The following is a 71277-nucleotide window of genomic DNA, read 5'->3' as shown; positions in this document are numbered from 1 at the left end:
GTTCTTTTCCCTTCTCTGTTGAAACTTCCAAGTTGTACAGATCTGTAAACAGGAGGGATGCCTTGGGGCGCATAAGTTGCCATAAAAATAGTTAGATTGGCCATACAAGATTAACCATGACTCTTAAACTATATTTTGCTCATGCTGCTGCAGGCCTGTGCCTTCAGAGACTCGTATGAAAAATTCAAGAAAGCAGGAGCTGAGGTTATAGGAATTAGTGGAGATGACCCGTCATCACACAAGGTATCAAAGACGTTTCCAGTTGGTTGTGAACCTTATTTTTTGTTCGAAAAAATAGGGTAATGTCTAATATACTCAGAAAGAAACTATTCTAACCAGATAAAGATCATTTAAATTATATCATTTAAATTATTATGCATCACATTTAGGAGATCTTCAAAAGTCATGAAAATTCCAAATTTTTTCATGTCTTTGTTTGCTACTAGCGTGTTTCACTATTCTCTTTCCAATTTCATCTTGTTATGTCCGAAACTTTCTAAAATTGCCTGCATAGACGTTACACAAGATTGCTGTTATGAGTTTTTGTTCTCAACATTGAATTTGTTGACCTATTGTCATACAAGCTTGGGGATATATCCATTTTCTTGTCTTTATGAGAACTGTATCTGCTCAATTAGGCCTTTGCCAAGAAATACAGGCTTCCATTTACCCTTCTAAGCGATGAGGGTAATAAGGTCAGGAAAGATTGGGGAGTTCCAGCTGACCTGTTTGGTACATTGCCTGGTAGACAAACTTATGTTCTTGACAAGAATGGAGTGGTTCAACTCATTTACAATAACCAATTCCAGCCTGAAAAGCACATCGATGAGACCTTGAAGTTTCTTCAAAGTGCCTGAGCATTTCAGAATTTTGAAATTTATGCCTCTTTTGTTCTTTCCCTGCAAAGGAACGTGGTTATGTATGAATGCCATTCTTCTGGGAATTTGATTTTGTAAAGGAAATTCTGTATTACATCTGTATTACATCTGTAGACAAACTTGAATTTAACTTCATATGCAAGTGATTGAGAACTTTGCTGATGCGCATTGCTTGGTTGCTCTATGTTATAGCCATTGAATTATAGCGATTTTCAATTTATTGCAACTATCTGCTATTTTAGAATGTTTGGTACCTGTCAAACTGTCATCTTTCCTTAATTTGCATACAGAAAAGTAATTGATCTCATTGCCTTTGAAGCAGAGAATGATGCAACGTTGATTGTCCTTACAAGATCGCAGATAGAAATAAGTTATTCTCATTTTTAATAAGCTTCATTTGTATACTGATACATTTAAAATCAACCTTCTTGACTCTTATGGTCAGGTTTATAGTACTCCTAGACTCCTCGCAATCTTTATTATGTGGTAAAAGGAACTAATAAAACAATAAATAGAGTTGCCATATGTCTAGGACCGTCCAGATCTTATTTATTAGTCGATGTGCTTTTGCTCTTGATAATCTTGGCTGCAATAAGGGCTGAATGCCTCAGCGAGCCAATTGTTTTTCCTCCATGATTTCCATCCCATCTCTTCACAGATCTCATCTGTGTGGTTGATGCTGAAAGTGGAAATGCAACTTCTCTTGTAAAATCTGGTGGTCTTCCTCATGATCCCCATCTCTTTCTGTGTTTGTTCAAGCATCTGTCCCACGCTTGGAAGCTTGAAATAATTGTCTGCGAGTCTAGACAGCCATTTGCAACGAATCTCAGCTGTGTGCAGGTTTGAAACGCTCTCAATATAACCCACAAATGCCATATTGGGAATCAGTGGATGGATTGTACCCCTGCAATTAATGTAAAATAAATTTCCATCAGTAGTGGCCAACTTCCCAAAGCATTAAGGTCTCTATGGTGGATTGTGAAGTCGCAGTGGCGGCATTTGTTCAATACCTGTATAAGGGCATCATGCCTTCAGTTTCAAGCAGACTGCGAAAAGGCTCAGGGAGGATGTTTCGTAGCTTTCGTTTGCCATCAAAACCGGTAGCAAGAAGCACAACATCAGCCTCCAATTTGGTATTGTCATCAAATTCAACTCCTCCCTCCCAAAAGCACCACTTTGATGCTTTTTTGAAATCAATCATCCCCTTCTCTGCCTCCTCAAACAATTCCTCTGGCAAGATAGCCATTTGGCAGGATCCGTAGTCCTCCACAAACGGATGATCAGGTTTCAATCCGTATTTCTCCAGTGGAAGCCTCCAAACCAAATAAGACTCGATTATCTTTGACATTGCATTTCTCTGTTGAAATCATTATGGATCAGACTGACTAATTAATATCCTGGCAATAAGCTTTGAAAGAAGACAAAGAATTTAAGACTTACCACTGGAGACAATAGCTTGCAAAAGATGTTCCTGAGAATCCCTTGGTTTGGTCTTTCATGGAGGAATTGAGAAGCCCTTGTTGAATAGAACAAGTAAAATGGCAGACCCCAGATAGAATAATGTGGAATTGTCCAATGTAACGTCCTGACCACAATGGTGCATGGTTGTCCGTCAGGCCCTAGAAGAAGTCAAAAGATAGAAAGCGCCAAATTTAGCATTTTCAATATCCAGCAATGACTTGTAAAAGTTTTCTTGCAATGAGTGACTTATTATGTTGTTTGGGATCAAAGTTGACCTGATTTTGTCAATAGTATGTCCCAAACTCAAAAAGAGTGTGCAAGACGTAATATAGAACCAATTATTCCCACAGTAAATATAAACATTACGTGTACTCGTTCTTTCATTTTTCTTTTTTTTTTTTTTTTTTTTGGAATAAGTACGTTGTAATCCTATGGATAAAGGTTTTATCTTTGGAACCAGTTCCATCAATATTATTATTTATTGTTGATTCCCATCATATCCACTAAACTAAATGTCCCTCTTCTTTTTACTCACCAGCTTGAAGAAAATGGATTCAACCCCAAAATTTTCAGCTACGTGGAAAAACATTAGCAGTATAGGAGATTGATAAATCTTGCTCAAACGTGTTAACTACTTGAATATGCCCAAAAACCCAAGCATGATTAGGATCGCAACAGAAGTTCCATGACCATGAGAAGAATATAGTCGAGTTAGGGTCCTCTATTCATGTATAAAACTAGTTCATCTTTATTTTGCATCATGATCCGTGAGCGTAGTTATGTTATCTTCCTTTTAGGAATGGGGAATGTAAATATACCTTGGTTTGCTTTTGCGCACTCGACAGCTAAATCAATAGCTGATTTCTTGTACCCGACTACTACAACCTTTTTGTCCTTGAGTAATTGCACGGAGTTTTCTTCATCCAGTTTGCAGTAATCAAGGGAATGCAAGACTTGTCCTTTGAACACTTCAGGGCCCTTGTTGTGTGGGAACTGGGGTATTATTGGGACGTCACCGTATTTCCCAGTGCAAATCACCAACAATTCAAAGGCATACCACTGAAAGTAATTACATTGATAAAGTTAATAAAAAGAGCTGATCAAGAGAGAATGATTAGAACTAACCAGACAATAGTAGGATTAGTTTCGAAAATGTTTTTTTTTTTTTTCATTCTTTATAAAGAGAAATAGAAGCCCTTAGCATCCTTTGGAAACCGTAGCCATGCAAGCTCTTTATGTAATGCTTCCCCAGGAATTTTTTTTTGATTTATCAGGTGATCCAATATATTATACAGAGTGTACGTAATATATAACCTTCTTGTTTATCACAATTTGAGGAAAAAAAATGGTCCAGCAAGACATATTCCAGTTCGTGCTGCATCTCTTTCAAACGTACAATTATTGGTACTAAACAGTTCTGTGGCAATAATATCACTTACGCCATCTAGATGAAAGAATGAGGCACACACAAAAAAAAAGAAGAAGAAAAAGATCTCTAGTTGGTTATTTTCCTGTTAGAAGTCCAAATAACCAGATCTATATAGTTATAAAATTTCAAAAATAACCTTAGAAATCACGATGAATCAACAGATGAAGCTTATATTCTGAATGATGAAATAAAACGTTAGTGTGAGATTTAAATTTAAAAAAATCAGGTTTTTTCTTTTTTTTCCTGTGGTTTGATGAAGATGATTTGTGAGCAGTGTAAGGAAAACAACCTCAACTGTGTCAGATTCGCTAGTCTGGACAGCAACCTCCCAGACGGGCTGGCCATTGAGCAAATTTCCATAGCCGTTAGAGTTAACCTGATCATCAGGATCATTGGCATGATTACCAACAAACCTGATTTCCACCACCTTGGAGCTGAATTTGATGAGTTCCACCACCCCAAAATGGGTAGCATAAGAGTGCAAGTATTCCAATACTTGGATCGTATTTTCGGAGCTGTTTGGCAGCAGCTATGCCGCTTATTCCAGCCCCTACGATTCCAATTTTGGAGAAGATGGCCATTGCTACCAGGGAACGAAATGGTGGGAAGGCGCTAGCTCGAGACTAGAAAGTGAAGGGAGTTTTGGGGTGTGTATGTATTCAAAGGCTTAGTATATAATGTCTAGGATAGGATGATTAGCTAGGAACGATGGTTTTGTGAACGTAGAGAAGATTTGGAGGGGTATTTATAGGGGGCTTTTGCATGAAAAATGAGAACGAGAAGGTCATGTTGGGGGCACGTGAGCGGACTTCAGACTTTCCGGACTTGGAGAAAATTAAGAAATATTTGTTTCTTTCTTTCTTTTCTCGCCCTTCACACAGACACAGACAAGATTACAAGTGAAGACCGTGTCTTTTGTACAAAATAAATACATATGTACATTAATTCTTGCATTATAGTAATATATTAGTAAGTTAGTAAGGAAATTTCGTCCAAACCAGCGGTTTGGTTGGGTTTCTAACCGGTGGTTGGTTGTTGAGCTTAAACAATTTCTGTGTGCCAACTTCGATTTTTGTTCACTGTACGATCCTTAGATTCATCATATCAACTCCTCAATGCCTCATATTTTCCGAACATTAGAATAATTCCTCGTATATCTCTATTGAAACACATTTGAGCTCCCTAATAATAACGTTAATTAGAACAGGTCAACAGCTGACCATGAACTTGTTACTATAAACGAACGATTCATAAAAAAATAATTCGTGAAATCGGGTCCACTCGATCGGCTTCGTTGATCTCATTATGCGGTCCACAAGAATCCGATTCTTCAAGAGCGCTGGTGGTGGTATATAATTTTGTTATGAGATGGAAAATGCAGAGCAAATGAGACGACGGATCGAGCTTCATGTTGTTGATGAAATCGTAGGCCAATTCGATCTGGACTGGTTATTTTTTGACCGTGAGGAGTTGGTTTTAGTTTGATTACATTACATGTGTTTTGACCGAGAAGTTTCTTCCATTATAAATTACGTTCAACATATATACATATACATATTATCCCTTGGACACCTCCCTTGTCTCTTAAATTTGTAGAAAAATGTTTACGGGAATAAGCAACTGCACTTCTGACTATATATATATTTTTTTTTTTTTTAGGTGGGTTGGGGGGGCAAACAACAAAATCTCAGCACACATCACAGACGCACGGAGACAAATGTGTGTCTGCGGGAGATCAGTACGTACCGTGAATATGTGATCTATCGTTCTCAAATCTAAGAAGTGAAGAATTGCCTTCTCACTTTCTGCAGCCCATTTGATTAAATGGAAACGTCCCAGAAAAGAAGAAGAAGGAACATGGGGAATGGACGACGCCATGGAAATCAAACACAGACATTCAGATCAATAGAAATTTGAAGAGTGCACGCCTCTTGTAATGTAACGGGAATTCCATCTTCCACAAAACCATGACCATCTTTAGCTCAGATTCCATTATTTTCTCCAGTTTGAAGATTCATTCTTTCTTGACTCCATTATTAATCAGCACCACCGATTTTACGGTATACATATTTTCTATAAAAGCTATGCCTTATCTAGGAAATTGATTCGACCGAGTAGCCTACCTACCCGAAACAAAAAGAAAGAAAAGGGAATGCAACGCTATTTTCCACTCTTGCATGGCATGCGGGCGGCTCCGGGAGATATACTTGCTTGGAAATTGGAATGTCCCCGCACATAACTTTCAAAAATAGACACCTATGCAGCTGAATATGTTGGATTTAGACTTGGCTATATACGATAGATAGTAGTACAAATTCTGTAATTCTTCAAGTTTACAAACTCACATATATGAATCTTTCATGCTACGCTGATATCAAATAATTGGATGAACAAAACAGTTTCTGTGATCCATAAAAGATATCCCAAATGGCCTATGAATGCATAAATGTTCAGTACTTCAAAATTTTTCTAATTTTTATATTATCTTCATGCTTTATTGATCAAGGAACCTTCAATCTATCTTCAGTCCAAGCTGTAAGAATACGTTAATACGTAGTTCAAACCGACCTTTTCCTCCTGCATTCGTTTTTCTTTTCTACAAAAAAAAAAAAGAAAAAAAGAAGGTCATCCAAGCCTCCAAGGTGCTAGTGGTAATTCACAAAACTCTAGAAATCACTTTTTTGTGAATCACGTGACGTCAAAGATTAGGAAGTCGTTTTCAATATTCAATATTCAAAACAGCTGTCTCTCTTTTAATTTTTTCCTAGCTATTCCCGAATGGTAAACGTATAGTTTATTTTACTTGCCATCTGACCCCCCCCTTTTTTTTTTCCTTGAAGGAGTGGTAATAAAAGTGTAAGTTTGACTGTAATGTCAGGTTATCCGCTCCAGAAATCGTGATTCTCACGATCTGTAGACCACAGTAGTAAATTGATTTGTATATGACTGCTGTTTATGTATTTTGTCAAATTCTACAGAATGTTCACCACTTAATTAATAGTTAATACCAAGGTTGTGGCGGTTTTCTTGATTTAACTCACTTGTAATATGAGAGGTCAGGCACTAGGATTCTTAGCCCCCCCCCCCCCCCAAAAAAAACAATAATAAGAGGCCAGACATGGAGATTTTTAGTTAGTTTGGGAAGAAAATATTTAGAGGGAGACCAAAAAACAAACTTAACTGGAAGAAGTTTGAATCACTTGAAGAAATTAGCACCATACCGTATTCATTATTATTTGTTTATGTACCCGAATTGTACGCCTTTTTTGGATTTGAAGTGAAATTGAAGCCATGTTTGTATTCAGCAAGTTAATGGATGAGTGAAATTTCTGAACTAGTTGAGCATTGGGAAGATCATTACGCATAACCATACATTCTACTCCCTCCGTCCCACTTTGATAGTTCTGTTTTCCTTTTTCATCTGTCCCAAATTGTAGTCCACTTTCCAATTGAAGAATGTAGTTGTATTTTAATTTTTCTAAAATACCGTTATTCAATGTAAGTTGTTGTTACTATAAACCTACTCCATTTAATGAGAGTTGATTCTTTTTTTACTATCAATTCAAGTTCCCATAAAGTTATACTCTAATTAATGTGATGGTATTTTAGGAAAATAACTACCTAAATTGATTGTTCCAACAAAATTAACTACTTTTTTTTAAACTGTGTGGAAAAAAAAAAACTAAGACTATCAAAGTGGGACGGAGGGAGTATTTCATATTTTACGCATTGTGTTTCCTCGAGCCTCTCTCTTTTTTTTCCTTCTTTCATCAATTTTTCTGTTTCCAATAGGTTGCTCAGTTCCATAAATATTTCTTGGCTTCTACATTATATATTTCTTAGTTCAAAGAAGGACAATCTAACTAACATCTTGAACTCGAGCGTTGTAATTGGATAAATCAAGCCCTTTTGTCAAACAAATCGAATTGAATCGTGGATTTGACCTTGACTCTGACTCAAATCTAAACACTTGGACTCTGGGGCATAAATCAATTCAAATCAAACGTTACCTGTTCAAGATTTGAAAGTGTCAAAAATCGGCTCTAGGTTTAGCTTATAATGACCGATCTCATTCTTTATTCTCGCATGACATTCGAAGCATTTGAGTCGAAGTTCATCTTCTCTTTTCTGTTTAGCTAATAAATTCAAGAACAAGTATAAAATGGACAATCATCAGTTGCATCATGTTCCCTCGTTGCAAGAAGTTGTGAGTTGTCTGTGGTCAAAGTTCTCTAGTAACTCTATGTATTAGAAATCTACACATTCAATTTTGTGGAGCATACTGAGCAAATTAAGCCGCCTCCTCACTTCTGACTTAACTCACATAAAGAATCAACAATAAAGAAGTAAAAACTCACTTTCTTATGCTTTACTTGTTGGCCGGGCCCAATTCTCTCACTATACACCTCAAGTCATACTTTCTTGTGCTTTCCATTCACATTGAATAAGAATAAATAACCTTTTCTACCTGCCGGGTGCTAGAATAATCGAATTAATATTTTGTATGAAGTCAAAACCTGATTTGGCTGGACAGAAAATTGTGTTGGATGTAGGTTAAACTGGTGTAGTACTGTAGGCTATATGTGCACCTATGCTAATGCATTGAACCGATGTTAGAAGCCAAACGTTGTTCAATTAAGCAAGCAAGGCGCTAGTATTTATTATCATGTTCAATTTGCACCCTTACAGTTTTTGGATTAATTTTTTATACACCGACACTGCATACAATATCACCGTTAAATGGATGATAACTTATTTAAGTTTAAAATTTGAAATCCAAATTTTGCTCGTATGTCATATACCTAATCGCGATAGTGTATACACTGCTAGCTAGCGTATCTAAGATGTATTCAAAATTTTTTAGCTAATTTCCATGTTTCACACCATAAACTCTTATGTTGGATAATTAGCATCTAAAAGATTTTTTTTTTTTAGTTAAATTGCAAATTTTTATTGATAGAGGACTAAAACACATACGAAGTAGCATATACACACGCTATCTATACATCAATGAGTCTCTACAATTATTCACAACCCAAAATTCAATACAGCTCATCAAACTGTATCAAAACGCTTATGAAAAATACCCCACGACGCACTCAACAATCAGCGACCAATTCTCCTGAATCTTTGGCGCACATCATTTCATGAGGCTCCAATATACCGGATGGTATCAACCAACGTTGCTTCACTTGCATGTATCACGAAAACATCTGCTCTGCTTGCATGTATCACGAAAGCCGGAAAAACAGTTTTGAAAATTCCTGCCTGTAATAGATGAATGGTTCTTTTGGAAAAGAAGAATTAAAAAAAATATATATATATATATGAACATAAAAGGGAAGGCATCGAACGGCATCCATTATTCAAAGTTTGCTATGGATGTCTAGCTTGCAATTTGCACGAGAGCAGGACTGCCGTCCTTTTCAAGGGTATTTTAAGAGATACACACATTGCTTGGACCTTCACAATTTTCACATTGAGTAAATAAATCGTCTGGAAATTTCGAGGTAAAGCGAAGAATCACAACCAGCTTCAATTTTTTAATACTTTCTTAAGTAGACTATGGTGATCAAAACTGGAATCTTGCACTCTATGTTGGTTATGGACTTGAATACAGAGACAGGCCATCACACAATGTTCCAAGTTAACAGCGCCTCGACATCAAGTGCATGAGGCGATGCACGCCCGTTTAGGGTAAAAAAAAACCATTTGCTGGGAATGGAACGAAACATTGCCAAAAGAATGTCTTAGACTCCTCCTGGATCGTGAAATGGAGAAGTTTGAATTTCAACTCTGATTTCCAGGCTAGCAGCTCCGTACCTACCCCCCCAAATAGTCAGCCGTGGTCCGATTGACCAGCTAACTAGGATTTTTTTGGGCAAACAAAAGATGAAAAGAATCAACAGAATCATCGCCATCACCCCCCTATTGGAAACATCAACATACACACGGAAAGTATTAGTTTTTTTTTTTTTACATGCTTATTATGATACATTTATAGCCTTACTTGTATTTTACACTTTATTTATCAAGCCAGAACCATTCCATAGCCTTCCTTTCAGCCACAATAACTTACTTCTTTGAATTTCATGCATGATAGGAATATACATAACTCTATAATTCCATTTTTGTTTATTCGGTAAGAATAAATTGCAACTACTTGTGCCATATAAAGAGAAGAAGTTCAATTACTTCACCCATATTGAAGAGCTCATAGTTTCGACTCTTCAAAAGGATACGTAAAAAAAAAAGACTCGAAAATGTCCTAGCTACCAACTTATATCTTGAGGGGACAAACCTGCCAAGCATTGGGCTTAGTGTCTCCGCAAGTAGCATAAGATGATGCAATCAGTTGTTCCTGCCTGTATCAGTAGCCGTAATGCCATTTTTCTTTTTCTTTTTTTTTTTCCGTTTGTTTCTTCTTCGGTTGAATTTGTCAGATCATTTTTTACAACTTCTTGGTTAAGTATTTTATCCTATTAATTTATGTATCTCATTGTCATCAAAGTTCCAAACAGAGGCTTATTTAAAGCATAAATCATATTATCATTTCAGCATTCGTCAACCAAACGGAATTCCAGTTTTTCCCCCCCTTTGACTAAACAAATGATTCTCAGGGGCTTCAAGGGACAGGACGTGATTTCGTTAAGTTAGACCACCTTTGGGGTGGGGGGGGGGGGGGGGGTTGAATTTCTCTATTAAATTGTGCGCTAATTTGAATTTCTATTCCGTCTTCCTATTCAGTGACTTCGCCAGTCCATACATCTCTCTAATCAAATTATATCCCAAAATGGAGTTTCAGAGCCATCAGTATGACCGTGCAGACGGAACCTTGATACTACTTCTGTGAGTCAGTAGACTGAAAAATTCAAACCCCGCTAGCTTTCTTCCTGCCTGCAACACAATTGTTATAAGAGTGAAGAAAATCTCTCCAGTAAGAGAAAATATAGTGCGCAATTGAATAATGATAGATCACAATGACATCGCCTGCCATTTCATTTTAATATTCTTGAAGGGAGTACCGATTTGATGGTCCAAGAAATGGAATGAAATGAAACTTGTTCTAGAAATCCAAGCTTTTCTTCTGATTCAAAGCACCCCAGACAAGAAAAACCATTGCTATGAATTCTGTTGTAATTAAGAAAACGTACACGTCATGCAATCAATAAACATGCCCGAAATCTGCATATTGATCTAGAAGAGTGGAAGGCCATATAGAATTAGTTTAAGCCTTCTCATTAGCCTACAGTAGAGGTTCGGTATACCCGGAAAACGGGTTTAAACGCATAACAAAATTCGGAACCATCCAAGTCCATGTTCTCCTTCAACGCTCACATGACGCGAGCCATAAAATTGTTCGATTCCTCTCTCAAAAGCATACATTCAAGTCTTCAATTTGCCACAACTTTTGGTTATCATACTTCAAGAAAATGTGTTTATAGGTAATACAAATTACGAATTCTAAAATATGCCAAATTGTTTGTACATAATATATGAATCTGAAAGTTGTAGCGGGAGTCGAGTAATACACAAACAAAAACAACCTCAAAAACATCAAAAACAACTTCAAAAATATCAAAAACAATCTTAAAAAATACCAAAAATACACAAAAAAAAAAAAAAAAAAACTTATCTACAGTAAAAGTTTTTCAATTACATTGCTACAGTAAAATATTTTAATAACACCTCTAAAAACAGCTAATCCAAATGGATCCTACATCTTCAAGGCAAAAGTAGAGGAATCGATTTCTTGTATATAATATATGCTCCTTAACTGGTAGTAAAGGTATAGAGTCTCAAGAATCAATCGTATGCATGTACAGATACAAGAAAAAGGTTAACGCTTTAATTTTGATGTAGGTGCTGGAAACAAATACTCATAATTTACGCCCTGTAACAAGGCATCTCAAGAAGGATCAACAGACCATAATTTATGGATTCTTGGAGCTGGAGTATTAAGCCTTCGTCGTGAAGGGCTGGGACAACTAGGCCTTCTAAGCCATATGTTTGGTTAAGTCGAAATTTGGACGACTCTGGAAATGAAAACACATCCGGCCGAGTTAAATTAAATCCTGATGGGCTCGAAACCCTCAGTCAGCAAATTGACAGAACAGTTACAAAGCCTGATTAGGCAAGTAATTAGCAGTTGAGCGATATTTTTGGCTAAAAAAATTAGATTAGTGACCAAAAACGTTAATAATTTAGTGACATTCGGCGTCATTTACTTCTCTCTATAGTCTGTATGTTCAATGCAAAAGTGAAGGAACCGGTTTCTTGTATATGTGCTTTTCATTTATTGGTGAATTCTTAAGCATGTAAATACAGAAGAAGAGAGGCAATGCTTTAAATTTGAAGTAGGTGATGGAAACAACACTCATAGTTTACTTTTTTTTTTTTTTTTTTGGGTAATAAACGAAATTCCATTAAAATAACATACTAGGATAATTTACTGATAACACCTTTCTTCTGAATATGACGCTTTTTCACAGCACCAAGGCATATGAAGAAGAAGCAGACGATAATTTACTGATCTTTGCTTGGGTTGCTCTGCTAGGATAATTTGGTCGATTGAAGCCTTCCGACCTAGATTACCAACGTATATTTCTGAATGGGGAAGCCATTCTTAAGTGCTAGAGAGCAAGAAAGCGTGGTCTTTTCACTACGCCTTTGTTGTCAAGGGGTGGTGGGACGATTAGGCCTTCTGAGTTTGTTATGAGCAAATTGGGACGACTTAGAGAAGGCAACCCTTCGGCCCAAGTTCGCTCCTTCTGGGCTTAAAGCCCTCAATCAGCCGACTGATCACAAGAAACTTAGCGTAAAAGGTTGCAAAATCTAATTAGTTTGGCTTGTAAAAAGTTGGCTTTAGCTTTTAGCAAATTGACATAACTATAACTAATTGGCTTTTGGAACCCCTGTTCACTAGTTTCTGCTCTTGTGACTTCGATCCCATTTATTCTTATTTTCACAAAATTCCTCAAAAACAACAAAAAAAGGAATTCACAAAATGAACGGTGATTATTTTATATCTTTGAGCTCCCACACAATCCAAGCAATGAAGAGGAAGTACCAAGATTATACTCAACCCAATTGCCATACATCAGTGGCAGGAAACGAGCAAAGATACCGCTCACCCTCTGTATCTTAAATTACCACTTACTTAATTTAAAATCCTGGAAGGAGCTTGCGTTCCGTAATCATAAGGTCTTAGGTTTAATATTCATGGAAATGGAAAGGATAATGTTGGGAGAGCTTTTTCCTACAAAGGGCCTAACCTGATTGGAATAGGATCAATCGCAAAACGTAAAACGGACGCGAATAGCTGTGGTTTATACCAAAATGGTAATGACAAATATAGGTATCTTCCCTGAGATGTACGCAGCAACGCTCAGATGAATGAAGCCTACTTAATAAAACGGCGAATGGGTCAAGTTCTATTTTGAATTGGACAAAAGACCTTGCATTTATTCATTTTCTTTTGGGGGCAAAAGAGTAGCATCTTTCCATTTAGTGACACCACGATAAAAAATTTGGGCCCCATCGACGAGCAGTTAACATCGCAGCCCACAAAATAAAACCTGCGGAGGAGGGCAATTTCTCATAAAATTGCTGCAATTATACTGGAGGACCACCAATTAAAAACATATCAAAAATTGAAATCAGCGGGCTGGTGCAGGCGAACCACACATCTCCAGATCCCGGGGCCTTTCCAATCCTCAAATTCCACAACCCCCTTAGAGTTTAGCCTTTAGCGCTCCAACGAGCCAACTAACCAATCATGGTAAATGGCAATAGTGTCTTGCAAGCTGCCTTCAAGAATCCATTCCGTCACCTTGACCTAACCTCGGGCCTGTTTGGAACCTAAGTTTTTTGAGAGTTTGTCTAAAACTTTACTGTAGTGCACTGTAGAAGTTTTTGAAAAAATTTTATAAAAGTTTTTGTAAGGTAAAAAATTTTTTTGTAGAAGTTTTTTGTAAGATAAAAAATTTTGTAAGGTGAATTTTTTTTTTCTTTTCTTTCTTTCTCTTTCTTTTTCTTTTCTTTCTTCTCTTTCTTCTTCTTCTTCTTTTTTTCCTTTTTCTTTTCTTTCTTCTCTTTCTTCTTCTTCTTCTTCTTCCTCCTTTCCCCTCCCGCCACCCTCTCTCCTCCCTTTCCCCTTCTCCTCTCCTCTGCATTTCCCCCGCCACCCCCTTCCCCCGTCAGCCCCCTCTCCCCGCTGCCACGCCACCCCCTCCCCCGACCACCTTCTCTGCCCCTTCCCCCTCCCCTCTGCCCCGCCACCCCCTTCCCCCGCCAGCCCTTCCCTCGCTGTCCCACCACCCCTCTGCCCTGCCCCTTCCCTTTCCCCTGTGCCCCTTCCCCCGCTACCCGCCACCCCCTCCCCCCGCCATTTTCTCTGCCCCTTCCCCCTCCCCTCTGCACGCCACCCCCTCTGTCCCGCCACCCCTTCCCCCTCTGCCCCTTCTCCCGCTACCCCGCCACCCCCTCTCCCACTACCCCTCCCTCTCTGGCCCACCACCCCTTCCCCCGCCACCCCCGCTGCCTCTTCCTCCTTCCCTCACCAGCTCAGAGGAAGACGTCCCATACGGATTGCGAGCGGATAGGCTCAGTGAATTAGCCCCGCCAGCCACCAGTGGAAGCAAGCTGCCCATTCCCCCTTTGCCCCGCCACCCCTTCCCCTCTGCGCCCAGTTTCTGAACTCGCAATTGACCAATGAAGCTTTTCGAATGGGTTTCACCAACAAAATGGAGAATCACTCACTTAGCTTCTCGTTGCTCTGATCAACTGTAGACTCCGGCATAGAAGTAGGTCGACTCCGGAGAACTAACAGAAAGAGCAAAAACTTTTGTGCAGCGAAAGAAACAAAGGAAGGAGTCTTCTGTGTTGCTATGAATTGAAAAGGAAAAAACCAGCCAAAATGACGTCGTTTTGTTAAAATGTTTCAAAAAGGGGCGAAAGTTTTGGGAGAAGTTTTTGGGGTTCCTGTAGCAAAAGTTGTTAAAAAACTAGTATTATACAAACTTGCCTAAAAACCAAGGGCCTGTTTGGAACCGAGTTTTTTGGCCAAGTTTTTTAGCTACTAGTTTTTTAACAACTTTAGCTACAGGAACCCAAAAAAATTTATCAAATTTTTTAACCTACACACTTCAAAATATCTAATACATAAAAAACTTCTACTTTTCTTCTTCTTTCTCCCCCACCCCTATCCACCACACCTTCCCGGCCACCCCTCCGTCGCCGGCCACCACCACCTCCGTCGCTGTTTCCGGCGCCGGCCACCTATTCCGGCGCCGGCCTACCCCTTTTTTTTTCCTTCTCCCTCTCACTCTCCCTCTCCCCCCCTCTCCTTCTCTCCCTGGCCACCCTCCCATTAATTCAAGGTCTCTGGTCGCACGCTACCGACGGTACCAGATCGCTGATGCGATCTGGTCGGACGACCGAATTGGGCAAAAGGGGAGGTGGGGAGAATGGGAGAGGGAGATGGAGGAGAGGGGGAGAGAAAAAACAAAAAAAAAATTGTATTCTGCCATGGCTGCTGCTTCTCTGCTTCGGGAGGGAGAGAGGGGTGGTGAAGGGGAGTAGAGGGGGAGAGGGGAGCAGAGAGGGAGAAGAGGGGAAGAGAAAAAGAAAAAAAAAATTTGGGGAGAGGGGCTGCTGGTTTGTCTGGTACCGTGAGGGAAGAGGGAGGGGGAAGGAAGGAAGAAGAAGAAGAAGAAGAGGAAGAGAGGAAAGAAAAGAAAAAGGAAAGAAAGAAAGAAAAAGAAAAAGAGAGAGAAAAAGAAAGAAAAGAAAAAAAATGGTAGGGCCTTCAGGCCATGACTGCTGGGAACTGGGAAGGCAGAGGTACGGGGGAGGGAAGCGGGAGGGAAAAGGAAGAAGAAGAAGAAGAGAGAAAAGAAAAGAAAAAGGAAAGAAAGAAAAAGAAAAAGAAAGAGAAAGAGAAAAAGAAAAAAAAAGAAAAGGAAAAAAAGTTTTTCACCTTAAAAAAACTTTTACAAAAAAGTTTTTCACCTTACAAAAACTTCTACAAAATTTTTTCAAAAACTTCTACAGTGCACTACAGTAAAGTTTTAGACAAACTCCCAAAAAACTCAGGTTCCAAACAGGCCCCAAGGTTCCAAACAAGGCCCTCAAATATGCTATGCTAGTCAGTAATACTCCTGGTCAAGGATGCTGTCACCTTCAATTTATTATTGCCGTCTTTCCTAGTCATGTCTGGTCCACCAACCAACCCCTTACATAACAATCCCACCATAAATTGGATCGTCCATCAATTTATTACTATTCAAGAAAATTGGGTTCTGATCCTCGGTTGGTTTTCCTCATTTGTCAGCGTATTGTTTTACTTGTACTTAGTGGTTTTGGTTACATCATCTTGCACTTCGTTAATCAACCAATTCTTCTTCAATTATTATCCCGGAGCCTTCATTACATCCAAACATGAAACAACCAACAGTAATGATGGTTCGCATAGAGTGATCATTGTGTTTGATTATGCCGTATGTAAAGTCACGCCAAGTTTTTTAATTGTTTGATGGGCTTCTTAATTATGTGCAAGCATTGCTCGTTTGTATGCGTATGATTTTTAAGGGTCGGTTTCGAAATTCGATAACTTGTTAAAAAGTACTTCATCGATGGAGCATTTGATAAATAAGTATTTTTAAGTATATTGTTTGGATACATAATTCAATAAGTACTTATTGTATTGAATAATATGTAATTTAAAATTTTTTAAATTTGTCTATCTCTTTGTTTGGTTCATAATATACGATAAAATGATTAAATTCAATGTTTTATTTTTATTTTTTAAACAACAGAAGTTATTTTAAAAGCATTAAATTAAACCTTTTGCTATTTTTAATTTTATCAAATAATATTTATCAAACGTCTCAAAAATACTTTTAGCGCGTAAAAGTGCTTTTTAAATAAAAGTACCTTAATTCCAAACGAGGCCTTTGTGTAAGTCGAGAAAGATGCAAAATTTGTGGATATCCTCTTCTGTTATTTTCCACAGTAAATAAAACTCTTCTGTAAAATAATCAAGCACGACAGTAAAAATTTCTGGCGGCTGCCAAGTAAACAGTAAGGTACCCAAGTTTAGCACGACAGCCACTCCAAACTATACAAGTGGCAACTCACATCCGCTAATTTGATAGAGTTCGGGTATCAATATTCGGATCTTCCTTTCGCATCTCACTCTCGATTCTTGGCATCTAATCTCAGATGCCTTCCAGCTATCCAATCCAACGGCCCCCATTCATCTCTCTCATCCCATAAATACCACTCATATTTTCACCATGCTTTTCCGAGAAGGCGGAAAGGAAAGAAATACTCTACTAATAAAAGGAACCGTCCTCTTACCGCTACTGTGTGACTGTGTGAGAGAGAAAGTGAGCAGAAATGAGTGCTCTGGATTCTCCGCTCGAGGTTCTGGCATTCGACTACCTGCGCTTCGGCCTGTTAACGCTCGTCAACAACGTCTGGACGTGGGTTGCCGTTGTTACGGCTGCCGTCAGCGTGTGGAGATTAAAGGCTTCGTCATTACCTGGCAGCAACTTTCCACGTGAAGCATCGCGCCCGGTTGAGAGACTGGTGGCTGAGCCTGCATCGGCGACGGCTGTGGTGGCTTCTGCTATAGTCGAGGCAGCTAAACCTTCGACTGTGGCGGCTCCATCTTCGCCGTACTTGTTCAATGCAGAGGGAAGAACGAGCGGGAAGTTTACACTTTACTATGATCGGAGGGAGGAGGACGAGGAGGAGGATAGACGTGATGACGTAAACGGAGAACTTGACTGCCAGGACGGATGTGTCGGGGATGAGAAGCAATGGTTCGGGGAAGGTTGGTGGGAGGTAACGATGAGAATGAGGATGGGAGATCATATGGGGTTCTACCGTTATCAGGATTTAATGGTGCTAGACGGAAGTGTGGTGAGATTGTGGGACGGTTTGCCGGCTGAGAGATGGAGTAAGTAGTTGCGCCCCGTTAATTAGCTGCGGTGGCGGTGAAGGTGGTACCATTATGTGGTAGGTGTATTTTCAGTGGTGGATGCAGCAGCGCAGAATCAAATAGCCGGCGGACTGGCCCGGCCTTGCCTTGCCCTGACTAGAAGCAAATTATTATTATAATTAATTAATAATACGAAGAGATAGTGGTATTTACTATTTAGTTTTGGAGGTGATCAATTGATAAGGATCATCCCAAAAAAAAAAAAATTTTGTACATAGTATCAAATATTTCTGCTTGTTAATAATTTAAGATTTGCATTTCTACAATGTCCCTCTCTCATTAAACACAACAATTACAAAATAACACAACATCTGGAACTGTGCCTGGGCTTCATTTCCTGGCGTATTTTAATTTTTCCGGTTATTGGGGTGTGTGTTTGAGTTTTTTTTATTCATTACCAGTATTTTTTTAGTAGCTTCATTTGACTCAATTATCGTCGGAGTTTAGAATTAAAATTTAAGGATTTTTTATTTTAATGTGATGTGATTACAGATTATAATGATGAGAAGCCATATCCAGTCAAAGCTTCTATTTCGAAGTCTGTCTCAATTGTCAGCCACGAGCGCTAAACGGCAGGCAGTCCACAGGAATCTCAAGCTGAGTGAAAGAGAAAAGAGAGTTAATCGATGATGACACGGCTCAAATTCTTGTGGCCTCATTCTCAAATGTTGACTGAATTGGATTGCTATCCATCCATTTCAAATTTGGACAATAAATTCGAAAGGATGGTTTTAATTCCCTTTCTTTTTTATCGGAAAAAAAACTCCCTTTCTTCTTCACCAACCAATAACAGCTAAGGGACTTCACGTATTTCACCCAAAATTTATGACCACCGGTAAATCAACGGATGAAACCTAAGTAGCTGGCTACCAAAAGAGAGACTCTACTTGGATGTATAGATCAGGAGATCGTGTATAGGCCAAGGGATCAATTGGTCGTGTAAAGATTGAGAGATTGAATCGATTCCTTGACCTACATTCTAGTGTCCGGGATATCCTGAAATATTCGATTAGTGGGTGTCTACATGCTTGTCTGAGTTGGTGGTGATTCTATCATTGTTGGATTATCTTTTGATCCCTTTGGGTCTTTCTCCCGCTTCTCCTAATATAAAGCAGCAGTATGTATGGTATAGAATTTATCGCGCTCTCAAAAAAAAAAAAAAAAGGGTTAAAGCAACGGATGAATCACCTCACAACAGTAGAGAAGTTGATTTCATTTTCTTTGGTTAATGCATACATTTGCTGACACTAATTCTCATGAAATTGATTTGACTTATTAGCTAGTCTTAATCAGCGTATTTGACTGATGAAAGGCGCACTAGTAAATATAATACTCCCTCCGTCCCATTTTGTTAGTCTTGGTTTTTTTTTTTTTACACAGATTAAGAAAGTGTAATTAATTTGGTTGGAAACATAAATTTAGATTAATAATTTCTTAAAATACCCTTATGCTAATCACGAAGAGTGCCAATTAATATCAGTTACAGCTAATGGGTTAGTATTGGAAAAGCTCAATGTATTCAATGTAGTGGGTTAGTATTTAATAACAATGTATTAATAACAAGATATTTAATAAGGGCATTTTAGACAATTTAAAAGATTACTATATTTCTTAATGGGAAAGTGGACTACAATTTGGAACAGACGAAAAAGGAAAATAAGACTATCAAAGTGGGACGGAGGGAGTACTGATAATGCAGAGTAATGGGTTCTGTCAGGTTAATCTTTAAGTAGAATCCACACTCAATTAAAATTCAACTAATCTTTGATTAGCATCTCGTAATTGCTGGTAGTGTAGTTTTTTATCTCTGTCACTGTGCACCTACCCAAGCAATACTAATTACTATTAAGGAAAGGTGGCTGGGGACAAGAAGAAGAAGAAGAAGAAAGAAGGTCAAATCAATTGCATGCTGCAAGGGAGGGATATAAAACCTTAATTAATGCATGCTCTTTAGCTTGAAAACCTTAATTAATTAATGCATGTTGCTGACGGACTAGTTTCGCCAAAGCCAAAATGTGAATTCTCTACTCCATTCTTCCCTTTATTAAGCGAAGCATCAAAATTTCCTTGAGGTTTAAGTCTATTATCTTTTTTTTTTTTCAAAGATAGACACTTAATTAGATTGACGTTTAAGTCTAATATCACAAGCCTATTTTTAAACTTTCTTTTTCCTGTATCTGACAATACACTGAACAGCACATGACTGTTACTTTTTCTAATTACACTGTACACGACTGCTTAAAGGTCAAATGCTTGTGCCTTTTGTTTTTTTCCCCTCAAAGTAGTCACCGAGAGGCAAATTCTCATTTGGCCTCTTTATCATTTTTTCCAATTCCTAAAGTAGATTGATGAGATGTTTATCTTTGTTGGCCAACAGTACAAGGATCCATCAAAATCAACGCCCGTAAGTGGGAGAATTCATCTCCCCATTTTATTTAAAGGAATATTCAATTTCCAGATTCCAAAATGCTTTGGTCTGCTTTTGTTCTTTTTTCTTTCTTTCTTTTTTTTTTTTAATTTCCTTGCGACCCTATGGTGTCGTCGTCTTTCTTGCTTGCTTGATTCCTAATTATTAAGAGTTTTCCATTGTTTTATTTTATCTAGCTTAGACAATCGAAACTGCTTAAATTTGACGGCAATTTGCATTTTTTGCTTCTTTTTTGTAATAAACATTAAAGTAGTATCAGCCATTTCCTTCTTTTTTTTTTCATTTTGTCTTTATTTTTAAATTTTAGTATCTGTATTTTTCCTCATATCGTCATATTCATATCAATTCTCCTTTTAATATGTAACTGAATGCCATAAAAGCTTTTTTTTTTTTTTTTGGGTGTTAAAATCAAAGTATGCCCAAATTTGTTTCTTTTCAACTTTAAATGGATACTCAGTTAACTCGTTGTCCTATCATAATCTCTTTTTCCTTTCTTTTTCCGCAGAAAGAATATTTGTCCTTTAAAAAGAGCTCTATGCAAACACACACTGTCAGTATATAACAACCTGATAGATGTTAAAAGAAATCAATAAATATAACTTTGTAATCTTCGGGTTTCATTTGACGGTACAAAATCATAGCTAATTAGAAGTGTGTTTGGATAGTAAATTATTTGAGATAATTAAATAAATTTGAACGCTAATGTACTGGATTTGATTAGATTCGTTTACACCCTTATCCGTATCACTTAGCATAATTTCAAACTTTCTTATTCCAAAAACACACACACACACACACAAAATTCTTTACCACTCCCCGGAATTTTATAATCGTTTTCTCTTCAACCTTTGTCATTCTTTTTTTTTTTTTTTGGGGCCCCAACTCGACAATTTTTGTTTGGATATAACGACGTTGGGGGGATATTTCAGCCGCCGCAGATATAGTTGTCATTTTGACAATTCCTCTCGCCGTTAATGGCAATTTACTTCTATTTTTATATTTAATATCGTGTAAAATTATGAGACCTACCGTAGCAGTCGTTTAATTTCTATCAGAAGAGTTTTCCGGCCAACTTCATATTTCTGAAAGTAGTAATTTGAAGTAATTTACGCAGTACGCTATGAAATTAAAATAAAGACACAGAAACTGACACGGAATTTTCCTAAAATATCAGGACCTTGTGATTGTTATATAAAAAAAAAAAAAAGAAAAAAAGAAACTATAAAAATCTGTTTCTGTTTGACTCGTCCAAGAAAATCAGCACCAGGAGTATTATTAATATCTATATGGAAAATCCAACCGGAATTGACTGCTCAAATAGTCTTTCCAGCGAGACGCCAGCTCTGTGAAATTGCATGAATGGAATAAATTGCTCGCACAGGACATTAGCAGTAATTGTCGTCGCGTCTGCCCATTTTTAGGAGCAGTAGTGCTACTACTATCATTTATTTTGATCAACAACTTGCGCTGCAAATTTATGCTGTCACTGTCAGGCGGCGGGCCTGATCCATATTCATGTCCAAACATCAAAATAATAAGGTGGGAAGCCCAACAACTTGCGCGTCTTTCTGCTTGCCACATTCAGTAATTCCGTTGTATTTTCTTCACTTAGGGGGTGCTTGGTTGGAGGGTATAGGAATCAAGAATTGGATTGAGTCCCAAAATTGTTGCTTGGCTAATGGGTATAGGTTTTGAAATCTTGGAATGATTCATGAAAAATCAGCAACTCTCCATACTCAAGTAGATTGGAGGATTTTGATGAATCCCACATTTGATTCCAAAATCTTAAAAAAAATTATTTTTGGGATTTTTTTAAAATATATACTGGCTCTATTTCTATATATTAATATTTATTTATATATATAATATTTTTTATTTCAATTTTGTTTTATAATATGTATATTAATATATATTTAATATATATATATTAATATACATATTATAAAAAAATTTAAATATATATTTATAAATATTTATACTTATATATAAATATATATATTTTTATTTCAATTGATATAATATATCTAATATACATATTAATATTAATATAATTTATATATATAATAAAATATAAATATTAATTGAAATATACATATTATAAAACAAAATTGAAATAAATATATATAAATAAATTTATAAAGATATATAAATATATTTTAAAAAAAATATTTATATATAAATATATATTATTTATTTCATTTGATATAATATATATAATATACATAATTGAAATATACATATTAATATTACTATAATTTATATATATAATATACATAATTGAAATATACAAATTGAAATATACATATTAATATATATTAATATACATATTATAAAACAAAATTGAAATAAATATATTTATATATTTATATAAATATAAATATAAATAAATTTATAAATATATATAAATATATTTTAAACAAAAATATTTATATATAAATATATATTATTTATTTCAATTGATATAATATATATAATATACATAATTGAAATATACATATTAATATTACTATAATTTATATATATAATATACATAATTGAAATATACATATTATAAAACAAAATTGAAATAAATATATTTATAAATTTATATAAATAAAAGTAATAATTTATATATATAATATACATAATTGAAATATACATATTAATATACATATTATAAAACAAAATTGAAATAAATATATTTATAAATTTATATAAATATAAGTAATAATTTATATATATATAATATACATAATTGAAATATACATATTAATATACATATTATAAAACAAAATTGAAATAAATATATTTATAAATTTATATAAATATATATAAATAAATATATTTATATATTTATATAAATATAAATATAAATATATTTAAACAGAAAATTATTTGGTTTGTTTGGATTGTAAGTTATTTGGAATATTTTTACTGTAGCACTTTTTGTGATGTGATGTATGTGAGATAAAAAGGTAATCGAAAAGATAAAAAGGTATATTGAAAATTGTAATGATGATGTAAGCAAATAAAATTGGAGAAATAATGCTCAATCCAAACAAACCTATTATATTTATATATGAATATATATATGGTGGATGGGTATGTGGGATAAGCATTTGAACGAGAAAGAAGAAAGATATGAAATGAAAAAAGAAATTAAAGGTAAAAAATTGATTATTAAATTTGATACCCATTCCTTACCAATATTTACCAAGCACCCCCATTTGTAATCATACCTTTGTCCAAAATCCATACTAATTTTTTGTAAATGATTCCAATTACAATTCCGATTCCTAAACATAAACCAAGCGGCCCCTTAATTCTTTCTTCTTCTTCTTTCCCTAAGTGAATGCTGGTTTTGTATCCAGTCAATCATTACCCCGCCCATTTGCAAGGACACGCTCCCGCCTTGATGGCAAAAGAAAATTGTTGTTATATTCTTTTCTTGTTTTTCTTCTACTACGATGGTGGAAATTTGAAAGGACGCCTTTTAACACAAAAAAAAAAAAGAAAAAGAAAAGTCAATCATTACCATGGCTGCTGAACATCGAGGAAGGTGGAAAAGTTGGCCAGTGAGTAGGACTGCAAATGAATCGAGTCGAGTTGAACTTTGGACTAATCGAATCTAGTTTTGACTAAATTTTATCAAGTTCGACGAGTTGGCAATTTAAAGTTCGAGCTCGAAAAAAAAATAAAAAATATTTATTTTATTTTTTAAAAAATAAATAAAATAATTTTTTCTTAATAAATAATAAATTATTAAGGATATATGTAATTTTACTATTAAAATAAGAAAATATATATATACTTAAAATAAAAAATATTATATATATATATATATATATATATATATTCGAGCTCGCGAGCTAACGAATTTAATATTTTGAGCTCGAGTTCGAGTTGGATTCGTTTGCAGCTTACCTGTGAGCATGCAAAAAGCAAAGACGTGGGCGTGCGGTGCTTGCCTTATTAACGCTTGTGGATAATTGTCTTGATGACTTTCTTTTGCAATGATCATATGGAAATGTCGGATTGGAAATGAATCCTCCTCCGTTAATTGAGTTTAAAAAACCTGCCATGTGGGGCACTTGTACTGAGTTACGACACCAGACCGGTCGCGGGTTAAGGCAGGGACGCTGAAGCCACGGGGCTGTGCCCACACAATTGCATATCCCTTCAATTAATTTTAGGTTTGCTCCCAATAAAATTTTCAGGTATGAATATATTGTAGGACTAATTTATGATTTGATGAAATTGAAATATGAACAAACACAAATCAAAAAGTTTTGTCTCTGGTCATTTAGTTTCTTTGGAAGTTATTTATATGACTAGGGGGAAAAGCCCGCATGACGTGCGGAAGTTTAGTATCTATAATTAAAAATGATTAATAATTATTATTTGATATTTTATAGCATACGAATTGAAGTATGACAATTTTAATATATGATATTAAACAGAAAAATCATAAGTTAAATATTGAGTTAAAAAATATACTAATATGCAATGAAACATAATTATAAGATATGATCAACTACTTTGCACCTAACCTAATAAAATAAAAGACCTACTTATATCTGCTCATGCACTTTATAGATATTAAAATCTGTTGTTTAGTTTGAATTTGACCTTAATATAAGGGCAATCCATTACATTATCTTGTCATATAAGTGAGATTTGAACAATTAGCATATTTGAAGAAAATTATTGCTAGTGGAATTTCGGTTCTTGCAAGCCAAATTCTTGAATTTATATTAATTCCAAGAACATATCACCATGAGACCTTCACACTCACCAATCAATTAATTATGATTTATTGTATAATTTAGAACATATAGTAAAGCACCTCCTTCTCGATAGGGATTACAATCACTAAATATCAGTTTTTGATTTAGTTGCAAATATATACAACAACTAACATGCTAATTTAGAGGAATAACCATATCAAATAAAGTACTAAAATATCTTAGACCACTCAATTCAAGAAAACAATTAAAAGTAATAAAATACATACTTTAGATTTCTAGCCAAATCGTTCTAAGTGGATAGCTAAACCTATTGGCAAATCAAATGAAGTGAAAAATTTGCCTAAATGGAATCATCAATAAAATAGCAAACAATTTGAAAATTATCATAACTAATAGTTAAAACAACAAAAGTAGATGTAATCTGCATATGGAAAAATTTATGATAATAAACTTACTTTAAACCACAAATAATAATTAACAAATATGATCTCCTCCCTATCATGCACATGGATAATTGAATTAAAACACTAAAAAATTATCGCACATACAACCATTAAGATTACAGATTTTTTACAACAAAAAAGTAGATTGGTTAAAGAAACATACCTATTGAGATTTCTTACAACCAAAAAGTAGATTGGCTAAAGAAAATATACCTATTGAGAAAGGTGTTGCAAAATGGGGAAGAGGAGTAGCTAATGTAGCAACATCCGAATTTAATAGGCTACATGATTGTGGTGGAAAAAAGTTGTAAGTAAATGAAATGAATTTGAACAGACGGGGTAACGGCCAAGAAAGCAAACTTCTCTACTAATTGGCATTAATTGTGTCTTAATATCTATATCATAAGTTTGCAAATAACTGATGAGAAATGCTTTAGGAAATTAAGAAACTTGGATATTAATACAATTAAATAATTAGAAGGGCTTTTATGTAATTTCACTAAAAATACAAGCTAAATTTAGTTATACCTAGTGTTCAATCAGATATCTGTCACCCTAGCTTTAAATGTCTAAAAGGACATCTAAGTAATTACAACAAAACTAAATTAGCTATAATGACTTGTATTCAATACTCCAATTGCACTTCAAATACTTTTACATTCCCAAAATAATCCTATCCTTACGGTTGAAATCCAAAGAACATCTTTACTCTAAACGCATTCTTATATAAGGATTTGCTCCTTATTAGTCAAAATGACGTGTCTAGACGTTTTCCAATTCTTTCTTAAAAAACAAATTACATTACTTTAATGGTGTATCTAGAATTAAGTAAAACATTATAATTTGATAAAAATCTGTACTAATGGTAGAAGTTACATCATCAATCATATACACAAATATCAAAGAAAAGATTTGAAAAGAATGGATACTACAGACCTAAAGAATAAATAAAAATTAAGATAAAATCATGGTAAACCTAAGAACGTGTATGTATGATTTCAATCGCCAAATCTACTAATTAACTGTTTCGAGTTCAAATATTACAACATGTTGAGTAGACTCAACAAATTCTAAACCTGACAATCAAAATCTGAAAAAATTCAGATATAATAATAGAAAAAAAATAGCTAAAACTCTCACTACGAATCTTAGAAGAGAAGAAAACTACCTAGAACTCTCACAATACGTTATTAACCAGCAATTTAAATACATTTAGTATACTTTTTTATTAAAAATAGTTTTCCTGGGTTATATTAATCATGATGCAAATGCATTACTTTTGCTTGACATATAAATATTATTGTTATGCCTTTTAACAAAAAAGTAAATTACAGTATCATATTTGCTTCCACTGAAAATTATTTCTAGCCTTGCCACTGCATGAGATGGTTGCTTCAGCTAAAGTAGTGCCATCCAAATTAAGCTTGCAAAGCCTTCATTAGTTGAAACTCCTTAAATTATCATATGGGAAATGAATTTAAGGTCTGACAAATTTGTGGACACATTTACCTAATGTACATATACCAATACATAGTTGTGTAGTAGTTAAGAGTAATACGTCTCAATTGTGGATGAAGCAATCAATCTTTACCATTGTATTCTTGAACTCATATTGGGTATTGCCCCAATATGAGACATTTTGAATATATGCCACATGTGCATGATTTGAAATTTTAAATTTGAATTCATATTAAGTGGCATGATCTAAACCTATTAGTGCAAAAATAATTATACAGTATATAAAATTGATGGCTAGCTCAAGCGTCACTCTGTTGTTGTGCAAGTCTATATGGACTATCTGCGTTCTAAGCTATGCACAAATTTCTATCTTGGCCCAATGCCAAGCATGCGGGCACCACATGGATGGTCCAGTCCAACATTATCTGAGAAATTCTGGTGTTACTGTTGACAAAAAATACTTACTGGATGGATTTTATTGCATTGCTGCGACATCTACGCTGTATCAACAGCTTGCAAGATCGGCATTCCATGAAGCATTGATTATATCATTCTCAGAGAAATAACCTATTAATACCAATTTCTTTAGAGTTTTACGACTGCTTCTACTTCGTTAAAACTAATTTCTTTAGAATTTTATGTGAGAATATTGGCATCATTAATTTGGGAATTTCATCAACTGTTCTAAGCTAGCTTAATTATGTGTGCACCGGATTTGGGGCAGGGACGGTCATCAGTATGACCTCGCTGCACGGTTAAGGGCCAAGATTTGCCCTCAAAATTTTGTGCGGCTGAAATTATACCATGTAACTCGATTTTCGCGTCAAGCGTGGGGCCCACCACTATCTGTTGTGAAAATACATCCTGTGAAAAAAAAGTTACACGATGTACAAAGAAAGTTACGCGCAGTTGATAATGATCAAAATTGCCCGGGACGGTTGCAGGTGTCCCGAGTCCGTGTGCACCAACGCATTGACGTGACTATCTGGGGCAAATTACTTCCCATCAATAAAAAAGCCTCCTGCACGTAACATCATGCTTCCTAATAGGCCTGTCAATCGGGCCTAATGAGCCGGGCTTTGATGAGTTCAAGCTCAGCTCATTTAATTTGAAACATTTTCGGGCTTCGGGCTATGAGTTTCGGATTCGTAAATGTGAAGCTCATACTCAGCTCACATAATATTCGGGTTGTGAGCCTTAATCGGGCTTAGCCCAAGCTCACTTATTACTCCTTAATTTTCTTAATATAATTACTATAACTATTAAGTTGTAAAACTAAGTTAACATTTACAAGACTATAATATTAAAACTAAACATGAACAAACAATAGTTCTTAAAAAGTATATAAACCAAAAATTTTTTCAACAATATTTATATTTAATCCATTTAAAATGCATGAAAAATAGTAATAAAACATGCGATCATAAGCCAATACATCTTTAAAAGTTGAAACTTTTTTTATAATCTTGTGATTTAAATCCAAATATGCTTGATGATTTTTGTGTTTGTAGACCAAAAAAAAATCAACCAATAATATGCCAATACAAAAATTTACTCAACCAATAAGAAAAATTAGAGATTTAGTTATGCATTACTAATATTGGCTCTCAAGAAATCTCATGAAAGAATCTTTAGATGTATTTTTGTGTTTTGTAATTTATATATATATTTAGTATTTAGTAAAAATATATTTGGATATATAAATATACATAATATCAAAATATAAATATTATATATATAGGTAATTAAAGGGCCGGGCCTATATCGGGTTTGAGCCTAATAAGGCCCAAGCTCAGCTCACATTTAATTCGGGCCTAATTTTTAGGCTCAAGCTCAGACCGGCTCACTAAATGATCGGGCTCATCGGGCTTTCTGTCGGGCCGAACGAGCCGAGCTCGGGCTGGCCCAGCCCCATTGACAGTCCTACTTCCTAATATGCCTTGAAGCTTCCCATATGACAACATGTTCTAAAAGCCTAGCAAGCTTATCAGCAGAATCTCTATCATCTTAGCTTTTCGGAAATTATTATCATAATCCAGTCTGAGCTGTTTCTGTTTCTTCTAGTACTTCTGAGTTAGGTATAGTGTGACTGCTACACTTCAGCTTCTAAAATCCCAACCTATTTCCGCTCTTGGTTTCTTCTTCTTCTTCTCTCCTCCGACCCCCTCCACACGCACCGTGAAGATCTGGCTATGATGATACGTCGAAGGACTAATTAAGAACCTCTCACTATATCCAAGGGCAACGGCTCACCTTAACTGGTCCATAGCAAACTTACAAAAAATTGCTGATGCATGTGACATAATAATGAAAACGGAGAAGCTTTAATAAGGTGACCAATGGAGCTGTTAAATGGAACGAGCAACTCGAAAGCTCGATTGAGCTCGACTCGAACTTGGCTCGTTAATTGTGGTAAACGAATAGAGTTCGAGCTCGAGATATACTCGACTCGTTGTTATCATCCGAGTAGTTCGATTCAGCTCAATAAGAAAAGACATATATGTCATTTCACAATTTAAAAGAATAAAAATTGAAAAATATAGGTTTTTATTGTGATTAATTTATATGAGTTCGAGTTCGAACTCATGAAAACTCGACTCGTTTGTGATAAACGAGCCGAGCTCGAGATCGAACTCGAGTCATATGTCCCATTTGATGAGTCGAATTCGAATATATTTCAAAACTCGTCAGCCTAGTCGAGCGAGCTCGAACCTAACTCGATTTAAACTCGACAGTCAAATACTCGGTTCCACTCGGCTCTCGATTAACAACACTAGTGACCAAGTTTTGACTCTTGAGTAACCACTGACTCAATTATTTTCATGGGATTACATCCTGCTGGTGCGCGATAATTTGCTTAAACCGGGGCAGTCATTGGGTTAGAACTTTTCGAAGTCGAAGCTCGTCTTGCAAATAAAAAGAAGAGAAGAAGAAGTAGACAGACGCAAGGAAGAAAGAAAATTTGATCTCTTTCATAGAATTGGTGTAGCTTCTTTTTTCCTAGGTACAACCAGCACAAAGATGTTGTGGGCAGCTTCTATTCTCTTGGTGCAATTGCAATATTTATTTTTTTTTTTGTCGTCGGGAAGGGGTTCAGGTTTAACGAGATAAGGATTGATCAAGAGAGACGGTCAAAGTGCATATTGAATACGGAGGCATCACGAGTTGTTCAACGCAGCTGATAAGTGACGTGTAAACTCTTTCAAATAAATGGCTTTAGCATTCACACACAAATCATAGCCCATGCACAGCGAGGAGTCTGGGCCCTTTCAAACCTGTAATGTCCTGCAGCAAGCACATGCCGTGCTCTGCTACCCTCCAACAAAAGCGCAGTGCTTTCGAAGGAGAAATACAACGTTTAGATCACATGATTCCTTGAGGTTTCGTCCAATTATTTGACTTGGCATGGAGCCCTTTGTCGTACCATTTGTTTTCCAACTGCGGCTGAGAACCAAATATCAAGAACAGTTGCAAACTGGTGTTTAACTCCGAATCAAACATGACTTCGTCCATTCCCTTAATTGGTTGGTTTTTGAGGTGTTTTGGTGACCATTTGAGACTTGATTAGGAGTAATTGATTGGTAAGGATGCACAAATTCAAAGCTTGAACGGGAGGGATGAGAGGGTTTGATTTCGTGTCCATGCTTGTTGCTGGCCAATCACTACATAATTTCTGGAAGCCGTGAATCGCTGTCCATGTCATGGGAGTAGCGCAACAAAAAGAAAACAAAAGAAAAAAGGGCCCATTTGAATAGTACTAGATTATAACTCCATCAGGTCGGGAAGAACGAATCAAAAGAAAATGAAAGGCATTATAGCAAAACTGCGAAAAGCACTTCATTAAGAACATCAAGAAATTGTCCGACTTATCCCGTCAATTGCAGACAAGATAACTTTTTTAATTTTCTCACAATTTGTGTGAGGAGGAAATCGCTATCATCGGTTAGCTTGCAGCAAGCACTGGCATTGAGTAGTGATTTGCAATACTTGTGAGATAGTTTGAATTGGACTCCCTCCGTCCAACTTTGATAGTTTGATAGTCCTGTTCTTTTTTTTTCACATAGTTTAAAAAAAAGTAGTTAACTTTATTAGAACAATTAATTTAACTAGTTATTTTTCTAAAATACCTTCACATTAATTAGAATAGAACTTTATGGGAACTTGAATTGATAGTAAAAAAAAGAATCAACTCTCATTAAATGGGGTAGGTTTATAGTAACAATAATTTATATTGAATAAAGGTATTTTAGGAAAATTAAAATACAACTACATTCTTTAATTAGAAAATGGACTGCAATTTGGGACAGATGAAAAAGGAAAACAAGACTATCAAAATGGGACGGAGGGAATAATTTATTTATACTTCCTCCGTCCCACTTTGACAGTCCTGTTCTTTTTTTCACACAGTTTAAGAAAAAGTAGTTAATTTTGTTGAAAAAATAAATTTAGATTCTATTTTTCTAAAATACCCTCACATTAAATATGGTACAACTTTATGGGAGCTTGAATTGATGGTAAAAAAAGAATCAACTTTCATTAAATGGGGTAGGTTTATAGTAATAACTACTTACATTGAATAAGGGTATTTTAGAAAAATTAAAATATAATTATATTTTTCAATTGAAAAGTGGACTATAATTTGGGACAGATGAAAAAGAAATACAGGACTATCAAAGTGGGATAGAGGGAGTATTATTTCTACTATTATGGATTCTAGTAATAGTAGTGAAAGTTCATCATCATGCAACCAGTGATTTTACGGCTGACCAGTGATTTTAGGGCACCTTGCCTGGTGAAGCAAACTATGCATGGCTGGTAAATTTAATTAGGTGGTGGAATTAATGTTGGACAATTGTGTAGCTGCCACTGCTGCCTTGCCTGCGGCGCATTAACTCCTCTATGGGGCGGTCCATTTGTTTTTACGATGAATATATGTAATCAACGTTTTTTACTCGTAGGCAAAAATATATAGTAACCAGATTGTGAACCTGACCAAAACATTTTGTATTCTTTCAAAGCCCGAAAGATCACCACCATAGCTAAGGACATTCTCATATTTTAATTTTCTCCAACTTCGAGACCATATACTAAACAACCTCTTTCTAGTCTAAACTCACCTATCCCTACAAAATAAAACCAATAACTTCCCTCTTTCTCACCCTCAAAGCCCACACAACACACTGTCCATGTACCTAGCTGCCAACGATTGAACTATCCTTTCCCACCCCAAACCTACCTTAGAAAAAGAAACCAACAGGTAAGTAACAAGACACTGAGATACTCCGTCCGAGAATGGCTTTGCCTTTCTCTTTCCTCCTCTCCCTCTTCGTCCTCCTCCTCTCCTCCACCGCCTCAAAAACCCCCAAAGACCTCGTCCATGCATCATGTGCCCATGCCAGCTACCCCAACATCTGCCTCAGAACCCTCTCCTCCTACTCCGGCCAGGCCAACAGCCTCCGGGGCTTAGCCCAGGCAGCAGTCAAGGTCAGCATTTCTCGATCTCACAAAGCCTCCAACTTCCTTGCACGACTCAAAGGCCACAACAAGAGAGAGCGGGGGGCTTTAGGTGACTGCATACAACAAATGAGTGAGTCTGTTTATGAACTCACCAAGACTCTTTCAGAGCTCCAAAATCTCCGCCTGGGCAGCGAATTCAAGTGGCATTTGAGCAATGCAGAGACCTGGGTGAGCGCTGCCTTGACTTATGAAGATACTTGTCTGGATGGATTCAGGGAGATTGATGCTCAGGTCAGGTCTGATGTCAAAAGGGCCATCACCAATGTTGCTAAAGTTACTAGTAATGCTCTCTACCTCATCAACCGTCTTGATGGATCCCGTGGTTAATCAATCTTGGAATTACAACCTTCAAGAAAAAGGTGAAGAAAAGAAAAGAAAAGAAAAGAGATGCCTAGTACGTAGTACCATGCTTTTCTGTAACTTATATATAAATATGAACCTTTTTGTCACATGATGACAATGGATTTTCTGAGTTTTTATCAGGTCTGTATGAATTTGTGTTCGCTGATTGGAGAGTGTTAAATTATTAATCTTTTGTTTTTTGGTCAAAGTAGTGGTTGTACAACTTCTTTTTGCATATTATTGTTACCTTTCTTTCTTTCTTTCTTCTTTTCTCATTGAATGAAGAAAAAGAAGCAGATTTTGCAATAGTTTTTAAATTGATTTGACTACTGCCCATGAATCCTGTATGACAAAAGTATCTGGTGAGTCATTCATTTTCGTAGTTTGAAAGAAATCGTTTCCTGCTCTCTTGAATCTTGGCATAGCAGTAGCAGCTGTACGTACATGGCATATTGATGCCGAAATGATCAGCCAACAGCATGATGGGATGCCATGACCGGAGAACCCCACCACTTGTTCTTAAGCATCACGATTACCGTCTGTTTTAGCACAGGCATTCTAAGGATTAATTGTCTCTATTAGCTGGATTTAGGGAAAATCGTATTAGTAATAATAGTCTAGTTGCGCAATATTCAGGCTTCGGATTATTCAAGAATGAGGACAAATGTGAGGAGTTAAATATTTCAGCTCAATAAATCCTTGTCTCATAAATGCGCCTGTCTCATGCCCACTCGCCATAATTATTACTACTAGGAAAAAGTGTGTTCTGGTATGACGCACAACTGCAGATGCCGAAAGCAATGCATGCGCATAGTTTGCCCCGCAGGGTCTGAACTAATTAATCAGGATTTTAAGAAAAGAAAAGGAAGATACCAGATGCTGTCTGTAATATTCATTCATATCAAAGGAACCAGCCTTCAAAAGAAAATCTGGAAATGCATCTAACCAAACAACTCAGGAATCCAAAAAGTTTTGGGTTTGGGGTCTTGGAAACGAGCAAACGAGTTTGTTCTACCATCTGCAGCACGGAGGACTGATAAAATCAACAATTTCATCATATCAAAGCTACGAATGATGATGATGATGATGATATTTTCTTACTCACGCAGCACTAATTCATTTCAAACCTAATTGGCACAGCAACATCAATCGATTGTCTTAAATAAAAGACTAGTGTATAGCATCTTTTAGTTAAGGAACTCTCAAAATCAGAAACTGTTTTCTTGATGTGAAGGAACTTTTGACTTGTTTTAAGTTACTTCACTTCCTTCTAACATCTTTTAAGTTATTCCTGTTCAAAATGTTTACATTGAAGCTAATGCTCCTTGGAATTTTTATACGACAACCAATAATATGTTATTGTTTTTTAAGTACTTCCAACCAATTTTTAATTACAGAAATTCCCTACGATCCGCAAATTAGTAACAGAGAGTTTTTCCAAGTGTTTTATTTTCCGCAAATATTTGTCGCTGTACATAAAGTTATGATTAATGATCTTGACTGCATTAAGAATTTCAAAAGTAATATTAAAATTGTTTAGTCTCGACTTCGTTAAGAATTCCAAAATAGTACTCCTTCCGTCCCGTTTTGTTAGTCTTGGTTTTTTTTTCACACAGATTAAGAAAGTGTAATTAATTTGGTTGGAAACATAAATTTCGATTAATAATTTCCTAAAATACCCTTATGCTAATCACGAAGAGTGCCAATTAATATCAGTTACAATGTATTGGAAAAACTCAATGTATTCAATGTAGTGGGTTAGTATTTAATAACAATGTATTAATAACAAGATATTTAATAAGGGTATTTTAGACAATTTGAAAGATTACTACATTTTTTAATGGGAAAGTGGACTATAATTTGGGACAGACGAAAAAGGAAAACAAGACTATCAAAGTGGGACGGAGGGAGTAGTAGTGTTTGGATAGCATTAATGGGAGTGTTTGGATACAAAACTTATCCCAAATAATATTTCACTTGCATCATAAATACATTTTCCAACCCATCTTTTTATATTTCCAATCATCTTTTTATCTCACATACATCACATCATAAAAAATGCTACAGTAATTATTCCAAATAATATTTCAAATAATACCCTATCCAAACAAACCCATTATTATTTCAAATAATAGTTCGCTTGCATCATAAATACATTTCCAACTTATATTTTTATATTGCCAATCATCTTTTTATCTCGCATACATCACATCACATCACAAAAAGTGTTACAGTAATTATTCCAAATAATATTTCAAATAATACTCTATCCAAACAAATTGAATGCTAAAATTACATGAAAACGACATTTTTGTTAATCACAAACACACGTATTCCATTCTTAGACAAGCAAGCAAAGGAGGTCTTATCACATGAAATGAAATTTTCGTTTGTTTTCTTCTTTTGGTAAATGCATGAAATAAAATGTAAAATCAGGCTAAGAACTACTTGGGACGCTATTGTGGTTATGTCAGACCTAAGGGGCAGTCATGTAATTTACCTTATTTCCATTTCTTTTAAACGAAATAATAATATACTATAATGTTAATAATATGTTCTGTTAAACCCATTTCCACCTAAAACCCTAGCGCCACTGCCTCCGTCACCTGCTGGCCGGCTGGGGTTTCTCACTCCCTAACAATGGGAGGCATTGAAATGGAGGACCCCCAATTCCCACACGATGACGTATGCGCTGAAATTCTCTCACAGTTCGGCGACGCTGCAAACGAGCATCACCTCCACGTATGCACGGCCATCGGTGCAATGACGCTGGAGTTAAAGGAACAAAATCTCCCGCTCAAACCCCTCTCGTACTTCGGCGCCACCTGTTCTTCTCTCCACCGCCTCTCTTCGGCATCCGAAACGGAAACTCCCGGCCACCTCGTTGATGCCCTAATTACGATTTTGTCTGTCGTCACTGGGAAGTCTAATAACGCGGTTCTGAGGAAGAAATTTGGTTACTTGTCGGACCTTTTGATTCGGATTCTTCGGGTCAAGTCGGTTGGTCCCAATGGGATTGTTCCGGGTCTGAAGTGCGTCTCGCATTTGTTGGCTGCAGCAAAGGAGAAATTCAGCTGGTCTGATATGGCTCAGCTTTACGGAGTTCTAGTTGATTGCATAACGGATGATAGAACAAAGGTCAGCCAAAAATAATAAATTAAGCAATCAGTAACTTAAAATTTCAATAAACTTGTTGCTTTTGAGGTTTTTCAACGCCTTTTATGCATTTCATTTTGACCGTACTAGAGTATATCATATTAATATATTGGAATTTTGGTGTTAAATTTTACTTCTTTTAGTTGTGTTTTCAATTATTCTTTGGGCGTTTTCAATTGTTAATCCTGTCAAGTTATGAGCGTCTGTACTATCAGTTATTGTAAACTGTGAGTAACAAAATGTTGATTCTTTAGCGAGGAGCAGGAGCATGAATTATTCAGTAGCGAGGTTGATTCTTTAAATTTGTGTATTAGTTAAGAAGGATTTCAAGTATACTAGGATACAACTTTGAGCATGTGAAATGCTTAGTGCATCTGAATTAGAATAGGTGTTGTCCACCAAAGAAAGCAATAGAGCTTTTATGATATACTGGCGAAAGACGCAAGCGCAATCAAAGTGCTTCAGGGATCTGTTTTGTTATGATAACCAAATTATCTCCTTTCTCCATTAGCTTTGCAGTTACATGGTCGAGATAAAGTCCAGACACTGAAAAGATATAGACGTGTGTTAAAGGGAAAAAAAAAACATTTTGCTCTGTTTGACAAGAGGGAAAAACTGTGAATAGGAGTCAAAGCTTATTGATTCTCAAGTTTCATATGTTTAAGACATATTCAGTTGCACTGAATGTTGTTTTTACCATATGCAGGTAAGAAAGCAGGCACATGCATGTCTACGTGAAGTCTTGATATTGTATCGTATGTCTCCACTGCATGCATGCATGCTGACACCAGCTAGTGAAGCCATATTGAAAGTTTTTGAACGGTCTCTTCTGCTAGCTGGAGGATCCAACTCAAACGTTTCTGAAGTCCCCAGAGGAGCACAGGAAGTTCTGTATGTTCTTGATGCTCTGAAAGTTTGTCTCCCTTGCATGTCTGGAAAGTCTTCAACCAACATCTTGAAGAACTTCAAATCTCTCTTGGATTTAAAACAACCTCTTCTCACTAGGCGAATAACAGATTGTCTGAATGCAATTTGTCTCAACCCACCTGGAGAAGTTTCCCCTGAAGCCCTTCTTGACCTTTTATGCTCCTTGGCAACTTCAGTCTCTTCAAATGAAACATCTGCTGAGAGCATGACATTTACAGCTCGATTGTTAGATGTTGGGATAAGAAAAGTTTATTCTCTTAACAGGCATATTTGTGTTGTTAAGCTTCCTATTGTATTCAATGCCCTCAGTGGTAGGTTATTCTTCTTGTTTGGAAAACTTTAAGTCCCGTCAGTCGTTATTCATATATTTCTTGTTGTCATGCTTTAGCACTCTTGGTTTACTGATTTTGATACTTTGAAACTCCTGGATGGCTATGAAAAGAAAAGCTAACATGGGAAAGCTCTTATTATTGACACCGTAATCAAGCTAGTTTAGAAAATCCTAAAGTTTCAGCAAGAAAATAAAATGATTTGCTTATAAAGGCATTAATGAAGTAGATTAACGTAGCATAGAATTTTTGTTTTCCTCAACAAATGGTTTCAACAAACCAATTCAAAAGTTTGATAGTAGAAATTTGATCTGTTGTTGGTTAGTTTCTTATGTGATATTTGGCTTCTACAGATATTTTGGCTTCTGAACACGAGGAGGCTGTATTAGCAGCAATGCATGCATACAAGAGCCTGATAGATGCATGCGTTGATGAAAAGTTGGTCAAACAGGGTGTCGATCAGGTTATGTCAAACGCAAGGCAATCTGTGCCAACTATCATTGAAAAGGTGTGTGCAATTGTTGGAAGATTAGTTGACTATAATTTCTCTGCTGTCTGGGATGTGTCATTACAAGTTATTTCAGCAATGTTCTGTAAATTCGGTAAGTGCATTCCTTTATCTTCTGTCTACTTCAATTTAGCATCATTTTTTGGCTCTACAAGACAGATATACGTGTTGCTATTGTCAGTCACCCATAGTGCACAGGTCTCCTGGCAGTACTACATAGCATAGTGCACACAACGTTCCAAGTGCTTATGACACAGTATGAGATTAAAGCAAATACAAATAAATTCTTATAAGAAGTTTCATTGAATCTAATAAAGAGTTGACTATTAACCTATCCCTAATCTTCACAATAGCACAGCACAAATGTATAAATAACACTACACCGGGGCTGTTTCTGCCATGTACCACTTGTAACTAGGATTGCTAATTGACCAGAATTTACGTAGGAAGGTCTTACCCTTCCCCACAAAAACCAAATTGAAGGATGAAATACTTTTTGTTATTTTATGTACATAGTAAATTTTTTCCGGCTTCCACTTTAGTATGGTATACGTATATAAGCACATAGATATAATGCCACCATCTTTATTTTTCTTCAAGTTTTATTTTTTTCCAAGTATGTAATTCTTATATAACCCAGTGAAATAATGTCAGAAATCTGTACTGATGTGTGGCCAAAATGCATTTTTCAGGCCAATATGCATCATATTTTTTAAGTGGTACACTTCGGAGCTTGGCAGATATGCAAAAGTTGCCAGATGAGGACTTCCCATTCAGAAAACAGGTGGGTTTTTTTTTTTCTCTTACACCATTGCGTTATTGGCTTACGTACATAAGATGAGGAATAACCCTGGCTCTTTTTGGTTTGAAGATTATTTGGAAAAACTTGCATTTTTTACTCTTGCACTTTTTTGATGTGATGTGAGATAAAAAGGTGGTTGGTAAATGTTTTTGGGGAATACTAAGGTGCGTGTTTGGAAAAAATTTTTAGGATAATCTGTAGAATTTTTTGTAACGTGACATGTGTGAGTCAAAAAGATGGTTGGCATGATAGAAAAGTTGTTGGAAAACATGTTTACGATGCAAGCAAATAATTTTTCGAATTAATGTGGTACCCAAACACTCCCAAGGGAAATATTTTCTAAATAATGATTTTCAAATGAACCCACTTGTTTCATTATTCTTCCTTGTTGCAGTTCTGGGCTCTTAGTATTTTGTCTCCTAGGAAAAGTTGTCATTTTTATTTGAGAATTGTGCTGTCCTACAAAATACCTTTGCCCTGAGAATGGACCGCGATCGATCCTGATCATGTGCTAAATTTAAAGTTGGTCATGGATTCAAAGTGAATAGATTTTTTAAGAAGTCTAGATACCTCATTAGGATTGTGCCTCCGATGGAATATTTTCCCTTTTTTGTTCAATGATTTTTTAATTGTTTCCTTGGCACCTACTGTACCCACCATAATATTCAGCTCTGCAAAATCTGATACAGATTTTATCTAAGTCTAGGTGCCTCAAGACATGATTCTAGCTCATTTTCTTCTATCTATGCGTGTTCTTGGAAAACTTTCTATCATCTATTCATGTGTTTTGCTTTCTCTTTGTTATTGATTGAAAAGCTTCTGTATCCTGGTCTTATATTGTGGTGCTTTGCAGTCTTAACATGCTAACTTTTGATGAATGCAAATATGAGATATGCGGTGCTTACCTTGATTATTTCTAAGAAAAAGCATTTACTTTTGCATGCAATGGTGAAATCCTTGGCTAGCTGACCACGAGAAAGCCCCTCTTTTTAACCTGAAATTATTTCTATGTTTTGGAGATTTTAATAGTTCGTCTGATAGATAAGAGTCTCAATAAACATGTGATAATATGTGATGTCACTAAGTGCTTTTAGTTCTAGCTTATAAGTTATGGATATTTATATAAGCTGCTTGGTAAAAGCTAGTAATGTGCTATATGGACGGTTTCTGTAAAATTTTAGATGAGAAGACTGCCTATGGGAGAGGTCATTGGTGGATCTTATTTGTACAGACTTCTATCATTTTGCTTCTTTGTGTTCAGCATATGACAGGTGTTCAATTATCATCTGATATCTAGTTTTCTTGTTGATTAAGCTGCATGAATGTGTTGGATCTGCACTTCGCGCAATGGGACCTGAAACATTTTTGAGCATTTTACCACTCAAGTTGGATTCTGAAGTCCTAACTGAGGCGAATCTTTGGTTATTTCCAATTTTGAAGCAATATATTATTGGTGCTCGGTTAAGCTTCTTTACTGAGTCAATTTTACCCATGATTGGAGCCATGTCACGAAAGTCAGCATTGGTATGATATTTTGATGCTAATGTTCCTTCGAGCCTCCTCCTAATTCGTGTTGCAGAGTCTTTATTTTCATTTGCTTGTGCCAGCTTGAACGAGAAGGAAAAGTTTATTCAGCTAGGAGTATAGATGGAATTGTATACTCCTTGTGGTCCTTGCTGCCATCTTTTTGCAATTACCCTCAAGATACGGCTGAAAGCTTTAGGGATCTGGAGAAAGCACTTTGTTCTGCGCTTCGTGAAGAACCTGATGTTTGGGGCATAATATGCTCCAGTTTGCAAATCCTTGTTCAGCAGAATAGGGGACATCTGGAAGGAAAAGAGGACATGTCCATCTTTGACCTAAGTGTTCCAGAACAACGAGCAATTGCACTTTACAATCCACAAGTTGCAGCCAATAATTTAAGTGTCTTGAGGTCCTCTGCTCGCGAATTGTTATCTGTTATGTCGGGAGTCTTCTTGAAAGCTCCCAAAGATATTAGTGGCTCTATACAGGTCATTACTTCACAAAATTTTACATCTCCGAGTTGCAACTCAATATTTCCTCTAAAGCTTGCATTGAATGAGGATATTTTGTTCACATTTTACAGTATAACTTTGAATTAACTTCCAATTTAAATTGACTGTCCATCAAGTTGTGCAATGTTATGAGTTCATCTCAAATGGAGACTGGAGTATGGTTTTAGAATTGAAATTAGAAATTGCGCTGTCTAAGTCAGAACTCAAGATTGGTTGGCTTTTAGATTGTAGGTTACATTTTCTTGGAATTCAGGGGGTGCTGTCTGTGTTTTCAATTTGAAGATGCTTTCCAAATGTGAATATCCAAACTCTTTAAACGGTGAACTTGACTCTGTCTTGTGCCATATCTCATTTCAAACAAAATTATGGCATTCTTTTTTATTGTGCAAAACTAGGATGGTGATGAAGATAACAATCTTTTCTCTTACGTTTTATCATGGTACTTAAGAGTCTTTGAGAATTTTGAGGAAGCAGCAAGTAGATGAGAGGTTTTTCTTTTGGTCTTAGTTTTAAGCAACACCTCATTCAAAGTATATAGTGTGTTATTTACTTACTTTGATAGTAATTCAATATCTATTTTTTTGTTTGATACCTTTTATGAATTTTGAAAATTTTGAGGAAGCGTTGGTGGGTAACATAGTTCTCAACAGTTAGTGGAGTTCTTAAATGGGTTTGCTTATGCTCTTGATGTCTAGTAGAAATATAATACATAGTTAATAATTTTGCTGTTTCACTTTATGGGATCATTGCCAATTTTTTCCTTATAAATAGAGAAAAGGAAAACTTGTTGAATCTCATTTCCTGAACATGTGTTTAAATCCCCTTCTAACCTTGTCGAGTTTGACGAATTGTATAATTGGTATGTTTTACAGAGTACAATAGGAGAGCTTGCTTCTGTGTCAGAAAAAGAGGTAGTTGCAAGGTTCTTTAGGACCACAATGCAGAAGCTTTTGAAGGTGACTCAAGAGGCAAGTAAAGCGGAAAACTTTAGAAACTCCAAATCGATGCAGGTTGATGACATTTCTGGTGAAAGCTCGGTGTCAACAGCAAGGTGGGTTCTTTGTTTAGATTCTGCAATTGTATGCCACTTTGTGACTCACAGAAAATTGACTGGAATGAATGAGCTGCTATGAAAGTCTATGTTATTTTTGACTTTCTATTGTTTGGTTTGTTGTATGTACAGGGCACAGTTATTTGAACTGGCCGTTTCACTTTTGCCTGGCTTGGATGCCAAAGAAATTGATCTTCTATTTATTGCTATAAAGCCTGGATTAAAGGTCAAATGTCTCCTCTTCTTACATAAATTTCATGAAAGAAGAAAATTTCTGCATTTTGACTATTGTAGAAAAAATTTGAGTGCAGGATGTTGAGGGCTTAATTCAAAAGAAGTGTTACAAAGTTCTTTCCATTATTCTCCGGGTAATGCTTCCCTTTTCCCCCTTTTACTCTGACTACTCTGCTGCTGGGATCACTATAAAAAAGATCATTTAGTTGTTTGATGTGGTCAAACTGTTTGTGACTTTTTATTTAAAAAAAATAGTATGCCATAGGTGGAGGCTTTAAACATGTATTGCAAGAAAGTTCTCTCTTTTTTATAGCACTTTTATCAAGGATTTGCAAAGGAGTGGTATTAGACTGGTTGCAAGTTTGACCTTCTGTAGTACAAGACTCTGTTTAGATTAATGAATAATCTCTAGGGAAGCAATGGTAGTGAGAAATCTTGACAAATTTTTGGAAACTGGACATATCTTGTTACCAGGAACATTGACGTACTGTAGCTTCTTAGACACTGCAGGGTACATGAGTGATGTTCATTTTGGATGCGAGTACCTTCATTCTGCCCCCCCAACAAGCCAAACAGAAATTAAATCCATATAGCAGCAGGAGGGGAGAGGGGGGGTGAATAACATTTGTGTTTGCTGTGTTGGATATGGATAAATTTAATATAAAAGTGATGAGTTGTGCTCCACTTATACAATTTTCAAATATATGTGAACTTATAAGCCTTCTATTTTTTTCACAGAACTCAGATGAATTTATTTCGAGAAAGCTTGAAGAGCTGCTTAATCTGATGATTGAGGTTCTTCCTTATTGTCATTTCTCGGCCAAGCGTCATAGGCTTGACTCTCTGTATTTCTTGATTGTCCATATGTCAAAGGTGATTAGCAAGATCTTGAAATTCATTTACTTGCAAAAATCTTGTTGCTGAGAATGCATGGAAAAATTGTTTGTCTGAACTCGAGCATGAGAATTTATCTGCACTTCTACACCTTTGGCTGCAGGATTTATCTGGGCAGAATCGGCGTGACATCATCTCTTCTTTCCTGACTGAAATAGTTCTTGCACTGAAAGAGGTATAGCTTCTTAACTGCCATAATTTTCTTTAGTTTTTGCTGTATTTGGTTTGTTGGTTTCCCGACTGATATGGTAATTGCATTGAAAGAGGTACAGCATCTTAATCGCCATGACCTTCAGTTTTCTGCTGTATTTGGTTATTTTATTATTATAAGGGGCGATTTTGAAATCCAAAGTTTCTTGAGTTGCTTGTCTTGCAGTGTCTAATTGAAGAGTTGTTCTTGGTTGTCTTGCTATGTTTTAGTATAGCTTGGTATGACATGCTGTTCGGGATATTGATGAGGTGGTTTTGTAGCGAGGCTTCACTGGGTGGTTGAGAGGTGTCAACAATCATGGGAAAAATGGCTTGTAATGGTGAATTTTTGGGGAAAGGGGAGGAGGTTCAGGTAGTGAAGAAGGTGTGGTGGTTTCAGTAGAAGTGGAATGTGAGGCATGACTTATGGTACCCACTGCCATTCCAATATACACAGCTAATTGATAAAAGTAGAATCCACTACTTGGGTTTTAACATTGTAGTAGGGGCTAAGTACACGTGTCATATCTGACAAGTAAAATTATGTTCCTTATGATTTTCAAATTACAATGACTTCACGTTTTACTTCTCATATCCTTCCTAATTTTAATTTCAGCGACTTCTCTTCCTGTGGTCCTTCTAACATTGGTTTGGAATTGTAAGCATAGTTAATGTTGACATGATCATTTATGGAAGGTTCAATTGCATATTATTCGTAATCTCAAAAGCTACAGACACACTTGGTGATCATGACAAACCTGGGGAATGCAGTTCTAGAATTGGATACTAATTTATAATAGTTTTGCTTGGACAAATATGGTATTACTTCGGATTATCATTCTTTTTTCTTGAGTGAGGGGGGATATATATATATATATATATATATATTGGGGGGGGGGGGGGAGGGGGAGGGGGGAGAGAGAGAGAGGTTTCTACTGTAAGTGTGTGCACATTCTGTGAAACCTGGCTTACAGCTTAATGCAGTTTTAGATACAGTAAAAACGTCTCATTTGCTTGTATCCTATCTCCTAGGTCAATAAAAGAACAAGAAATAGAGCATATGATATTCTGGTTCAAATTGGACACATATATGGGGATGAAGATAAAGGGGGCAGAAAAGAAGACCTGCACCAGTTTTTTAACATGGTACAGAATCTTGGAGTTCTTACCTATTGAAATATTTCAATTTTGTCTGTTTTCCATCTTAAAGATGCATATCTTACTGTAATAGGTTGCTGGAGGATTGGCTGGAGAGACCCCTCAAATGATTAGTGCAGCTGTGAAGGGTTTAGCTCGCTTGGCTTATGAGTTTAGCGATCTTGTTTCTGTTACTTATACAGTTCTTCCATCCATGTTTCTCCTCCTCCAGAGAAAGAACAAGGAAATAATCAAGGTTTGCTTTACCAAATAGATAGCTACACTTGTGTTGATGTAACCTTTGTTGTAACCAGTTAATCTTCAGGTTGTCAATCATGAAATACTGTGATCCTCTAATATTTGCTTCTAATGTAGGCTAGTCTAGGATTGTTGAAAGTGCTGGTCGCTAAGTCCCAGGTTGAATGGTTGCAAACACACTTAAAAGGAATGGTGGAGGGCCTATTGAATTGGCAAGATAGCAGGAAGAACCATTTCAAAGCAAAGGTTTGTCTTTCCTTTCCTTCTGATTGCTTCTTGCTTAAATTTGGAATCTAATTTCTTGGTTGGGTAAGGTTCACATATTTTTGCACATGGGAAAGCACTACGCATCCTATTTTTGTTTTAACTTCAGTGAGGCCATTTTGAAAACTAAATGAATTTTGTAATATTTTTTACACAAATTGGAAATTTTTCTTATTTTTCTCATTCAACATTACTTCACTTTGTACATCAGACCTGACTTTCTTCGCGCAGGTTAAAATGCTATTTGAAATGCTTATCAAAAAATGTGGTTTGGAGGCTGTTAAAGAAGTCATGCCTGAAGAACACGTGAAACTTCTTACCAACATAAGAAAGGTTTGTTGGAGATTGCCTGAAGAAAAGTGTTTTTGAAAGGCTTGATCAGGAACATTTATCATATTATGATCATGCAGATTAAGGAGCGCAAGGAAAGGAAACTTGCTTCCAACTCCGAGGAATCCAGATCTCATCAGTCAAAAGCTACTACATCCAGGTTTTTCTTTCTTCCATCTTTGTGAGCCTTTGAGCTTGGAAGCATGCTGGTATTACTCTGTTTCTGTACAAAATAGGCATTAAGCATGTTTAATGTAGAGAGATTTAATGTATTTACTGCATTTTTACAAGAAATTCTAAGCTTGACAAGCACAGAATTAGGAAACCTAACAACTAAGCTTCATTGTTGCGAATTTGGTAAGGTACCACCCTTTGGAGTTTGTATTAGTTTAACTAGGATTTTATTGTTGCTGTAGCCGAGCTTGTTGACTCTGGAAATATACTTTAAGCACCTATATCCATGTTCTCTCTCTCTATCTCTCTCTCTCTCTGTGGGGCAACCCTAGTACAGGGTTTAGAATTGAGCAAGAATTTAGAGTAATATATGCTAAGGAATTATTAAATGGACTTGGATAAAAGCATTATGGAAACGTTTGAGCAAGTCTTATAGCTGATTTTAGTAACATGTTGTAACAGTCGTGGTGATTCATTGGCAATACAAAGATAGTATGGTTCCTCACATAATCAGTCGTATACTTCTTTGTGACAAATTTTTCAATCTTTTTACAGGCGGAGTAAATGGAATCATACCAGGATATTTTCTGATTTTGATGATGAAGGAAGTGAGAACAGTGATACCAATTTCATGGATGTGAGGACACTTAATGGCCGGAAGATGGACACGTCATCAGTGTCAAAATCCAGAGCATCGTCACATAGGTCAGTTTATGGACATTTAGCTTTTTACATCTTTTTAAACCAAGACCACATGAAAGGTTTAGGATGGCAGTTTCATGCTCGTTAGTGAGACAGTGATACGTACTCCGAACTGTTAAAAAGTAGAATCTGTATGTTTTGATCATCACTAGGTCTGTTTCTGAACCTGGGGTTTCTATGCTAGCCAATTGACTAATAATAAGAAGTTTAATATTTGCATTAGAGCGCTTTTGCTTTAAGCTTTCAATGAACAGTAATCTGAAAAGTACTTATTTGCAAACATCTAGGATGCGTAAAGCTACCAAGGGCTTGCAGGAAGACTTGCTTGACCAAGTAGATGATGAACCACTCGATCTGCTGGATCGACAAAAGACACGATCGGCTCTTCGATCATCCAAGCATCTAAAAAGAAAACCTGAATTGGACGATGAGCTAGAAATAGATGCTGAAGGACGGTTGATTATCCACGAAGGTGATAAGAAACAGAAGACAAAAAGAAATGTGTCATCTGACCCTGACACAGATGGAAAGAGCCATGCAGATAGTCATTTGTCAATAAATTCTCGAAATACCCAGAAGCGAAGGAAGACATCCGAGTCTGGGTGGGCTTACACTGGTAATGAGTATTCAAGCAAGAAGGCTGGTGGGGATTTGAAGAGGAAGGATAAACTTGAGCCGTATGCTTATTGGCCACTTGACCGCAAGATGTTGAGCCGGAGGCCTGAGCACAAGGCTGCCGCAAGAAAAGGCATGGCTAGTGTGGTGAAGCTGACAAAGAAGCTCGAAGGTAGGAGTGTCTCAAGTGCACTTTCCATGAAGGCAGTAAAATTGAAGAAGCATAAGAAGAAGGATGGCCAGAAGAAGACTAGGTAGATGCGAGACATAATTTTTTTCAGCCAGTGGGAGAAAGCTGGAAGGTACCGTGGTGGTTTTTTTGTACTTATGCCATGGCGGTCTGCTTTTGTCGAGACTAGAGTCGTCAAAAAGAGATGCAATTGTGTGTGGTGCCGGCTGCTGAAGATTTTACACAGGAATTGATTTTTAATTAGCTCCGGCTGTCATTTTGTTTGGTTCATGAAGGATCGAAGGGGAATTTCTCATGTTGGTCTCTGCTTCTATAACTGGAGGCACGAGGGATAGGATATTTTCAATGATCCTAATGATCATACGTGCTTTTGTTTTCGATATTGTATGTGATATGGTATCAAACCGAGAGAAAGTGTATTCTTCATGTATATATGCACGTGTTTACAGATAGTTTTGTGAAAAAAAAAGGGAAATCCAGCTATATTAGCAATAAAGAAGATATATTGATTTTTAGAACAGTGACAAGCCAAAATGGGCAAGTGCATTTTGGCTGAAGCATGTCTACTTGATATAATTATTCATTCATCATCATTGACCCTTTTCAAGCATGGATAAAGAGGCCAAATTCCAACAATTTTCTTTGGTATTATTGGCATTTACAGCATTTTATTTACCGCTGCAAAGTAATGATTTTGCAGATTTACAACGAGGGCAGACTCACATTTGAGCTTAGCTTTGGTGGTAGAAATTTGGTTTAACAAGTTCGTATTTGAAGGGATCCGGGGCGTCTACATCCGCCCCTCACCCTATTTTGAAGTAATTTTTCTGACATATTCATTGCCCAAAATAAATTCGGATGTGATGTGAGCACGAAGTGTTCGATTATGATAGTTGTTTGACTTCTTCAATTGCCCTCCGTTGGACCGGAGGAAGAACCGTCAGTTCAATAAAAAATAAATGCCACAGGCAAATTTTTTAGATCAAAATTTAGTGGTACAGGTCAGCAATAATTACTTGTACAGGGAGACGGCTAAACCAAGCACAGGCACCTTGTATTGTCGCAATGCCCTCTAGTTCATATCATCATCAAAGCCCTACAATAATTATATGCATGAAATGAAGGGAATGTCTGGAGGGAAGAAATCCAATAAAATCTGCAATAGGTTCATGGGATTCAGAGGAGCTCGTGTTTTTCCCTTGAATAGCACCCCAAAAGACCCTTTGTCCGGGCACAGGCAAACATCCAATTCGTTCGGGAAAAGGAATCCAGAGAATATCACTAAGTGCACTGCGCACTAGTATATGATGCATTCTCAGTAAAGCAGCCACAAGAGCCTTGAGGATTTCTGAAGTACTCGAAAAAGTTAAAAAGATTGAATATCTTCCTGAGAATCAAGTTACATACATATCATGTTTCTTGTGATTCACACTATCAAGAGTAAGGTCACCTCTGAGGGACAACCTCAATAGAAATATTTATGAATATGATTATTCCACGTAAACCAATGAGTACATACCTAGAGCATCACATCTGGCAGAATCAAGCCCCCCCAAAAGAAATTCACTTGTATGGAGCGAACAATATTGAAGAGTTGTGCCCACCAAATCCAAACGAGTTGGACAAAGCTATTTTAATATCAAGTCGTTCTTTCTCCGGGCCAACCAACAGTTTAGTGTCCTGATTCAAGGTATAAAAGCATCGTGTCTTGTCAGACAGACCCCGCTTGGAAACAAAATGATAGCATAAAAAGTACTCCACCCCTAAAGTCCAAAATACGTGTAAGCATGAAATGCATTTTCTTCTTCAACATAAATACAAATACATATTAAGCATTTTTACTAGCAGGATTGGCATATTATGCAAGAGTGTATGCAGGACAGTTATTAAATAATGCAGCATCTGGATCAAATCAGCAAATGCTATTAGACAACATTTCCTGACTAAGCTAGAAATTGTTCTACAGTAACAGCAAAAACCACCATGCCATAATCCCACCAAGTCCCTTCCAAAGCAATAAAAGATGCTACAGCAGTCACTCCACAAGCAGAGAAAACTAGATACTATAAGCATTGTAAACATACCACGTCATCATCTGGGTTTTCAAGATTGATGTTTGGATGAACCCATCCTGTCCTTATAGCCTGCAAGATAAGAAATTCCAATTTATACAGTCAAGCAATTCATTATGGCATCATTTTCTATAGATAGCTCATATGAAAAACATTACTGCAAAAGAAGATGGCAAGAACAAAAACTTGATCAAATACCTCAAGTGTACTACTTCAACAAACATAATGGTTTCCAAGAAAACCCTTCAACAAAAGATACTAAATTATATATTTCAATTCAACAACAAAGTAGCTCAGGTTTCCAGTAAAAAGCTATAAGAGGTCCCCTTTATCATGTAAATTGACAATTATGGCTTGTCTAAGAAGGTTAACATCAGAAACACTCAGTCATCTAAGGCTGCATGGAGTGCTACAAGTTATAGAATTCAAGCTAATGGACCTAGTCCATCACTAGCCTTGTCTGAAAAAAGAACAATAGGAGACGCACAAAGCTGATCTTACAAGGGGAAAGTGTGAGTTAAATTACTATTGATATCCTCTTTCCACTCCATGTCGTAGCTTCCAAAGTTCATATTCCTGGACTACTGCAGTTACATACACAGCGTCTAACTTTGTAAATAATGACTACAGCACAAAGTCTGCATCTTCATGGCATTGCCAATGATCAAGAAACAGCTGGCAGAGTCTTGTGTCTCAAAAATTTGGTAGCTTGTTTCTAAACTAAAAAGCAATAACGCCTTTGATGTTCAATCAAATTCTCATGAAATTGTTGGCCGCCTAGTAAGAAGCTTCTTTTTTCATGGTTAATATCCAAAGCTCGAATCATGGCTTTCCTTTTCCTTAGCAGCCTGATATATAACCTGGCATCTCTTTTATATTCATATGTAACTAGAATTTCTTGCTTCTACTCACAGATAAGGAAATTATGATACAACTCCAAGATAAATAAAGAGGAAAAATATAGCACTTCCTAATAAGGCAGACAGCATGAGAGTTACATCTCAGTGTTAGCTGCAACCATAAATTCTTAAATAGATGAAAAAAAAATAATACTCACTATGAATACAGATAAATGGCATTTCTAGCATGCCTATCATCCAAAGCATTTCCACAATCATGCAATCGAATTAAAGTTATGATCCAAAAGACACTCCCAAGTTTCTCAGGAAATCATGAATAACACAAGGTACCTGAACGGTAGCAACAGCTTCAACACCCCCAGCTGCTCCTAGCAGATGGCCAATCATGGATTTTGTAGAGTTCACACGTAACTGCAGGAATTGAAAAAAAAAAAATCACAAATCAGAACCATAAAACCCAAAACTGGGAAAAAGAAAACAAATATATCATGTTATAGAAATTGAAAGTAACCTCTTGGTTCTCGCCAAAACAATGAACAAGAGCTTGATATTCCTTAAGGTCTCCAGCGGGTGTGGATGTAGCATGTGCGTTAATATAGTTTACATCTCCCCTAGACACCCCAGACTGAGACAAAGCCTTCTCTATGCACAGGATGACACCAGTTCCTGCTTATGCAAGCAAACTATAAAGGTTAAACCACAATGCCACAGAAAGTTAGTCATACACTGCAGTTAATTGGTGCACTAACTTTTTACTATTTGACCTCCATTTAAGGGTATTTATGAACCCAGCTGTGACTATATTGCTTTGAAGCAGATACAGTTTCCAGATTTTGGGATGTCAAAAGATTCTATCTCATACTCAGATATACTTAAACCAGCATAAAGTGCATCCACACCCACTTGGCTAACCACATATATCAGTTTCAGTAAAGCTCTATGCGCATCTAATGAGAACTTCTTGCCATAAAAAGTTGCAGTATTTTAGCATCAATGTCATGAACCATAAATCAGTTACCAGGAAAATTTGCGAAAGAACAAATTTCTACACTGTGACTAGAAGAACATTCACTCTATCATGTCATCCACAAGATAAAACAAAACCCAGAAGTCAGAACCGGCCAACATGAATTCAATTTAATCATCCAATCATCTTTTAGATAAACCCCATAAGTTTTCACATACATATGATCAACCCTTGGATCTTCAAGCTGCACATGACAGCTTTTGTGGGATTATTTCCACGACTAGTTCAATCCTATTTAAACAAAATATTCAAGGTTGCATGAGCACTTTATTCCTAGAAGTTACAGCAAAATCAACAAGTACTGTTTACCACCCTTCTCTCAATGATCAAGTCAAGAGGATACACATTCTATGATTTCCAATTCATGTTTATCCAGGAAAACAAACATTCAGAATGACTAAGATTTGTAAATCCTGACACTATCCAATCTATACAGCAACATGCGGCTGAAAAAAAGCTCAGAAGATTACCTTGTGGATGTGGCTCTGTCATGTGATAAGCGTCACAAGTGAAGCTTCCACCCAAAAACTCTGCATAAATATTTGCACCTCTTCCCTGTCCATTTGGGAATAATAAATCAATTTTGAAAAGGATAAAATGCAAGCGTTGTTGTTTCATTGACAAAAATACACAATCTGAGTAATGTCTCAACCTAGATTTACCTTGGCATGTTCAAGTTCCTCCAGAAGTAGAACTCCAGCTCCTTCTCCCATAACAAATCCATCACGATTCTGTTAAATAAGAAAATGAAGTTTTTTGTCATGTGCCCAAAAAAAAAAAAAAAAAAAATAGAAGTTATTTGTCGTACAGAAAGAAACCCGAATCAGATAATCCAATTAGATTTAATCATATACTCCTTCCGTCCTACTTTGATAGTCCTGTTTTTTTTTTCACACAGTTTAAGAAAAAGTAGTTAACTTTGTTGGAAAAGTAAATTTAGATTGCTATTTTTCTAAATTACCCTCACATTAATTAGAGTACAACTTTATGGGAACTTGAATTGATGGTAAAAAAAGAATCAACTCTCATTAAATGGGGTAGGTTTATAGCAACAACAACTTGTATTGAATAAGGGTATTTTAGGAAAATGAAAATACAACTACATTCTTCAATTGGAAAGTGGACTGCAATTTGGGACAGACAAAAAAGGAAAACAAGACTATCAAAGTGGGACGGAGGGAGTAGAACTTATTTTTAAGGCATGATCACGACATTGGTAAAACTTTTTCTTGGCAAGGACAACATGAACTAGGATTAGCTATCTTACCATCCGCCTTTTTTGCTCCAGAGCTCAAGAAACAACTCAGGACTTTGTTATCAACAGTGTACAATACCAAAACTAACAGAAGGTAATATAAACATGGGATTTGAAGAAATTACACTGTCCCAAGGGCGTGAAGCTTTACTTGGGTCACTGTTTCTTTGAGAAAGTGCTCTACATGCGACAAAACCGCCCAATCCTGTAGCCAATTTTATGACATTAAAATTCAAAAACTTATGTAGCTAAAATTAATATAAATCGACTAAATAATACAATGGGTACCAATGGGTATGATGGCAGCATCCGAGCCTCCACAAAGCATCATATCCTGCATGTTCGCCATATGTGTAAGAAAGCATGGCAAGCAGCATGATGTTTTATCTCTGTATAATTACTTGTCATAATTATTTAAAAATGATACACAAAAGTAATATCAAAACAGCTTAGATACATCAAGCTTGACTTCACAAGCAATAATGCAAGACACCTACAGCTTCTCCTCTAATGATGTGATTAGCTGCATTCAATATGCAAAAGTTGCTTGTAGCACAGGCAGTAGATATCGAATAGTTTGGACCCATCCATCCCTGTATTCAAAACAAAAGTATACAATAAGAAAGACATCAACCAGTTTAAGTAATTTCTTCAGTCAGTATTAAAAAGCATAGAAATTAAACTAACCAAATCCATGGCCAGCATGGCAGAACCCATGTTTGTGGTTGCAAAAGGTACGCAAAAAGGATTCATCTTCTTGTATGAGATCCGTAAAGCTTCAATTGCATCATTGAAAACCTGCCCCATTCACAAAAATTTCAGGAAACCTTAAAAATCAGTTAATAAATTTGGACTAGTGTTTAAAATTTCACAAAATCAATGGTAATAAAGAATTTCATGTCCTTTTTCCTATTCAACAAAGGGATGTGAGAGTCCAGATACATAGTTTATGTCAAAAGTTTTTCTAAGATCTCTCAAAAGTTTTTCTAAGATCTCACAATGACAGACGCTAAAAAGAGCACTAGTAAAAGTAGTCGTCATTTTTGTTCTCGTATTAAATGCTTCCATTATGGCCATCTCTCTTTTAGCTAAAGAAAATTGTAGAGTGGTTCAAAGGTTCAACTTTCCAGCTTAGAAAACCAGATAGTGCATGAAAACCATTGAGTTCACAAGGACCAGAGTACTGCTTAATATAATCAGTGGAAATGATGAAGGACAGTATATGTAAGAAGGTCTAGATATAAAATCTGGTCAACTCATCTAGGTAACCATCATGGTCATTACATAACATCCTTGTAAGCACTTTTACAAATTAAGCACGTATGCAGCCTTATTACCAAGTATTTAAACCAAACTATGGACACAAAAAGACAGCAATGGTTCCAATTCCTACATGTGGAGGCATTCATGAAAACCCAATTTGAGATCCATCAGTCAACTCTCTACTAACAAAGACACAAAACAGAAAATTTACCTGCATCCCACCCATAGCTGAGCCAATCAACACCCCACACTTAGTTTTGTCCAGTTCATCCATAATATCTTCAGTAATTCCACCATCAGCCAATGCCTTCTTCCCTGCAGTCAGCATGTAAAGCATGAACTTATCCATTCTTTTAGAAAGTTTAGGCGCAACCCAACCATCTGTTGTGAAAGATTTGATCTCCCCAGCAATTCTCTGTTTTTGAGCATAAAGATTGAATTATATACCAGTGGTATCCACCCAAAAAAAAAAAACCAAAAAAACAGAGATCATTAAGATGACATACTGTAGGGAAATTGGAACAATCAAAAGCCTCTATCTCACTTATGCCACTAGCACCTTGAAGCAAATTAGTGTAAAATACATCTGGATTATCACCAAGAGGAGTCTCTACACCCATTCCTGTCACAACCACTCTCCTTTGCTTGGTGGGAGGTTTCTTCTTTGGAGCAGCTTCCATAGTAGGCTGCACTGCTATGGCTACTGCTTTCCCTGAAATACTCCATTTCAATAGATGGAATATAACTTACAAAGAAAAGGGGTGCACCAGAGTGGCTTAGATTGCAGAAAAAGCTAACATCATAACAATTACTGAGCGGAAGTGCAAGTTAACAAGAAGTCTAAATAGGTGAAGCAGAACCAAGCAGTGAATAGCTGCATTGATTCTAAAAGATCACATTTCTTTATGATTTTGAAGGAATTAGCATCTGGAAACCTAAATCTAGTGAACTTATACTGTTATTGCTATGCATCCTCCAATTTAATGGCAGCAACCTTGAATATAAGCCATCCACATAGCTGCTCTGAGAGCAATTGGGTGGATATAAATCTCACAGGACAGCACATGTGAAATGTCATTGGCTGCAAGTTAACCAATAGCAGCTCTCTCTTGCAGAGCTAATAACTTGTGCAGTTTTCATGCATAAAGACTGAACAGCATGTTGCCACCAACCTTCTTCTCAAATACCAAACTTGTGAAAGTAGATTTCACTAATACTCCTATTTATATAATATACTGTATTGAAAAAAAAAGTTCACAATATTCAGATGATTACAATTTTCTTAAGTAACAAATGACCAAAAAATAAAAATAATAGGAACTGAAGCCTGCCTGAGTTTTTTTTTTTTTTTTTCCTTTGGGTTACATTTTTAAAGGAAAAAACAATGCAATAAGGCCCCCGGCACTATAGGGTCTAACACGAGCTAAGAATCCGTCTGTAATCTCTATTACCAACCCAAATGACAACAGATAAACCTTACAGTTCAAACCAAGGCCTCACCTTTAAGTCAAGTCCAGATCCCAAACAACATAAAACCCATAACATTTAGCCAAAAGCACTAAAAACCAGCAAAAATACAATCAAACAGGCAAATAAATGGCGAAATTCAATAAAAACACGAAAACGAAGATTACCAGAATGGACAGGTTGATTGAGCTTATTGCGCCTGCCATGACCGAGAGCAAGAGCTCCGTTATCACCACCAGAGAAGAAAGGGGAAGAAGAAAGGGCTAAGGAAGGAAAAGAAGAAGAACTATTCCTGCAAAAGTCAGGGCAGGGCTCAAAGGCCAAACAAGAACTCATAAGATTACGAATTCTAGAAAATTGAGGGGGGCCAGCTGCACATTTGGGCGAAATAGGAAAAGCCCTCCTCCTTTTACGAGCAGCCCATTTGGTAAATCGCGAGGACAGAGATGGGTCGGAGCTCAACATCGAAATGGTCGTCTTGGAGTCATTTTCACAAGCAACTGACATGCATGCCGCCATCAGCCATGAACACACCACGGATGAAGCCATCCCTTGACCCCCCTCAACCCACCAATAATTGCCAACCACCCACGTCAAGATTATACGTATACCGCTAATCAACCTATAAACATGCATAAAAAGTATCGAAACTTGCTGAAATGAAGTACAACAACGGAGACGATGGAGGCACAAAAGGATGCTAAGATTGGGATGGTGAGGAGAGCGGATGGGACATTGGTTTTTTGTAAGCTAGTTAGTAGTGTATTTCTGAATCTGAGAACGCTGAGGCAGAAGCCCGGGGGCCTGGGTGGTGGGATGTGGTGATCGTACGGACTATAGAGCTGTCGTTTTGTAGCGTGCGTTCCACCGTTTGGACTGGGAGACGCCAAGCAATGCTGGGAATCATATATATATATATATATATATATATATATATATAATAAAGCCGTATTCTCATACTTATCCTTAATATTTTCTCTTTCCTACGTGGCTTAACGAGACGGTAAATAGTTTCTTACGTGGCTTGCTCCTTTTTTGTTTGGATATATATCAATTCTTATTTCCTATAAAAATTTTTAATATTATATGATTCTTATTTCTTACCCGAAAAAAGAATTGGAAAGTAATGCGATATAAATAAAAGATACATAAATCTCCTTTATTAGATATATAAGAATAAATGATAATATATTTTTTTATAGTGTCCTATTCTTTTTTTTTAACAACTTCATCATAGATCCTTTTTATTTTAAAATAATTTACCTACATATAGAACAACATACAAACAATCTAGACATGAAAATTAAAAAAAATTAACTCGAGAAAGTTTTTACAAGACTCATAGTCCCCATGCATAATTAATGTACAAAGAGAAATGGCACTTCATTTGATTGAAAATTTCTGGAAAAGTCCATAAAGAAAATAGAGTGTCATCAACCAAAGAAATAAAATCCCATTATTATAGCTAAGGAAAGATGAGATAAAACATTAGACATTTGTTGAAGTTTTGCACCCCGAAAGCCTCTACCCAACCCTCCGTCCATAGTGTCCTCCAATCCAAAAAAAAGGCCTCCGTCCGTAGTATCTGTAGTGTTCTCCGTCCGTCTTTTTTTTAATATATTTCTGCTAATAATTCATTAATCACAATACATCTCTACCTAGATGGTGGGGAGTATTTCGTGTGTGGACTCACATCATAGGAATCCATGCACTTAAAGGACTTGATATGGCGGAGGTAGTCTTTTAAAGTCGGTAAAATCTATCTTTATAACGCATTTGTAAATTTATTACGTACATGTTTATATACGTACATAGTACGGGTCACATAAGGTCTTATTTCCTACCCAAAGTTATTTGGACGATTATGGTTTTATTTCCTATAAGAATTATGAATATTATAGGATTCTTATTTTTTACCAAAAGTTACGTACTTTAAGCAACTTAAATTAAGATAAACATACATTTAATGTTCTTATCAATATTTCTTTGTATCCTTATCAATTTTTATTTCTTATGCCTGCACTACATATAGCCACTAATATATTGATTTCAAGCATCAAATTCATTGTTAGATATTTTCAGTGCAAGCGGTTGGCATATTAAAGTATCGATTTTGGGTTTCCACTCCTATTGATTATCAGATACATCTTCTTTCAATATATATATATATTTTTTAAAAAGGCATGCTGATCTTCAATTGTAAGAGCTTACTAACATATCTTGAATTTTATTTTTTTATTTTTATTTTCTATTTGTTTTGTATGAAGACATAGGACTTAAACAAGTACTTTCATCGATTTTTTTTATAGGATTTTTTCTATCGTGTTTATTAATTGATTTTTGTGATAATATACTACGATGTTTGTTAATTTGCCTTCAGGAAAAATAACCAAAAACAAAAAGCACTGGAAAGTAATGCGATATAAATATAAAAAATATAAATATCTCTATTAGATATATCTGCAAATTCATTAGTTAATTAAAGGACTCTGGCCGTTTACTTAATTATAATCTTTACGTATTGTTATACACAACCTTGAATGCGATAAATCATTTATTTTTTTATATTTAGTTATCCTACTTTGCTATCATGCAGTGATAATAGAAAATCAATAAATGCTGATTTGCACGGACAAATCGAGTATATATGAATCTAAATATTTCTGAAGTTGCAGATTACTTGAATTGGCAAAACTATATATCTTTAGTAAATGTTTGTTTAATATTTTCATATATATTGTATATAAGTAATTAAGATAAGATTGTTATTAGCGTTGATAGCACTGCTCCTCAAACTATTGAGGTTTTACATCCTCAAAAAAAGCGAGAAGCTATACAACAATTAATGTTCAAGAATCGAAAATTATTATCAGAGATATATCAAATAATAGCCGGTGTTTAAACAGAGGTACAATTAAAGTTACAAGTTACAATTATAGCACATTAGTTTTCACAATTAAAAATATTAATTATTTAAATTGACTGCTTAGATCTTTTCATTTCTCTAGAAATTGGTTTACACTTCCAAAGTGACGATTCTGAAGGTTGATTTCAATAGTCAACTATACTACAAAGCATGTCCAAAATGTCAGAGAAAAGTGACATTAGAAGGATCTAATTTTGTGTGCAATGCTTGCAATCAAAATGTGGAGTACCCTAAATTGAGGTATGTCGTAGATGTTAACCTTTTATCATTTTAATTGTTACAATATCTACATAAACATAACTTTTAGAATATGTGTATTTATACAGGTGTATGTTAAAAGTCTTGGTAAGTGATGCAACCTGTAGTACTTGGTTTGTTATATTTGATCGAGAGGCTGAAAGAATAATAGAACACAAACTTTCATTTGTTCTTGAAGAATTTAACAAGTTAAACTTATATCTAATTTTTAATAATAGTAGACAATCCGACACTTATCTTAGCCGTTAAATATTCTAACAAAAAAAAATCTATTATGCATTTCATTTTCAGGAAGGATTTAGCAGTGAAATCGTGTCATCAATTGTAAATAAGACCACGTCGAAACCTTTTGTGTTTCAAATCAAATTGAACAATTACAATCTGGAATAAGATAATAATAGATTTACAGTGACTAGATGGTTCCACTGTGATTTTGGGAGGGAAACGCATTTCATACTTTCACAGGTAATGTGCAATAAATTTCTCTTATATTTCACATATTATATCTCATATAATATTTTTGTTTTTAATTTTGATAAATCATTATTAGATTGGTGGAACCGACAACCAATACCAACCTGAGGCATTTTCTTCTCAAATCCCAATTAGTATAACAGATGATTATAATCAACAACATTTCAATACACTTCATATGAATTATTCATCAGAAGGTTCAATAAAAATCACAGAGGCAGGAAATCCTCATAATAAGATTTGCATGAGAAGGTAAATTTAATATACTATTTTACTTTTTTAAATTATAATTTTTACGTATTGTTATACACAACTTTGAATGCGATAAATCATTTTTTTCCTGTACTTAATTATCCTACTTTGTTATCATGCAACGATAATAGAAAATCAATAAATGCGGATTTGCATGGACAGATCGAGGAGAATGTTTAAACAGAAGAAAAACAAAAACAAGTTTCTGAAGAATATAATATTATTTGATACTATTTACTGCACTTTTTATTTATTTTCAAGTTTTTTAATGTTATGGTATTGTTGAATGATATTTTTTCTATTTTTGAATTATTATTCACTGAATTAGATGTTCAAATTTATATTATAAGAATACTTTGTATTACAATGCGCATATAGTAATATACTTAAGACAAGTTATAATAGATTATACATTAAATTTTTATTTTATATCGATATTTTTATAAAATTAACTAAATAGTTTATTATTTTTCAACGAGCGGGTACAAAACTAATTCATTAGTTAATTAAAAGACTCTAGCCGTTTACTTAATTATAATCTTTACGTATTGTTATACACAATCTTGAATGTGATAAATCATTTATTTTTTTTATACTTAGTTATCCTTCTTTGCTATCATGTAGTGATAATAGAAAATTAATAAATGCTGATTTGCACGGACAAATCGAGAAGAATGTTCAAACAGAAAAAAATAAAAACAAATTTCTGAAGAGTAGAATGTTATTTGATACTATTTACTACACTTGTTTATTTATTTTCAAGTTTTTGAATGTTATGATATTGTTGAATGTTATTTTTTATATTTTTGAATTATTATTCACTGAATTAGATGTTCAAATTTATATTATAAGAATACTTTGTATTACAATGCGCATATAGTAATATACTTAAGACAAGTTATAATAGATTATACATTAAATTTTTATTTTATATCGATATTTTTATAAAATTAACTAAATAGTTTATTATTTTTCAACGAGCGGGTACAAAACTAATTCATTAGTTAATTAAAAGACTCTGGCCGTTTACTTAATTATAATCTTTACGTATTGTTATACACAATCTTGAATGTGATAAATCATTTATTTTTTTTATACTTAGTTATCCTTCTTTGCTATCATGTAGTGATAATAGAAAATTAATAAATGCTGATTTGCACGGACAAATCGAGAAGAATGTTCAAACAGAAAAAAATAAAAACAAATTTCTGAAAAGTAGAATGTTATTTGATACTATTTACTACACTTGTTTATTTATTTTCAAGTTTTTGAATGTTATGATATTGTTGAATGTTATTTTTTATATTTTTGAATTATTATTCACTGAATTAGATGTTCAAATTTATATTATAAGAATACTTTACAATATAATGCGCTCATAGTAATATACTTAAGACATGTTATAATAGATTATACATTAAATATGTATTTTATATCGATAATTTTATGAATTGACTAAATAGTTTATTATTTTTCGACGATTCCCGTTCAACGAACGGGGACAAAACTAGTTAAATAATGAAATGCGAGTGTAAAGACTGGGACTGTGATTTGTTCATTTGTTGGACAAAATCTGAGTCGTCCTTCCCCGGGGCGGGCAGCAACACGGGGCAACTCACGGCATTATACAAGTCTAGCTAGGTATAGACTATAGTTCGATACTCTCACACGAGACAGCAAAGATCTGTTACGCATGCACCGGAGAAGGGACAGGAACGGTTGCAGGAAATGCAATCGTTTCTGAAGATTTATGGTTAAGATTTGGTCTAAAAAAATATTTGTTTGGACAGTAATTTTTTAAACTGTATTTTTCGTGAATGTACTTTTCAATCATTTTTTTACCTCACATATATCAAATTATTACTGTAATTTTTTCACAAAAAATCCAGAAAAATAAATCCAAACAAGGCTTTAAGATTCAAATTATATATTTGTACATCGTTTTTCACACTATGTGTGAGATTAATAAAATTTTGTTCTATGGTTATACATTATTTAAAGTGAGTTATATCGTATGCATATAAAGTTACTTTTTGTGTTTTTTTGCACAAAATCGGCCCGAACAGTTTTCCAAGCAACCATTCGAGCCCCGTGTCCCCTGTGCACCTATCTTTTTCTTAGAAATGTTGATTGTAATCTCCTTTCTATTAAGAATTAATTTTCTATACACTGATAGTGTATACACTTTTACCATTGAATGTATGACATGTAATTCGAATTTGAATTTGAAACCCAAATTTTGATATGTGTCATGTATCCAACTGTAATAGTGTATATACTATCAGTATATATAAGGTTTATTCTTCTATTAATTGCAATCTTACTATCATTTTTTTATCATATAATTTTTATTCGATCTGTCTAATAGGTACCTTTTGGACACTCGTTAAAATATATTTTAAATGTTAGATTTTTAAAAACATAAGCTTAATTAAGAGAAGTGCATGAATGTAAGGGAATTAACTAAAAAAAGTATATAAATGTAAGAAAAGATAGTAATTGTTAATGTGTATATATATGTGGTAAGTTGAGTGGAATGGAGGTGTATTAACGAATACTCATTAGACACGCGTTAGAAAAATTCATTTTTATTTATTAGATTATATAATAAAACAAATAGTTGGAATGTAATTAACCAAAAAAAATAGAGTGCTAATAATATTTTTCGTCTTTTTCCAACTCTACGTGGATTTGAGTTTTTTAATATGATTTCCTTGTTACGCACATCAAATTACCGAAAATAAAAGATAGGTGTGTACTCTTACCTAGTGATGGACTACTAAATCCTCCCCCCCCCCCCTCCCCCCACACATGAAAAAAAAAGAAAAGAAAAGATGGGCTGCAACGTACAATTATGAAAAACAAAAGGAGAGAATTTACAACAACCAATCTTGGGTTTTTTAATTTAAATTAAGGTCTAGTTTCATATTGCCTCGTATAATTAGGGGTCAATAGGTTATTATATGAAAACTACTACAAATTGCCCCTGTGAATGCTAACAAGCATAAGTATTTGGCCAATAAAAAGTTAATGATGCCCTCACTGAAAATAAATTTGTCATAATCATTCTCATCTTTCGTTTTCTTCCCTTTTGTTAATATATTTAAATTTATCTTTTCTCCTCACCCTTCCCCATTATAACATACAAACTTTAAAATAACGCCTTTCTTTACTAGGACTTGAATACTAGTTGCAATAAAGAACAAAAAGAGTTACGCATATGGTTCGAGAATTTGAAACTATGGTACATTTTAAAACTGCTATTGAACAATTTCACTTTGAGAACAAAAGAAAATACCTTTTTACAAGTAAAAATTTAAAATTAGGTATCTAAAATAAACTAAAGAACAAACTCTAAGCGTTAGGAGTGCAAATATTCCTGGTTCGATTAATTGATCTAATGAGTTAGCTAACAAGGCACGCACGACTCGAAGAAACTCATTGAAGGAAACTACCTACTTGAGGCATAACGAGCTAAACTGCTCCCTCCTGAAATGGACAAACTCAGACAAGTCTTCGAGGTCATACCAATTAAATGATATTTCCCCCCTTTCCCTCTCAACTAACTGCGAGATTTTCAATCCTATCAGAGTATCGTAACATTAGTTGGGGGAAAAAAAAAAAACAATATGGTTATATTAAACTAATTTAGAGTATTAGGTCCATTTGGATTTTCAATTTTTTCAGAAAACATCTGTAGAATATTCTCTTAGAAAGTGTATTTCTCTATTGTCTGTTTACTTTACACTTATCATATTGTCACAACATATTTTTCTACAATAACTTCTTGTCAAAAGCAGATATTTCTTCTTTTATAATATTTCATCTGCATCCGGATGTTGTGTTACAGTCTATCTATGTCAATGTATCGATTCACCATTTTACATTTTCTAAAAAGGTTTGTAATGCTCATAGGTAGGGCTGCAAACGAGTCGAGCCGAGTCGAGTTTTGAGCTAATCGAGTCGAGCCTCGACTAAATTTTACCAAGTTCGAGCTCGAGCTCGAGCTCGACGAGCTGGCAATTTTCGAGCTCGACTCGAATCAAGTCGAGCCGAGCTCGAGCTCGAAAAAAATAAAAAAAAATAATATTTTTTTCTGAATAAATAATAAAATATTAAGGATATATACGTAATTTCACTATGAAAATAAAAAATTAAAATATATTTATATATAATATACGTAATTTTATTATTAAATAAAAATAAAAAAAATATATAAATATATATACTCAAGCTCGCGAGTCGGGCTTAATATTCTGAGCTCGAGTTCGAGCTCGACTCGAGTTGGCTCGAGCTCGACTCGAGCTCGATTAATCTCGAGCTCGACTCGAGCCGCTCGCGAGCCGCTCGCGAGCGGCTCGATTCGTTTGCAGCCCTACTCATAGGGCCTGACGCATTAATTGCTCAAGTACTTGAGATGTCTTCACAGAAAACCTGCCGAATAACGGGAGAAAAAAATTCACCACCCCGAAACCTGAAATGATCGACCGACATTCCCGCCTGGCACCTGCATGCGCATCTGCATGCAGAGCAAGAGAATGTCTTTTACCCATTATTTGTTAAAATATATTTGTTTATATCATCATTACAATTTTCAACACACTTTTTTTTTTTTTCCTGCTAGCCTTTGCTAGCCTTAAGTTGGAGAGTTAAATGTTCAGTGATTAGAAGAGGATGGGGCTAACTCATGCTTCACAAAAATTGAATTGGAGCCGTCAACTCCAAGATGGAGCCATTTTGAATTGCCCATACATGCAATTAACGCGAGTACGCATAATGCTTTTCATGTGGGTAACGTGTGTAATGTGTTCTTCTGTTGTTGTAGTGTTTCATTTGACACTTAACCACTAGGATTAAATTAATTCAACGGTGGTTGGAGAAAGATTCTCAGTGCACTCTTCGCTATCAGGTTCGTCTGTCCAATGGCTGCTAAGTGCACATGTAATCCATGAAAATGAAAAAAATAAAGTTCGAGATTTTTCCCTGCAAGGGTCTGATACGATTCGAACGGGATTAACCATCGCAGATCGTAAAACGGATGCGGACACCTGTGATTTATAAAAAAAAAAAAAAAAAAAACTAAGTGCACATGTGACGTAGTCCTGGTGAGATTCCAGAAGCAGTTCTCTCTGCTACTCTGCTATAACCATCAGATGACCTACCACAATATTTAATCAGTATAGTACTGTTTAATTAATGGGGATGACTTGTCGTTTTAGCCCTCCACGTTTTATCCAAAGCTATTATTGGATTATTAAAATTTGCCTATTCTAAATTATGAATTATAGGACAAGTTGAACCTGGGATCGTATTTTAGCCCTTTTTAAGGCCTCCAAAAATGGAAAAAAAAAAAATCCTATCAAATTCGCCCAAACCCACCAACAAGGAGGTACCACGTAGCCTAGTACCAAAAAGGGCAACAAAAAAGACCACGTGAGAGACCAAAAAGAACGCATGTAATTATTATAAAAAGATTGCATAAGATATGATGTTCCCTTTGATTGTTACGGTTCTGTAATAGCATTTAATGCAAAACAGAAATTCGAGAAAATTTTCTGATTATTCACCAACCAAATTGAAAAATTCTAGCAAGGAAATTGGGGTTGGTCTGTAATTGGTAGCCGCGACTCAAAGGAAGACTTTTGCAATAGTAGAAATTATCAAAATCCAAACCAAACGTACGTCCTGTCCTTCCGCAGTTTAGATGTCCCACCAAACGCATCTGTTCAGGATGGTAAGCACGAACCGATCAACACGCGTGTGCCAACTCCTTTTTTTTTTTTTTTTTTTGCGTGGAGCTTAGTGTCGGTTGAAAATGGTTTTGGTTTGGTTCTCTCCAATTCCAAGTTCCAGCCACTGTAGAATTTAGCAAATCGCCTTGTTTGGGTTATGATTTTTTGAAACAAAATTTTTAGTTTCTTTTTTTTTTAAATATTTTTTATATAAATTTTAATCACTTTTTTATTTCATATCTATCACTATGCCCTAAAACAAAACAATGCTACAATAAGTTTTCATAGAGACGACTGAAAAATGCAATTCAAACGGCCTCGTCGTTTATCCAGTGCGTTTGGAGAGAACCTTTAATATTCTACAGTTCGATGATTCCATACATTCCAACTAGCGTGAATACCCATGCTACGTACGGTGCTGATATTATTGAAAAAATAAATATAAAAGGGTGAATTAAAAAAGGTTAAAAAATTGCACCAATACAATTAAAATGCAATATCTGCCTAACAATAATTTGAAATATGATGGAATGTGTATATCATTCAAAAATTATCTTTTTTCCAAAAGATAGATCCTAAAAAAATAATAGAAATTCATATTAGAAAATGAATGATGTATAAATAAAAATGAATGTAATTAAATGTTGTTAAAATGAAATACTTATAAATATTATGCATTCGATTTGATAATCTTATATGAAGGTGCGAACACTCTTCACACCAATCAAACTTTTAGTACGAAAGTCAAAATTGATGATTTAATTAATTCTGTTGAATATTGTGGTGTGCATACTACAAATAAAAATGCACGATATTTGTATGAATTGATTCATTAGTTGAACAACCTATCACCATTGTCCTGAGAATTAAGTACATGCGAAATTCAAAATTAGTGTATTTTTTTTACATAGTTTATAAATAGCATTATAAAAAATAAATATATATAAAGAAATTCTACTTTTCTTTATAATTTTCTGAGATAAAAAGTATCACAATCAAATACGAATCGTGCATGTCTATCATGCAGATTAAGATGCATGTTACTACTGAAATTTTTGATTTGTATGTTAACATTGTACCTGTTTGACAAATAAAATGTTATATACATATAGAAAAATATGTTGAAATTCAAGGTACATGATATTAATCACCTAACAACAGTGTCGACTACATCATTACAATGCATGCACACTGTTTTGAAAAATAACCTTCAAATCGGTGTAGTTGGGATTTTATCCTTCGAATTTGAGTGAGATTTCTCTTTCGTTAACGCAAAGTTGCTGAAACTGTTCGAACTGCTGTATGGAATCGTTGTAGTACACGTTTCGTTTTCTAAACAAATATTTCTTCCTTTGCAATCTTACGAGTTTGAAATTTAGCTGTCGTTGAAATGTTTGTAGACGGGGATGTTCCATGGTGAAATTATGTTAATGGCTAAAATGAATACCATAAAAAACTTGAAAAAGATAATAAATTCTTGAAAAAAACGTAAGAAAGTTCTCTTAATTGGAGTGAGTACGCAAAAAAATTGAATGAGGATGCTATGTTTTGGAGGACTTTTAATTGGAGTGTAATTCTTAAATTCGAGGGCTCTTAATTGGAGTGGGAAAGTAGGAGAAAATATAGGGAAAACGTGAGCATGATTATAGGATTTTTATGAGCGGTTATAGGATTATTTAAGAGATAAACATTTCTTAAATTGGAGGACTCTTAATTGGAGTGGGAAACGTAGGGGAAATGTAGAGAAAATGTGAGCATGATTATAGTATTTGTAGTATATTCAATAACTTGATACTCAAATCACCGATGAGGTAAAGTTTGCTTAAATAATCTTTACAGTGCCCTAATCCCTTGCAAAAAAAAAAAAGACGCTAAATAGTTCTAATTGGCATCGCAAGTTACGTCAACGTGCCAGTGACATCTAGACCTAATTTTTTTTTTGGTCAAAATTTAATTGGTTCTGCTGTTTCTTGATCCTGTTGTATGCTTCCGAATTAAAATTGTATTAAAATAGCATATGAATGAACATTTGTCTTTAATTAAGGAGTAAAAAAGATTTAAAATATAAATAAATACAAAAGTATAAAAAGGATTTAAAGTATAAATATATTTAATGATTTATGAAGTAGAATATGGAAAAGTTTTATATTTTAAATTTGATTGGTGATAGGGTAGGTTATAACCCAATACTTTTTATGTATTAAAATAAATACAGAAATCTAAACAAAAATCTATAACTCACTACTTGTTCCGTTCTTAGGGTTTATTTTAGGGTTAAATATAGTAAATCTCTTAACCTTATATTTAGCGTGCTTTATCCCCTCAACATTACATTTAGGGTCTGTTTGGTTGGAAGTAAAATGTTTTCATTGGGAAAATATTTTCCTTGGAAGTAATTTTTCATAAAAATTATTTCCCTTTCATCATTTTCAAGTGTTTGGTTAGCTTATTGAAAATATTTTCTTACTTCATTTTTCTGGTGTTTGTTTAACTTTTGAAATATTTTCACTTTTATCTCTATCTTTACTTTCTACACATTATAACTACATACTTCTTCCCATGCAAAATAAGAAAATTTATCTCATTGTTTAACTTTAAAAATTTTTGGAGAAATGTATATATGAATAAAAAAATCTCCTTAAGCAATAAACAAATTGCTGGCCATTTAGTGTCAAATATCAATCACATGCAATGCTTATTGTGACATATATCTTGCACTCTCACTGCTGAAAGTTTCTGTAGAAAAGAATGTCCCTATTATACATAATTAATTACTAGCATACGATGAGTAGGATGAGATTTTTTTTTTTAATTTTGAATATACTAGGGGGAGGGTTGGGTTGGGTGGCACGGGGGAGGGAGTGTAAGGAAGAGGTCTTGGGTTCGAGTTCTCCTGTTTATACTAAAAAAAAAGAGAGAACCTACTACAAGATGTTTTCAGTAAGTTTGGAACATACTACAGGCGGGATGCATGCATTTCGGAAAACAACTTCAGTAAGTTTAGAAGGGAAGTTGTTTTCCATAAGATGAGTGAAAATATTTTACATAGGAAAATGTTTTCAGTAACTTTTGTACAACCAGACACGAAAAATTAGGAAAATATTTTCACCCGAAACAAACGGACCCTTAATTGCACTTTACATTAGTTGCACATTTGTGATTTTTGTGAAATGTGATTGTAATTTGCAAAGCTCATTTGTAAGGGTGATTATAGGGTTAGTTTGGGGATAAAAATTTCTTAATTCTAAAAATGTAATATTGTATTAAAATAGTATACGAATAAGCATTTGTTTTTAATTAAGGAATAAAAAGGATTTAAAGTATAAATAACAAAGTATAAACGATTTATAAAGTAGATAGTGGGAATGTTTTAAATTTTAAATTTGATTGGTGATAGGATTAGTTATAACCCACTACTTTTTATGTATTAAAATAAATACAAAAATCTAGAAAAATGAATGAGAAGTTTAAAAGTCATTGACAGGGTCTCTGCTAAAAACCTCTTCTGCAATACATATAGATATAGATTTGCTATCAACAGTGCTTGTGGTGTTGTGAAATTACTTGATCTCAACTACGTAATTAACTTGTGGGCACATGTATTATTTTCAAACCTGCAATTTTTTGAAATAAATGTCAATAAGAGTACGAAACAATATTAATAGTTTGATATAGTGTTAATGAGAAACTCACTAACTGCGCAGGTATCGAGCAAAATTTAAATTGTGATTAATATACAATTTGCTAGCTCCAATTGTATATAGTGATGGACCTGCATAGTATGGTTATACTCGCTCAAAAGCTATTCAAAATATATAGAATATAAGGAAAAGCAATTGATTTACCTCTGAAATTTCGTACGCAAATACCCCATGCTAATAAAATATTATTTTTTGTAGTAGACTGATATAACCGTTCATCATCATCATCGAGCTACTGTCAAACTGTATTAACAAAATTTTGATAAGTACAAACTGTGTTAACAAAATTTTGATAAGTGCAAACTGTGTTAACAAAATTTTGATAAGTGCAAACGTGGGGGAAAACGTGGAATGATGATTAGAGGATTTGTAGGAGTGGTTGTAGGATGTGTTAAGAGATAGTGAGTATATTTTAAATTTAAATTTGATTGGTGATAAGATGGGTTATAACCCACTATATTTTATGTATTAAAATAAATACAAAAATTTAGAAAAAAGAATGGAAAGTTTAGAAACCATTGAGAGGGTTTCTGCCAAAAACCCTTTCTTGAATACAAATAGATATAGATTTCACACTGGTGACGTCAATAGGTTTTTAAAACCCAAAATTAATTTAATAAATAAATAAAAAGGGGTAAGCCCTTTAGCCTAAAAGGGAGAAAAAGAAAATTCTACTTCCACCGCTTTGCTCAAAACTCTAGAGTGCAATATCTTCATCAGCTAAAAGGGAAGATGCAAGGCTTGTGCGTCGACAATGATTAAACTAAAAGCAAAACAGTTAGCAGGAGAATAATTTAGAGAAGGTAATAATTACATTAAGACAGGGAGCAAGCGGTTGCAACGCAAAGATACAAGAAAGCAATTATCTACGCACTAAACTGGAGTGCCTAACTGGGGAAAATTTCCAATAAGACGCAAGAATTTGGTAGACAAAGCAGTACGGAAAGAAAGAATACATAGCCGACTGATGAAACTCTGGTAATAGCAATTGCTGCCGCCACATAGCCAGAGGATAGGAGGACACCAACCATGCAGGATTCAATGATGAAACGCAACATGTTACATAAGATCGCCATTTCCAGCAATGCAGCTCACTCTAATTCAAGTCCGCAGCACCAATATGTATTGCCATATCCAATATTTTAGCTTTTTGAATAACTTGAGCGAGTATCATCCAGCAAAATATAGCTACACTGAGGATGTAATAATTCAGACCTACGGTAAGTGCTCTAGGCATTATAAAAACAGCAACAGCAGTTGTATCTAAAGCTTTAATTGTGGTTCCTTATTTTTATTTTATTTTATTTTTAGATAAGTGGAAGGTTTTGAATCTAAGACTCTACGTACAATCCCTTCCACCTTACCACCCAACGCAACCCTCTCCCTGTAATTGTGGTTCCATAGAACTACTTCAGACTGGCAGAATTGGATCAGAAGCATCGATTTGGTTCTTTAGGCTAATTCAGAATCCCAGGGCAAGACAATGGAGGGGCAGGAGAAGAGTCTAGAGGCAGCCACCCCCAGAAGGTAAAATATGTTCAGATCTAAATCAGAAAGATAACAAAATCCCAGTGTTAATTCCTCCTTCAGATCCATCCTATTAACTTAGCCATGTGTGTAATCCGTAAATTCGAATATTCAGCGACTGGTCTCTACCTTCAGAGATATTCTCCAGAAAAACATCAATGCACAAAGTAAATAAGCATAACAACTTTATATGACCACGAGCAGAGATAGAACTTTTCCTACAAACTCCCTCAATCTGAATGTTCTGCTATTTGAGAGTTTCGCCCTTCAATCAAGTTTTGAACTCTCTGCAGCCAAATCCACATACTAGTTTCATCAGCAGCAGGAAATGCAAAATTCTAATTCAATCAAAGTAAAAAGACTTCAAACTTAAACACCCAACCCCTTCCCAATCCATCCCCACAAAAGAAGCAACTTTGTGTCACCTTCACTGAACTGCCAACCTCCTCCAGCTTTTGCAAAATTACCCACTCCGGAATATGAGAAGAAGAATCATGCCTGAGGAATTTTGAGGGGGACATCTGGAAACCATTCAAAAGAGCACATGAGAGATCAAAAACTCGAATATGAATGGAAAAATTAATACTTGATTAATAGTAAATGCAATAATTTCATGAGCTTTTTAAACTAACTTACCGAAGCAGTTGATGATTGAGCTAGCCTTGAATTTGTATCTTCCACAGCAGAAGCTTGTCTTGAGAATGCCTGACTTCTTATATTTGAAAGACGCATCAGAACAGCCTGAAAAAGTTTTCCTAATTAATGTAATTATCCCAATGAACACAGAAGAATTGCTCAGGGAAATCACAAAATGAAATTAAAGTATACCTTCCTAAAAGCATGAGGATTAGCAATGCCTTGGATTTGAAGATCATCGCTTGGTGGCCTTCTCACACCAACATTCTCAATTCGTATTGAGTAGACACCAAACTTAGACTGTAGATATCCTGACAATATCTCAAGGTTAGAGATGCTGCATACAGTAATGACCCTATAATATGCATAACCAAATGCCAAATGACATCACAACTAGCATTTTCCTTTTCCTTTATCGATAAGTATAGGAAATACAACCCAAAGCTGGAACAGATACTTTAAATAAAGAATTAACGGCCAACATAAATCTTAACCAGTAACTTCTTGTAACTATTAGACTAATCAATCTTCAAACGGCCAACATAAAATTTGAAACACCATTTTTCCGATTTTGATAAATAACAAAAAACTTACTGCACCATTTATATCTTAACCAGCTAAGTCGGCCAGAAAAAAAAAAAGGAATTAACGATTGCCCCTGTGCCAATGAAAGGCAATGAGATGCTTTTATCATCCGTTGCACTCATCTAACACCATGAAGCTCCTCAACCAATTAAACCATGCATTATTGCCTGGACCAAATCTTTCCAAGAAACATTCTTTATAAAATTACAATTGTTAAGCAGTCTAAGCAACCATCTCCAATGAACAAAAATAAAGAAAAGAAAAACAACCTATTTAAGCACTTAAAGGCGAATCACAATCAGCTAGGTAATTCATCCACCCAGACCCATTAGTATCTCTTCCAAGCCAGATGTGTAGGTTATCAGCAGACTAATTCATACAATTAAAACAATGTAAGTGGGGGAGAAAAGATGCCCAAGCTTTTTACCTTGTTCAATCGCAATGTCAGCTACTGAAGGCAATACAATATGCTTCTCTCTTTTCAAAACCCCAAAACAAGGGAATGGAACTGGCTTTATCACCTAACCCAACCCAAACCAAAAAAGGAAAAAACTGCATTAATTTGATTGCTAAACTTAATTCAAATAAAGAGTGTTAAAAAAATAAAAGAAAAAAAAATTACTTTGTAGACAATGGCGTTAGGGGTGACGTAGAGCTTTCTGGAGCGGATATGCTTACGCAGAATATATCTCCGAAAGGGCAAATAAAGCAGCATGAAAAGCCCTATCCCCCATGCCAATATCAACAGCAACGAG

The 71277-nt window shown here is 35.3% G+C and overlaps 7 protein-coding genes across 18 annotated transcripts in view; 4 read left to right on the top strand and 3 right to left on the bottom strand.

The window, feature by feature from the left end:
• Positions 1-1040, top strand: part of LOC113694252 (peroxiredoxin Q, chloroplastic) — a 2199-nt gene extending 1159 nt beyond the window's left edge. Inside the window, exons 3-4 of the mRNA XM_027213147.2 lie at positions 154-243; positions 639-1040. Coding sequence (XP_027068948.1) covers positions 154-243; positions 639-857 — 309 coding nt within the window. The 3' untranslated portion in view covers positions 858-1040. The remainder of the gene's footprint in view (positions 1-153; positions 244-638) is intronic.
• Positions 1041-1237: 197 nt separating this feature from the next.
• On the bottom strand, positions 1238-4418 carry LOC113694055 (probable flavin-containing monooxygenase 1). Its single transcript, XM_027212911.2, is given in 6 exon segments — positions 1238-1782; positions 1889-2235; positions 2319-2497; positions 3158-3398; positions 4058-4265; positions 4267-4418. Coding segments are annotated over 6 exon segments (1410 nt in total). The 5' UTR covers positions 4350-4418; the 3' UTR covers positions 1238-1430.
• Positions 4419-17169: 12751 nt separating this feature from the next.
• On the top strand, positions 17170-18345 carry LOC140008621 (uncharacterized). The gene is made up of 2 exons (XM_072053447.1): positions 17170-17734; positions 18269-18345. The coding sequence occupies exons 1-2, from the start codon at positions 17170-17172 to the stop codon at positions 18343-18345; spliced, it is 642 nt and encodes a 213-aa protein (XP_071909548.1).
• A 13522-nt stretch (positions 18346-31867) lies between these two features.
• Positions 31868-32899, top strand: LOC113693766 (pectinesterase inhibitor 3). Its single transcript, XM_027212448.2, has one exon. It carries the CDS (start codon positions 32125-32127, stop codon positions 32674-32676), a length of 552 nt encoding a protein of 183 aa, XP_027068249.1. The 5' UTR covers positions 31868-32124; the 3' UTR covers positions 32677-32899.
• Positions 32900-35255: 2356 nt separating this feature from the next.
• Positions 35256-47007, top strand: LOC113692411 (uncharacterized). The gene is made up of 18 exons (XM_027210824.2): positions 35256-35829; positions 36554-37085; positions 37457-37705; positions 38304-38395; positions 39728-39937; positions 40021-40425; positions 41322-41500; positions 41633-41726; positions 41812-41868; positions 42473-42607; positions 42732-42803; positions 43850-43963; positions 44049-44210; positions 44330-44458; positions 44708-44809; positions 44887-44966; positions 45536-45685; positions 45970-47007. The coding sequence occupies exons 1-18, from the start codon at positions 35332-35334 to the stop codon at positions 46553-46555; spliced, it is 3846 nt and encodes a 1281-aa protein (XP_027066625.1). The 5' UTR covers positions 35256-35331; the 3' UTR covers positions 46556-47007.
• Positions 47008-47431: 424 nt separating this feature from the next.
• Positions 47432-55312, bottom strand: LOC113692552 (3-oxoacyl-[acyl-carrier-protein] synthase II, chloroplastic). Of its 4 annotated transcripts, none has more exons than XM_027210968.2 (14): positions 54599-55312; positions 53471-53676; positions 53176-53379; positions 52389-52499; positions 52199-52294; positions 51990-52035; positions 51827-51906; positions 51109-51177; positions 50917-51001; positions 49931-50085; positions 49750-49830; positions 48572-48631; positions 48007-48167; positions 47432-47874 (listed from the first exon to the last, which is right to left on the bottom strand). In XM_027210968.2, the coding sequence occupies exons 1-13, from the start codon at positions 55065-55067 to the stop codon at positions 48051-48053; spliced, it is 1779 nt and encodes a 592-aa protein (XP_027066769.2). In that variant the 5' UTR covers positions 55068-55312; the 3' UTR covers positions 47432-47874; positions 48007-48050. The 4 variants fall into 4 exon arrangements, with proteins under 4 accessions (XP_027066769.2, XP_027066770.2, XP_027066771.2 ...); XM_027210969.2 differs by having other exon boundaries at positions 47432-47870; XM_027210970.2 differs by having other exon boundaries at positions 47432-47835.
• Positions 55313-68567: 13255 nt separating this feature from the next.
• The window catches only part of LOC113694000 (uncharacterized), a 3351-nt gene continuing 641 nt past the window's right edge, over positions 68568-71277 (bottom strand). For 3 of the 9 annotated variants that reach the window (XM_027212825.2, XM_027212827.2, XM_027212831.2), the window contains exons 2-7: positions 71145-71277; positions 70950-71043; positions 70130-70248; positions 69938-70042; positions 69727-69822; positions 68568-69588 (exon numbers count right to left, since the gene is read on the bottom strand). The exon at positions 71145-71277 is cut by the window's right edge. In XM_027212825.2, coding sequence (XP_027068626.1) covers positions 69532-69588; positions 69727-69822; positions 69938-70042; positions 70130-70248; positions 70950-71043; positions 71145-71277 — 604 coding nt within the window. In that variant the 3' untranslated portion in view covers positions 68568-69531. The remainder of the gene's footprint in view (positions 69589-69726; positions 69823-69937; positions 70043-70129; positions 70249-70949; positions 71044-71144) is intronic. The other 6 variants (XR_003449233.2, XR_003449234.2, XM_027212826.2 and 3 more) reach the window with 4 other exon arrangements.

Source organism: Coffea arabica, chromosome 6c (genome assembly GCF_036785885.1).
Source record: "Coffea arabica cultivar ET-39 chromosome 6c, Coffea Arabica ET-39 HiFi, whole genome shotgun sequence".
NCBI lineage: Eukaryota > Viridiplantae > Streptophyta > Magnoliopsida > Gentianales > Rubiaceae > Coffea > Coffea arabica.
Note: the sequence above shows the minus strand (reverse complement) of the source record. Positions and strands in the feature narration are given on the sequence as shown.

What these genes read in the sequence shown, in the direction of transcription:
- LOC140008621 (XM_072053447.1), top strand. Translation starts at nt 17,170, where the DNA reads ATGAGTGCTCTGGATTCTCCGCTCGAGGTTCTGGCATTCGACTACCTG. An exon ending in TTTGCCGGCTGAGAGATGGA is followed by an intron (nt 17,735 to 18,268) that starts GTAAGTAGTTGC and finishes ATGTGATTACAG; the next exon opens with ATTATAATGATGAGAAGCCA.
- LOC113693766 (XM_027212448.2), top strand. Translation starts at nt 32,125, where the DNA reads ATGGCTTTGCCTTTCTCTTTCCTCCTCTCCCTCTTCGTCCTCCTCCTC.
- LOC113692411 (XM_027210824.2), top strand. Translation starts at nt 35,332, where the DNA reads ATGGGAGGCATTGAAATGGAGGACCCCCAATTCCCACACGATGACGTA. An exon ending in TAGTTCTTGCACTGAAAGAG is followed by an intron (nt 42,804 to 43,849) that starts GTATAGCTTCTT and finishes CCTATCTCCTAG; the next exon opens with GTCAATAAAAGAACAAGAAA. An exon ending in TCAAAAGCTACTACATCCAG is followed by an intron (nt 44,967 to 45,535) that starts GTTTTTCTTTCT and finishes ATCTTTTTACAG; the next exon opens with GCGGAGTAAATGGAATCATA.
- LOC113692552 (XM_027210968.2), bottom strand. Translation starts at nt 55,067, where the DNA reads ATGCATGTTTATAGGTTGATTAGCGGTATACGTATAATCTTGACGTGG. An exon ending in CTTCACGCCCTTGGGACAGT is followed by an intron (nt 51,178 to 51,826) that starts GTAATTTCTTCA and finishes CTTATTTAACAG; the next exon opens with AATCGTGATGGATTTGTTAT. An exon ending in AGGAACTTGAACATGCCAAG is followed by an intron (nt 51,002 to 51,108) that starts GTAAATCTAGGT and finishes CCAAATGGACAG; the next exon opens with GGAAGAGGTGCAAATATTTA.